Source organism: Anthonomus grandis, chromosome 22 (assembly GCF_022605725.1).
Source record: "Anthonomus grandis grandis chromosome 22, icAntGran1.3, whole genome shotgun sequence".
NCBI lineage: Eukaryota > Metazoa > Arthropoda > Insecta > Coleoptera > Curculionidae > Anthonomus > Anthonomus grandis.
In genome coordinates this window covers 9,627,132-9,688,079 of record NC_065567.1, presented here as the reverse complement: position 1 = coordinate 9,688,079, position 60,948 = coordinate 9,627,132, and the positions used below count along the sequence as shown (strand labels likewise).

At 31.4% G+C, this 60,948-nt stretch overlaps 1 protein-coding gene across 2 annotated transcripts; it reads left to right on the top strand.

The window, feature by feature from the left end:
- The first annotated feature begins 243 nt into the window (after positions 1–243).
- On the top strand, positions 244–38,566 carry LOC126748202 (nipped-B-like protein). 2 transcript variants are annotated; one of them, XM_050457266.1, is made up of 19 exons: positions 245–1,128; positions 5,709–5,877; positions 5,948–6,057; positions 13,290–13,918; positions 13,988–14,348; positions 20,085–20,753; positions 20,869–21,056; positions 21,114–21,560; positions 22,319–22,552; positions 22,612–24,078; positions 24,164–24,610; positions 25,179–25,385; positions 25,467–25,731; positions 26,808–27,310; positions 28,030–28,176; positions 28,234–28,454; positions 28,523–28,697; positions 28,773–28,922; positions 29,672–38,566. In XM_050457266.1, the coding sequence occupies exons 1-19, from the start codon at positions 1,026–1,028 to the stop codon at positions 29,861–29,863; spliced, it is 6,684 nt and encodes a 2,227-aa protein (XP_050313223.1). In that variant the 5' UTR covers positions 245–1,025; the 3' UTR covers positions 29,864–38,566. The 2 variants fall into 2 exon arrangements, with proteins under 2 accessions (XP_050313224.1, XP_050313223.1); XM_050457267.1 differs by lacking the exons at positions 13,290–13,918; positions 13,988–14,348 and having other exon boundaries at positions 244–1,128.
- The last annotated feature ends 22,382 nt before the right edge of the window (positions 38,567–60,948 follow it).

The following is a 60,948-nucleotide window of genomic DNA, read 5'->3' as shown; positions in this document are numbered from 1 at the left end:
TCTTTTCTGACATAAATGTATATATAGTAGTGACAAATCAGTCTAATTTGTAATTTATCCGCCATGAATAGGCGAACTATGTAAAAGATGTACTTACAAAATTTTAAATTAAAAATGTTAGTTTCGGGACGAAGACACGTTAAATTTTTATTATTTTTGAAAGTCATTAAAAATCTAAATATAAAATGTAAAGTCAATGAACGTTAGACGTAGGAAAAAAGTTAATAAGAAAAAAAACAAATAATTTGAAAACCACATCAGCCATCTATGAACGAAATTACTAAGTATTACCGATCGAGAAGTGTTAACTGGTAACTGGAGTTTTCCTCCCTGAGTTTCCGTCTGTTTAGAACATTGAAATTTGATAATAATAACAATAATTGTGAAAAGTGTAGGATTATGTGAATAAAAATGGGTTTTCGGACCTTAACAGACTAGCAATCGGCGGCAAGGAGTTCTTTGAGTCCAACAGATCTAGCCAAACTGACGGCGTCACTAACGGGGTCTGCAAGCAAACAAAACAATTTATTTTCCAAGTCAAACATCCTTTATAAGAGAACTTCCCCCAAATATTCATAGTGGAATTGTTTTTAAATAATTCTGCGACCGTAAATATGGCTAAAAGATAAAAGATATGGTCATTCTTGAGTTATTACAAGGAAAATGTTTATTGATGTCAAATCAGCCAAACTATAATGATCTTGACAGTTAAGTCATTTTGATTTGTTTCTACACAAAAAAAATAGTTTATTGCTAATATTTGAAGAGGGATTTATCTAGGATCTAGCAGGCATTACATAAAATAACAACCTGAAACCCCCAAAGTGAATATCTATATCCTTAACCCCTTTGTTTTAGTGAGAGGTTAGGAATAATCAGATACTGATATGAATTCCTACCAGAAACATAGGCCTTCCTATGGAGCCTACATCAATCATATACATTACTGTTTTAATTCACAAACTAAAATGGATAATACTAAAAATGATTATTAGATAAAATTTTAATTTTTGGAATCAGTGGAGATGGATCAAGGATCTCCTCATGTTCCCATCACCACGCTTGCTGGTGTGGCTAGCCTTACTGATTGTAAGGCTGCCTTGCCAGCTGAATACAGTATATTAAAAGGTAAGTCAAATACTTAAAATGTTGCATCTTTGCATTTACTATGGTTAAATGTTGCATGTAATTAATACAATTACAGTTATGTCTAGACCTGTTTCACATACTCTTTAACCAAGGAGGATTTATTTATATTTTTTAATGGAATTAGCTATTATTAGTTGTTTTCAAGCCCTTTTGAACATGGGCATTTTGAAAACTTTTTTTAATAACTTGAAAGTTTTTGTTTTCTAATAAAATAAAAAGCAAGATAAGATGATACACTTTTCTAAAACTTAACAAAATAATAGGGCAGGTGATAAGTCTAAGTACTATTTCATACTTTCAGAAGAATTGGAATAATGCTGTAAAAAATGGCAGGTTCTTAAAACCATTATTAGTATTCTTTAGCATAACGTTCTTTTAAATTGGTTTCAATTAATGTTATACATTATTGGACAGAAGTAGAGAAACTTTTTAAAATTCCTTATATTGTAAAAACCTTTAGTGGCTTTTTTTCAATCAGATTCCAAATTTTTTTTTATCAGTTGTTTATAATAATAATAATAATAATAAACGACTTTGTATTAAACTCGGCGACAAGCAAGCAAAGCTGTTTGCTTAACCGAGCATACAGAAATCAGCAATACATAATATTATAAATTACATGGTATAAACAGTCCTAATTAGTAACAATAATTATGATAATGAAAAATTCAATTCAAATATATTTAAGAGTTCACAACCCTGGTATTGAACTATATTTATATATTTTTATTTTATGTTTATAGTATGAATCCAGATATTTTAGGCTGGAAATAAATAGAGAAACTTGCGTAAGAATTAGCTAAATTTATTAATTATTTTGTTTACATGAGATGTTAATAGTTTTTTAGTGAATATGCCATGTGGAATATATTTGTTGGAAGATCTTCATACAAAAATAGTTGCACACAAGAGTGCTGTATGACAAGTGGACATGACAAGCAAAATGCTTAGTTTCCATGAATCTGTTGTAAGCAAGACAATAAGTGGCTGCCCGACAAAAACAAAAAAAATTGATATAATCATAAAAAAAATTGCCCAGTCCAATTCCCAAAAACAAAATTAATTTTAAAAAAAAAAATTTAAGTGAATTGGCTGGTGGTATTAATGTTATTCTAAGACCATACAAAGATGTCTAAGGGAAGCAGAATTATCTCTGATGGGATACTGTGGGTACATCTTCCAGAAGACAAAAGATTTGATCCAAAATATACAAAGCCTACTGTAAAGCATGCTGGTGGATGCTGCATGGTATGGGGTTAGTTTTCTGGGTACTGTATCTGGCCATTACATGTTATTGAGGATGCATGTGACCATTGAATGCATGTTATTGAGATGTGTGCACCATTACATGTTATGGATCAATTTGTGTATTTAGATATTCTAAAAATTTAATAATACCATTTGCTGAGGATAATTTACCCTTGACCTAGATATATTAGCAGGATAATGACCCTAAACATAAATCAAAGGTAATGTAACAATAGTTTTTATCTGAAAATTTCAAACAAATCAAAAAATGCTTTATTGTATAAAGTCCTTTACAGGCTAATATTTTATAAAATGTGAGTAAATCTGATTGAGTCCTCCTTGCTTTAAGACTATTTAAATATATCCTCTATTATCTTATAATTAATATGAAAATTCTGGTCAATTTTAATGTCAGCCTTGAATGCTAGGGGACAAAGAAATGTTTTTTGAACAGCTTCAATCTCTTCCACATGGTTAGAATAAAAAGGTGATAATATAGGTGATGCATATTCAAGCCCAGAACAAATAATTGAATAGTAGAGCATCTTAAAACAAAAGACAGACATTTTATCAATTGAGTTATGCACAACCAAGATTATGCATACCCTTATTGACAATCTCATCATAATGAGGCACAAAAGTCAATTCACTATCCAGTAACACACCCAAGTCATTAACAGTAGTAGTAGATTTGAGAACCAAGCCATTTATTGTGTACTCAAAACTCAATAATTTATTCATGCTCTCACATATACAGTTTACATACATCAAAAAAGATAAAATAATATTAATTAAAAAGAAATCGCTTAAAAGGGTTTGTGAAAACAATATGACCTGAGATACATACTAAAACAAAAGGATTAAAAAGAAAAGAAACAAAAAGATTTAAAATAATGGCCCTTACAACATGTTAAAATCTGAATTAAAATACTCAACAAAAGAATAGAACACATTGTTTATTAGATAACACTTCACCCTCTGCTTAAAATCTTTAATTGGTAAAACCTTAGTCATATCTCAGAATACTTTAAAAAATTTAATAGCCCATCCTGACAACTCCTCACATGACAATAGGCAGGTACCAAATTGTTCCTTGCATAAGTGTTGTAGTCATGGACATCCCTGTGAGCTTAAAACTGACCCTCACACTGTTTAACATACAGCAGACACTCCAGCACATACAAACAAGGCACAGTCAAGAGACCAAGACTAGCATAAATATTTTTGCAATCATCCATGTAATCTAAATCAGATATCATTCTCCTTTCTTTGTAAGCCAAAAACCCTGCTTCGCTCTGCTGCATGACCCCAGGCAAGAATTGCATATAAAAGATGGGAATGAAACATGGCAAAGTATGCTGTTCTTAAGATATTAGCAGAGATACAATTACAGAGGTTTCTGAGCACATACAGACCCCTGTTGAGTTTCCCTGCAAGACCATAAATAGATCCAAATAGTGATTCCTTATATGAATTTGCAGCATTGTGTCATCAAGAAGCAGTTGTGTCATCGGCAAAGAGCACACACAACCTGTGGGTGTGCTCTTTGCCTGTACTGTAAATTATGAAATATGAAGAAGACAGCCCAAATTTCTACGAGTAAGTGCTTTTAAGAGTGGGATTAGAATAGCGGACCATGACTATAGCTTGATTTATTATAGCTATGAAAAGGCTTGAAATAATTTATTTATATAAGTTGATAAATGGTATGTTAGATTGCACTATTCTTTTGGAAGATATAGGTTTTAATAGATTCAGTCGTAATTTAAGACAACAGTCATCTTTTAGAATACCTTTTCACAGAACTAAATATGGTATAAATAAAATAAAATAAAATAATCTTTATTGTATGCAACAAATAAATTACATCTATTCTATATACATACGTATTGTATGCAACAAATAAATTGCATCTATTCTATCCTCTTGATAGATGTCATTAGCAAATGATCTGCAAATTTATTTATTTAATTTAAGTTTAGATTAACTTAAGAGGTACCTGAGAAACATGTCATCAATATTATATTTCTCTCCTTTACTTAGTTTTAAGATAGCTCTTTAGAATTATTTTCCTTTTTTTATTTTTGTTGCTATTTTTGATTATTAATACTATTAATTAACTTTAAATTGTTGACTTAGTAAAGATGTGTGTGATTTTTTTAAGTTTTTAAGTTTAATAGAATTTATTTTAGTTTGGTTACAGATATAATAATATAACCCATTATTGCACTATTTTATAATAGTGCAATATTTTACTACTTTATTTATAAAGAAGACCGTAATTTCCTTAAAAGAAACATTGGATTGTATTAGAAATAACAAATTTCTCAACAGTGGGGTGACATAAAAATATTATATTGGTGTGTGTAAATATACAACTTTATTCCAAATAGACTTTATATTTAGCATTTTACCTTGTTGAAATTCATTAGTACCTGCTAGGATAATGACACAGTCATTTGTAGTAAAATCCTTAGTGAGCTTTTCTATGTTAGCAATCAAATTCACATATGGTGCACCACGTTTAATAACGCACTGAACGCAATAGTCATGTTTGAGTTTCTCTTGTAGGAACCTAGTTAAATCTTTTCCAGTCTTATCACAAAGAATTGGCATTTTCTTCTTCTCTTTATCTTCCTTTTTTTCCACATTTCTTTGCCTCTCAAGAGGGTTTATTAACTTTCTTAAAATGTTTTGCCTTATTTATGGATTGATGTCCTATAATTTGGTATTGCAAAGTTTTAATTTCATGACAAAATTGCTGTTTCTCACTTTCTCATATTCATATAGAATTCAACATACATTCAGAATCCTTTTCATGTTCTGCCATACTAGTTTCATATGTCAATTGCTTTGCTTTATTATCAGATTTCGGGACCTTTCCGAAGTCCTGATTTCTACCCTATTGGAAACCTGTGGGAAGAATTAGACCGGCATATACGACAACATCAGAGCAGCAATAAAAATGATATAATAAGCAAGCAAGAATCCTGGAATTCTGTTGGAGAAGAAACCATTATGAAACTTTTGGAATCCATGCCAAACCAATGTTGCGAGGTTATTGCCAATAAGGAATATTCTACTGACTTTTAATTTTATTAGTTTAGAAATAAGTATTATGTTGAAATATTTAGTTAAAAAAATGGGTTTTGTCCATGGATATTTTGTTTACTGAAATAAAATCTTTAAAAATATTGTTGATTTTCAGTATATAAAATGTGTTATGATTCTGCTTGGAATTTTTTTTGAATTTGACTTGTCACTTGAATAGGCCACTTATAATAGGTATTAATTTTGTTTTTAATTTCTAGTTTTACCAGAATTACCATTACCTTCACCTCATCCACCTACTATAAGTAATAAAACTCTTCTATTTCATCCTCGAGTTGCTGAAGAAGCTCAGAACTTGCTCAGGCAGAAAAATGAATTTCTGGTTCCTCACCTGGTGGCATCTTTGGAAAAAACTTCTGCTGAACATATGTAAGTAAGAATGTTGATCACTTTATTATCAGCATTTTCTCTTCAATATTATGTATGTATAATTTTGTAGAGAAGTTAAAGACAATTATGCTGGTGTTGGCAAGCTGCAAGTTCAAGATGGAATGCCTGATTTGCTGAAAGCTATATTGGAGGCTAATCCAGATGCATATACTGGTAAAGGTATGTATTTATATTGCTTAATTCAGTTGATAAAATTGAATTTATGTTAATAGTATATTACATATGACAAACATTTTAGTTTTTCAAAAGAAATTCCACCTTCCATGGTGTTTTTTTATTATTGCGACAAAATTGAGGGACGTGTTCCTTGGACGGAATCAAGCAAAAAGTTCCTATAAACATATGTCCTAAACATCCTAGATTTTACACTACAGGGTGATAAAGTTGAAAAAAACAAAAACTTACTTTTTTCAATGAATTTGATACCCCAGTTTCTAAGCATCCAGAGCGTTTTTCCTATACACCATTTAAATGTTTAGATTTGACATTGGCGTTCATGCGGGCTTTGAACTGAAGAATTTTTAAAAGCAAAAGGGTACACCACTGGTTTTTCTTGTAATAAAAAATATTTTTAAATTTTTATTTAGAGCATATCCATATATTACACCTTGGTTATTTTTCGCCCGATGCACGGTTTTTCGCATCTTTTTACCAAATACTTCTCTTGCCCCAAAAAAAGTATTTGTTTGCCTCCAGTTCTTACATTTTATAATCATTGTTTTATAAGTTGACATTGGCATCGGTGAAATCATTTAAAGTGACGTTTTTTATAAACGTTACAATCATAGAAATGTATAATTACACACATCATGAAATGTGCGATATGCACTTTGTTTATGGACTATCTACCGGCAAGGCAAGAGAAGCCATGTCGGTAGATAGTCCATGCCTATTTAGGCTGAACGTCAATCTAATCGCGTTATTCACAATCACTCTATGATTTCTTGATAATGAGCAAGCAAGTTCCTATTTCGCTTAGACAACGAATGTTCTTTTTATATGACGGTGCTCCAGCACATTTTAGTTTATTTGTGGCAGTATTTAGATATTACATATTCTAATCGTTGGATATGAACATGGATATAAATCTACAAGAAGGTACCCAACCTTGGCCTCCACGGTCTTCCGACCGGAATCCGCTTGATTTTTTTCTGTGGGGAGTCACCTTGAAAGGTTTACAGAACTCCAACTGAAAATGTGAAGGAATTCTGGAATCGCATTATAGCGTCTTGTGAAATAATTCGAACCCCAGGAATTTTCGAACGTGTCCGCCAATCAATGCGACGTAAACTAGACGCTTATATTGATGTTCAAGGTGGCCACTTTGAACAACTTTTGTAATCTTGTTAAGTATTTCTTGAATAAATAATTTATATTTCATTTTATCACTCAAAAACTCGGCTCATTCCAGCTCTTTAAAAAATGCCTACCTGATAAGCATTAAATAATAAAGTATTTATAATAAAAATAATATAAAAAACTTTTTTTTTTATTGCGGTGAAACCGCGCATTGAGCGAAAAACGAACAAGAGACCAGATATGCTCTAAAAGAAACAAAGAATTCAAAAATATGTTTTATTACAAGAAAAACCAGTGGCTTATTCATTACTTTTAAAAAACCATTCAGTTCAAAGCCTGCATGAACCTCAATGGCGAATATAAAAGTTTAAATCGTGTATTGGAAAAGGCTATGAATGCTGTAGTGTAAAATCTAAGATGTTTAGGATATCTGTTTATAGCAACTTTTTTGCCTCGTCCAAGAAACGCGCTCCTGAAATTTGTCGCAATATTTTTAAAAACCCTCTGGATATATATATGATATCTCAAATCTAAAAAAAAGTTTTAAAATTTCATATATTTAACAAGGGATTAAATTTATAGATTTATTATGAATTATATTTATTAGCAAGACATATATTTATTATATTAGCAAAGTAACATCTGCTCTCCACCTTATTTAATATTTTCATTTGACATGTCATCTATAAGTGACTGGTATAAATTCATAAGTAATTATTAATAAAGATTGTGTTTTTTATGTATAGTTAGTTCCTCCAATTCATATTGTTGAGTACAGTAGTACCCTATCTGGAAAAGTAAAGGTAATACTATAGTTTGTCTGTAAAGAAAATCTTACCAGCTTCAAAAAATCTTGACTCTTTATAATATGTTAGATTTGTGTTAAATGCTTTTCACATTTTAAACAAATTGTAATATCTTGGGTTATTTTAAGAAGAAGCATAATACCACAAATTGGTCTTCACAATACACATACACAATATACACATTGTGGGACTTATAACCCTGTTTTTCAAATTCCATCTTCACACATTTTTTTAGATTCCCAATAATTTGTTTAATATATTATTATTAATGAACATTTAGGAAATGGTTCCAAAATGATCCATTCAAAAGATTTCCACCAGTAGGTCATATAAAAGATTTCTTGGTGAACTATATTGATTTAGATGAAGTTTTAGTCACTATGAATCATACAGCTGTGTAATGTTGTGGTTGTTTTTGCAAAAAAAACTTCAAGAACATATTTTATGATTAGATCCCTGGATCTGTTTAGTTTTGCCAATTGTTGATCAAAACACCAAAAAATCAGAATCAATATGTCATTAAATTACAAAATTTTCCTAAACTCTTAAAGAGGCCTTTGGTTGACCGTTAGGAACAGGCCATTGAGTATTAGTTTAGAATCCAGAAACAAGTTTTTTAATAACACTTCCGACAGTAAATCCTCTTTCGCCTTATATTTACTTACAAGCTCTCGGTATTAAAAGCGCGATATACCTAAAAACGTGGGCAACTTGCTTAACAAATTACATATATTAGAAAAAATAAATAGTTTAGAGCATTCTTACAGGCGTAAATATTATATTTTCTTTTGAACTCCATTTAAGTTTTAATAATGGCAAATATTATGTTTATGTGATGGAAGTCTCTGGTCACGACGCCGGTGCTAGCTGTCAGTTTAAATCAGTGTCAGTGTCTAACGTTTTTAAACCGATGTCTACTAAATCATAGTTTACCTCCAAATTAATCACTTTCTTATCATCTGTTTTTATATATATGTATAACTGTAAAATTTAAAATATGTATATAATTAAAAACAGAGAATTATATGTTTATCTACAAAAATTTTAATTATATAATTGTTAAAATTAAATTCAGAGTGTTCAGAGTTTTTATTTGTTGAGTACATTCCTTTCTCTACCTCTTAATATTGTTTGTAAGGTAGCACCGACTATCTCATCCATGTCGCATCACGGGGAATATAAAGAGAGCACTATTATCTCATTTACAGGTAAGCCTTTAATCAATCATGAAGTCTGAATATTATATTATAATTGAAAACTGTTCTTAAATTAAATAACGAAAAAATGGCGATTTTGTTTGGTGTCAATATCTGTAAATAGGTGAGGGCGCGTTTGATTATCTCTTGTTCGACAAATTTAACTATATTATTGCAAAAGAACATATTCTCTTGAAGATAATTATAACCAGATATTATTATCTTCAAGAGAATATACATATCTGACAATACCAAATCAACTACATTCTTATATTTCAATTTTCTTTGTTATATAGGATTAACTTTGGATAACTGTCAGAATATTTAAAAGCAAGCAAATTACAATATTTAATTTTTTGAAAACGTATTTGGTAACATAGCCGAAAGATGTTGATTTCAAACAATCTGTCAATAGTTTCAGGTGATGATGTTTCAATGTTTTAAGAACAAAAATCTAGTTCCAGAAATTGTTCCATGCCCATCAATACATCTGAGATGCAGACACGCAACACTGTTCCGGTGGTACTAAACCCTGCATAAAAATTCAAAAAACAACAATCTAAGGAAATGAAGGTAAATAGAAGATTAGATGTGGGTTGGAGGCACTGAAACCAGCGACTCTGATATCAACGAAAACTATAGCGGTGAGAGCCAAGCATCCCTTATCATAACTACTATTTCCCCCAAACCTCCTATTCCGAAATTATTAAAACCCATCGGTCCTGAAACTATTAATGAAAGTGAAATCTTTTATGTTATTTCTTTTAAAATAATGCTCATTAGAGCAAAATATACAATATAATAAAAAAAAATTCACAATAAAATCATTACATTATTAAATAAACTCATAATTTTAATGACAAAAACATCTGATAAAAAAATAGCCAATCCATTTAAAACCTTACTTATTTTACTTTTTAGAAACTTAAAAAAAATCGTTCCAAATTAGGTACGTCTCCTAGAAACTCACTGTCAACTATTAAAAGCAAACTACAAACCTGGTACAATGATTGCAAGCAAATAACTGTCAAAAATATCAATTACAAATATCAACAACTTTTGATGTAGAACTGTATTTAAAAAGAAAATCGATTTAAACAGAAAATAATAAAATTAAATAATATTTATATAATTTAAATGTTACAGCATGTAAAATAAAAGCCTAAATTCAAAAAGTATATCTAATTCATGGCTTTACCACTTGAGGGATCTGATGTACAAAAGAAAAAGGTGAGTCAACTTAAATTAACGACAACATGCCAGAATCCGTAGATTATGACAAACTGTTGTATCATTGGGCATGAGAGCAAATATCACAATCCAGTCTTGCTGTGAATATTTAAATGAAAATATACATTTTATGAAATTATTTTATTTGTATGCAAAAAGAGTACATATACATATAATACATTCTGTTAGTATTTAACTTAATTTTCATACTGGACGTAGATATCAAACTTAGTTAGAAATTCTGTACGTATACTTTCTAATGTATATGTTATATCAAATTTAAAAAAATTAAAAAAGACTATTAATTCAAGTATTATAGCTAGTAAAAAAACAAATTATTTTTAAAGAAGCAGGACTTTTTCGGATACATTTCCGTTTAGCAACTTTTAGACAAAAGTTATTTGATGTATTATTTATTTCCGATTCAGTCTCTTCTAGGCACTCACCAAATATTTGAATATTTGATTTTGTTAGCAATCGTCGCTTTTACATTCACAGGTATGTATCGTATGCAACTTATACATTACAAAACATTTGGTTTTATTTTAACTACAACCGAGTGCTCTCTAAGATTAAATGTAAAAAATTGGTTTCAAATTACACATTTGACAAATACAACCATCCTTACTATTACAGATTGTACAAAAATTTCAGACTAGTGGCCGTGATCTGCTGAAACATCCGACTAATTTCTGCAAATGCACAAAAAAAACGCAATAACTCGTACATACAAACAAGCAAATCCAAAAAGTAGAACAATAACTAACACATAAATTTGACAGCCAAAAAACTGACCTTCATTACAAAAAATCCAACAGTGCCAAAATACTGGTTAATCTAATTCTTTAAACAACTGCTTAAACACAACTTAACAAATTATCTCGTTATCGTAACTTTAATTTATAAGAAAATGTATTTATTTAAACAATAGCGAAAAAAATACAAACAGTTAAAAAATTTATCCCAAAAACCTCCCTCTCCACCCTAGTAATCTTTCTCAAAAACGCAAAAAATTCCCCTTATCCTCTTGGCTCCCAAAGTCCCTAAAATTTTATGTAACAAGGAAGTCTGTAGCTCCCAGATTCCAGAGATCCAGAGTTTAAACACTAGTGCTGTAATATCGACTGTTCACAATAGAGCGTGGTCGTGATTTACCGAATGTTGTCAACAGTGCAACAAAGGAACAATTATTAAGTTGTTTTAAGCCGAATTTGATGTAAATATTTCAAATCATTTTATGTAAATAGTTATATACAAATTGAATTTAAAAAGTTTTTATGGGTATCGAACTGAATTGTAACTATTGATTGTATCGGTAATGAGAGGGTTGATGTATGCAGGTTGATTGCGGCTAAATCGAAGACAAACATTGATATTTTTTAGTGTACTAGTTGCCACTTTGAGGTTATTGGGTTTAAGTAGAAAGAAATAAAGGGTGTTAATTTAGAATAATCAGCATAAATATTAGCTTTGTTAAAAACCTATATTTTAAAAATTGTAAGTATTAAAAGCCTAATAAATTAAATTTTGTAATAAATTATAAGAGGACTTTGGAGTGAAATGCATTTACAGATGTAATGATAATGGACTTGATTCTAGAATAAAAGAAAGAACTGGATGAACTGTATAACAGTGGTAAAATATATCATATCATTTACTGACAAATTAATTTATACATTATGGATGTTCAGAAAAGGTATACAGATAAAAAGTTGAGTGGAGCAAAGGTGCTTGCTACCTAAAAGTTAGAATAGTTTAAAAAAATTAGAAAGTTAGTCGAATTTCACGTCTGTTTAGGGGAAATTACTCAGTGAGACAGGCAGTGGGCATAGCTATGTGTGCTCGTCTCATGCCAAGTGTTTCCATTCATCTCCGGAGAATCCTATTATCGAACACACTCTTTAGCCCTGAGACAGCTACACATTTCGCTATGCTGGTCTAGGACCCACCAACAGTTTCGCGAGTCCCAGTTTAACAAAGGAAACTTCTTGGTTACCAGCGTTACTGCGTGTACAAGCCGTACCCTACAGCCTGACCAGTTCCTGAGAGTATTTGCGAATTATAAATATCCTTATCTATTTTTAAATAAAAATTTTAATTATTACGAAACCATTAACTGTAAGGATACGTAGTCCTATGGTTGCAACCTTAGGACGTGACACACAAATTACCAGACAGTTTTACCACTAACCAAAACTCTACTACTCTCGACACATGTTTCGCTAAACTAGTTTAGTTTTACTCTTCTCCCGAAGATGCTACCATCGTTAGCGAAACACGTGTCGAGAGTAAAATAAAAAGTTTTGGTTATTGGTAAAACTGCCTCGTAATTTTAATGTAAGGATACAATATTAAGTGCCCTTTTTTAGTCCCTTTTTTGGTAAGGTGTTGGAAGTGTAAAAAAAAATCTTATTAATATAAGCCTTAATAGGCATAACTCATATTTTTGAAATAGTAGCTTTTAAAAAATTAAGTTGAGGTAAAAGCAAGGGATTTAATATTTAGACGGCTATCAATAATGGATAGTTGTTTGCAGAGCCTTAAATGTGCGACTTGGTCGATTATATAACTGTTTACTATTATATCTTGAGGAATATTTATTCATTTACTAGTAAATTGCCTATAATGTTACAATAAAAAATAATACAATTAAATTTTCTTTATAAAACAACGTATTTTTAAGTGCATTTTAAAACGCACATAAAAGTAGGATATCGTATCTACCATCTATCTAGATTGTATGCTACCAGGACTAAATAAATTGTTTATGAAAATTAAACAATGCATACTTACTTAAAATATGCAATTTTCAGAGAAAGCTACTCGTTAACATAAATAAGTACTATACTTGTAATTGCAGCTTACCAGCGGATGTTGCTTCAACAAAGACAACAACTGTATATTAGACAACAGCAGGCCCTTCAACAACAGACCTCTTCAGGAGCTAAAGGGAAAAGTTCATGTTCGCAGCAAATACTTGCTTCGCAACCTCAGGGTACAGCTTTACAACAACTTTCACAATCTGCACAACAACCTGTTGATAATCCACCATCCATTTCACAACACAATTTAATGCAACAAGCTTCTACCTCTCAAACAAGCCTTATTCAACAACATCAGCCCTTACCGCAACAACACCAAACTGCAGCTTCAATTCAACAGATACCCCAGCAACAAGATCAATTAGTGTCGCAACAGGGGATGGAGGTAAATCAGAAGCAACATCCGAAGATGCAAGATCAGACTTCTACACCAGACTTTAACTCATTACAACAAGTATTAAGAATACCTACACACCAGCAACAGCCAGAAGAACAACACCAAAGCAGTAATTTCGATAAATCACATATGTATCAAGCTCCAAGAAAACCGGAAGTTCCTACGCTTGGAATGGAAATTACTTCCTCTATTGATAGTAAATTACCTGAAGGTGGACTACAAAATGAACAGCCAAATTCCAAAAACATTCCTACTTCGGTTATTCAGCCGGTAAGACAGACTAAAAAAAGTTCTGAATTGTTGTTTAAGCAGCCCAATAACATATATGTTATTTCACAGACTACTGATCCAAGTGGCATTGCCAAAAGAGGTTTAGAGCTGTCTCACCATGCTGAACAATCGATGGACCAACAACGATCAAATAACATTGGTTGTTTGCAAAGTGAAACAGCAGACATCTTAACAGCTTTATCAGATGACTTATCAGCACTTACACCACAGACAACACATTCAATTTTACCTCCACCTACATGTTTACATTCTACCAATGAAGAAGCAACTGCCGTGGCAACAGTTAATGCATCATTCACTCCAATTTCTAACACATCCGCATCTACAACCTCTATGATGATCCAGGGTAACTTGGCTCATGCAACTACAACTAGTGAATTGAGGCAATTAAGGAAGCCTTTAAATAAAGGTAATTAATATATGTAGTTCCGAGTAATTGTTTATTTAGGTAGTACATAAAGTTCATTTTTAACTTGCAAAGCTAACTAGTTAATTTTGATATAGTCACTTTTGAAAATTATGTTTTGAGTTCCTCCTTAGTCCTTATGCGTAAAATTATTGAAGTTAAGGGCGGTATAGAAATTACTAAATTGATTACTTTCTATCTTTTTAATTATTCTTCTTAAGGATGCTACTTGGCATATCTCAAACAAGTCGATTTTAAAAAAATGGTTCAGGATTAAACACCCTATATAGGTGTAGAAACCATATAGTTCACACAGGATATATAGTAGCGCTACTCTGATAATCCGTTTTTTTTTGCAATTTTTTATGATAAATACGTTTCTCATTTAAGTTAATTTATGATTTTTTGTTATTTTTAATTTGGTACTGTTTTGTTTCAATTCTATTTAATCTATATTACAAGTAATTTTTGCATGAATTTACTATGCTGTTATTTTCTCAATTACTATTAACTTTTACTAGCAGGTTTTTATGTCATAATTTTTTTGTTTAAAAAAAATAAAATGTTACGTTACTTAAATAATATCCCTTATTTATTTTTGTTATTGGCTAGTAGCCAGAATAATACCGCAAAACGGCTGCAAATCTCTCAAATCCTTTTGATTTGCTTTGATGATAATTGTCTACAAATATTAGGCATGTCTGATCTAGACAAGCATAAATGTTAACATACATTTCGTTAAATAAGTTAACTCTTCTAGGGTTTCATGATGAAATTTGTTCAATTCAATAATAAATTGAAGTAATTTGTCATCATTCCCGGAATATTAATCTTCATGTTCGAAAAAGTTATTTTAGTTGTTATGTTATATAATGCTAACCAATCTTGGCGGGCTGAAAAAGGGGGGCTTTTTGAGCTCCTTGGCATCCTCATTACACGACAAATTGAATTTTATATATTTTGCTTATCCAATAGGCTATATTTTAACTATACAGCGCAGTATTTTAATCCCCTGCACCAGCATATACAGGTTTTTTGCTGCTGGGTGGGCCTAATTTTATCTACGCCAAATATTTGATGCCCTGTGCGAGATATTAATTACAAATGGCACACGGACTGTTTAAAGTGTATATTTATTTATCTATAAAGTTTAAGGTAACCCTATTTTTACAAAGTATAATAATAATTTGTAAAAATGGGGTTACCTCAAACTTATTATTTAAAAATGTAAATTATAAAATACTATAAAAACATTTTACAAATTGGTAGCGATAACAAAGGAGCTAAATACCTACATGGTAAAACAATAACATTTCTTAATCCTAAAACCGTTGATTGAATATTTGGGAAGATACGCAATCCTGTGTTAAAAAATGTACCCGGTCGATTTTGGCTTCTTTGAGTCAGGTTTACAACGACGCTGGAATCTCCGGTTACGCGGCCGTGTTGGTTATTTTTTTTTAAGACATCCTATGATGCTGCCAACTATGTTTTTATTATTAGTGCTGTCATTTAAGTGATCAAGTGATGAGTGATGTACTTAAGGGTGGAGGCATGTTGAAATCTTACAAGTTAAATTTTATAAACAAATAATATAAACTTACAAAATATGTTTTTAAGACAAACATTAATACAAAAATATATATAAAAAGCTATTTTTACAAAATTACCAACAAAGTTGGTAGAACAAGTTATAATTCCAACAAATATGATGTTTCCTCCATTTTGTGTTCAAGTTTTTTGCCCTTGCCTCCACCGGTTACATTATTTATGATTTTATATACTTTTTTCATATTATTCTTGTTTCCATTTATTTTGTTTTTTAATAAAAAAAGTCTTCAGAGTCCTGAGTTTCTGTAACCTCCAGTCATAGTTTATAAAGTTTATTTTTAATAATTCCAAGTCATTAATTTTTCTTTTGGTATATTTATCTTGTTTATTTGTGAAAAGAGAGTTTTGAGTGTTATGTTGCAATATATTAAGTATAATTGGATAATGATCTATACCACAAGTTTGTAATATGTAAGAATTTATTTGTTTGTTGTTGTGCTGGTGTTGATAAAAAAATTGATTTAAGCAAGAGTCTGGGTCATATCTAGTTTTTAGTTTAATATAGGGCAAAAAACCACAATTTGACATGGGCTGTACTGCTATTTACGTCCTTCGAGTCAATATTTATATTCCCTATAAAGATTTCTATATTATTGTACAATTAGTCATCAAAAAACATTATCAGCGCATTATTACTATTCAAATCCCCTCCATTATAGATTGTGCTATAACCTTCAATAATAAAATATTCAGAAAATGTTAATTGAAGGCACTGAGTAAAAATATACACATCACAATAATTCAATTTTGCTTGTTGAAATAAAAGTAATAATTTATCAAAATTTTCTTGGTGAATCCTGACTATACTTACTAAAGACCATAAAATTAATAAATTGATTTAAGATTTTCATAAATAAGTAAAATAAAGAAAACCTGAAAGTGGCTCTCATAGAAAATTGAGAAACAATTTTTGTCAGACCTCTGTTTAATTCTAGTAGATATTAAAATGAATAATTTTTGGTGAGGTTATAATTAGATTTTTTTTTGAGATTTGCTAATAAGGTTTTGAGTTTCCCGTTTTCGGTTATTATAAATCAGAATCTTAATTAATAACTGTAAATATTTATCAATTTGCCATGGACATAGGTTTAGTATATTTATTTTTATTTTATCTAATTATATTTTATAAATTGTATTATAAATATTAAAAATTAATTATGAATTCATTAAATGATTTTATTGTTTTGACATAAATTTAAAAAATGATTTGATCTTATTAGAGAAAATACATAATTTGATTTAGTAATTTTTATGGATTTGAGAAAAAAAAATTTATGGCTTATTTCTGACTTATCCTTTTTCAAAAAATGTTCACAATTGTTTTCACATTTCGTTTTCTCTATTAAGAATTTTGCGAAATATCCAGAAACATTACATTAGAACACGTTGCCAACCTTACGGTTTTATTTGAATTATTCGATATTTTTAGATTGGAAGAAGTGAAATGACTTATATTGCTTGTAGGTGCAATTACGGAATAAAGTTCAATTTTTATTGGCTTTAATATCTGAAATTAAAGCTTCACTGGTCTGGCTGTCATCTAATTGTGAAACGTTTTGGACATCTCACTCTTATTACAGAAAATAGATTCTCTAGGAGATCTTGATTAAGGTGCCTAGTTAAAACATATTAACAATGAACGGAGTTTATCAAATATTTAAGTAATGTCATAATAATTAATGACTGAATTAAGGATTTAAATAAATCCTTAAATGCAGTGAATATTTTTTTTACTATTTTTGGATACTTCAGTTGATCTAAAATAATTAAGACCAAATTTACAAAATATAAGAACTTATCTGAATTACTTTAAACAATCCATGCACGATCAATAAATCTTTAACTACCTTAATTGACTGGAATAAGTATAATGCATTCTTTGTAAAACTGCGTCTGAGGTACTGATCTAATTTAACTCAATTACATAGTTTTAAAGTAAACCTATATTTTTTAAAAATTGAAACAAAATAGCTTGTATTAATTGGTTAAATTGCATTCAAAATTTATAACAACATATTTGGTGAAAATTTTAATAATAAATGAACCTCTCTATTTAGTGAGAAAAAAATGAATTATATATAAACCTTTTCAAGATACCACATTTCCGTACATTTATTCTTAGTGGTTTTGTTTGTCCATCCATTATTTTTTAGCAGTGTTTTCCCCATCAAAAAAATATCAATATTTCCACGAGTTTGAATTAAAAATTGAAAAGTCCTTTATAAACAACAATTAACAGTTTATATTATGCAAGCGAAGCAGCTTTTAACTATGCTACTAAAGAAAATAATGTTTATCACCCAAAATGTACTTAAAAAAATTAAATAATCTTTCGAAGTAGACCTGTCGAAAACATTAATACGAGTTTTCAGGGCCGATGATGCAAAGCAGGCAGACAGTGACCAGATGTGGTACAAATGACATTTTTCCATGAACACTCCCAAGTCCTTGACGGCGGTGACTGATACTGCGTCTATCATAGGTAAAAGGTTTAACAAAAACAGACAAGTGTGTGAGCCTTGAGGGATACCTGAGAAAACATGAACTTCATGCAAAATAAATTTCTTAATTCGTACAAATGTGCTATTTGATATGAAGTTATCAATCTACTTCACAAGGTTTATACCCAAACGGCTTTTGAATCCCTTCGAGAAATTGGTGTAAACACTGTCCGCCTGACAATGCTGCTCAATCTAATAGGTAATGATGATATGTAAGCAAATTAGTTATGGTGGGTTCACCCGCAACAAACCCATGCTGTTCATCCAAAATTAAATTTCAAATAATTTTGAAATTTCGGACTGAATACTTATTACGCTATAATTAACATCGTTTCTGCCTCGACTTTTATATAAGGGTATTAAGAAGCTTAAGAAGAAGACAAGGAGAGACAATATATGATGATATGATTTACTTAGAGCCCAAACGAAATTCTTTAAGATAACGGATGGGGTGTCGTCAGGACCATAGGAATACTTTGTCTTCGGTCTGCATCATAGACCTCTGTTAAAGAAATTTAAACAGAATTTAAATTAATATTATATTTGAAGTTATAATTTTGAGTTCCAGGGTGGAGCATGTTTCTTATCCATTCGAGAAAAGTGAAGTGTAAACAGATTAAGTATGTCTTGACCGTGTCTGCAGACCTATCACCTAAATACATGCTATCGGGATAGAAGTTTCAAATACTTAAGGTGTTTAGATGGTTCCATAAGTTTTTCGGATTCTGAGTTACATCATTATTACTTTGGGAGAAGTATCTAATACAATTATTATGTAATGTGTTAAGTGGAAAATGCATTGTAATCAACCATCCATTCATGCATCATTTTTTGTATTTTTAAATTTAGTGTGTGCGACCTCTTTTGCTACAACCATTCTTGGTAATTTTCAACTAAATAAATTAGGAAAATTAGATAATTTGAAGTACATAATTGGAGCATATAATTCAAGTTTGCAACATTAACATACTATAAAAATATGTTAGTGTAGCCGCAGGCTTAGCATAACTGATTAACGACTGTAACTCTCAACACACAACTTATTATTATCTGCTTTAGATGATTAGAACCAAGTGGCATCCGCATAAATTAACGAGCGAATATTAAAGGGTCAAATTTTCAAGGGTTTAATCCTAGTAAGTGATTTTGAGATGTCTCATAAAACGAATGTAGATGAGAATTTAGTTTAGTATTTGCATCTTCTGTGCCTATGACCTTAAACGAATGTAATATTTGAGTGTCGTCAACATGCAAATGATAATTGCAGTACTAAAGTGAGTTTACAAAATTTGAGATATAATATACTAAAATAATTAGATTTAATACTGATTTTCTAATTAGTTTTCGGTAAACCTAGACCTGATAAAATATTTTTAACTTAAACACACAGTTTAAATAAGCAATTAACAGCGTGTACGTACAATACGTACCAAATAAGTGTTTTTTTATTCTTTTGTACTTTTAGATTATTTAAAGATAATATGATACTCACAAATTTTTAGTTTCAGGATTTGAATCTGCTATTGATGCATTTGCTTTTTAATTTGTGCATGTAACTTTCTAATGTAAACTTCCTTTTGTATAAAAAATGTCTGTTTTAATTTTTGAATATTCCTATTTTCTTTAGCTCATCAAATGCCAACTGCTTTAAAGAATACCGCCTCAGAAAAAGACGAATCTAAACTACTATTAGAATCTGCGTTAGACTTAAATCCCGAAGCTTTTGAGAAAAAAAGTGCTATGCTCTCTGACGATAAGAAACCCTATGAAACTTTTTTTAAATCTGAAGAAAGTTTAGACTCGATTAAACAACCGGTTATTAGACTGGGGCGAATATCTGAAGAAGATCAGGCATTAATACAAAAAAGTCTTTCCAAGTTTGTAGAAAAGAAACCAGAGCTTGCAAAGGAACTTGGCATAGACTTAAACCAAAAAAGCAAGTACAAAGAAGACTCTGATTCAGAATCTGATGAACGTGAAGGAGGATCTAAGAGAAAAGGAAAACGAAAGTACAAAGAAAGTGACGATGAGTTCGATCCATCAACTGAACAAGATCCAATAGATACTTTTACTGCTCTAATGGGAAAAAGACGAAAGATAACTCATAAAGAAGAATGCGAACCTGAACCATTTGTCTTGAGTAAACCCAAACTTAGAAGGGTTGAAAAGAAATTTGTGCCTGTTTTGCAAAAATTGTCTTCAGACGAACTTATGGAAAGTAATACTTATGTCAGATTTAATAAATCAGTAGAACATATCTTGAGATCCGCCGATGACATGGACTTCTCTGAGATTGGTAGGTTAAAACTGTTGATTTCCATTTTTTTGCAAGAATTTATTCAATTATTTTCTGTAAATTGTTGATTTTTTTGGATTAGTTGAACCATTATTGTTCCATTATGTGTTTTTAGCTCCTGATGATATGATCCAAGATGAGAATCTATTGAGTAGGTCAATAATGTCAGAACTGTGTACAGAGGCTGCCAAACTAAAAGTCCTTGGAGCAATGGAAATGATACCAGTCAACAAACTGACTAAGTTACTAATTATTTTGGAGCTTAATATCCGTGGTGGTGATAGGATATCACCTATTACTGATGTAAAAAAATGAATCATCTAAACCTATGTTACATTAAATTTTTTATCTATTTTTTAGGAAGACAACGAAAGTATACGTCAATTTTGGTTAGAAACTACAATGGAAAGAGTTATGGGTGCAGCAGATGCCTGTCTAATATGCTTGTACATCATGACATCTCCAAATATGTCCAAAAAAGTGTACTTAGAAGAAACTATTGATAGGGTTGTCCTGTATATCAAATATCACCTGTCTAATACCATTTTTCCTAGCTATGATTCTACATACAAGCTAGACAATAAAAAGAAGGATGGGAGAAAGAAAAAAAATACCCCCGTCTCCGGGAGAGGCATTAATTCATTGTATACCAAGATTTCCGAACTAGTAAACTTGCTCTCTGAATTAATGAACATACAAGTGTTAACAGATACTTCAGTTTTACATGCTTCTACTATGGGCATAAGCCCATTTTTTGTAGAGAACGTTAGCGAACTGCAGTTAGCATGTTTAAAGCTTGTGACAACAGTAAGTAGCTTTAATATGCCTTTTTTTATAGCTCTCAATTTATTTGAATTTGCATTTTTCTAAAATACTGACCATGTTAATAATGGAATTTTTTTTTAAATCCAAAAATATCACAAGAATGTAATAATTTCGAAGCAAAATAACATTTTAGCAAATATTATTTTATTTTTTGTTAACAGAACTTTGCTTTCACTTTCCACTTGGAAAAAAAAATCCAAATGGAAATTACTTATAAATTCATCCTGGGATAGATAAATTTGTGATTTTTTTTATATAATACATTTTAGCCTGTAATTCACATTTAATCTCTGTTCAGTGGCATTTCATTTCAAGTAGATTCTCATGTGAAGTATTTATATAAAAAATATAAGTAATAAAACTTGGCAAAAAACAGAGTAATCATTCGAACAAAGTTATAATACATAAAAATATAATATTATCAATAAAACGCAAACTTGATAATACTATCAATATTATTTTAAAGTTTACTATATTTAACTAGATTTTTAGCATTATTTAATTCCCTCTATTAGTTCAAATCTTTTCAGGGAGATATTCAACCCATTGCATTTTTACCATTACATTTATTAAATGAAATGAAAACTATGACAAGTTTACACGGCAGATTTTTTTGTTAAATTTAAATTAGCGGGTCTTATTTTATTGTTAGTGGTTTTACTTTATTAACTTTATTGTTCTTACATGAACAAGGCATCAAGGGATCCCTAGAAATATTTATATTTTTTTCTTATATTTAGATATTCACAAAATACGAGAGTCATCGTAGATTGCTGCTAGATGATATTTTAGCTTCCATAGCACGTCTTCCAAGTACAAAAAGAAGTTTGAGAACTTATAGGCTTAACAGTGAAGAGCATATTCAGATGTTGACTGCATTGGTTTTACAGCTTATTCAATGTGTTGTCGCGCTCCCAGAAAAAAATAGTGGCAGAAAAGAAAAGGGAGAAAAAGATAAAGAAAAGCAGCAAAAAGTAATTAATAGTTTTATTATAGTTTTTAGTCTGTTTTTTTATTCTTTTTTTTTTCTTAGGTGGATGATGATATTCTTATCTGTAATAAATTTGAAAAGGCAACTTCAACAGCAGGAACTTTCCTTAAGGTTTTTCTTAGCAAATGTGGAAGCAAAACAGAAGAAATTGACTATCGGCCTCTTTTTGAAAATTTCGTCCAAGATCTGTTATGTACGGTAAACAAACCCGAATGGCCCGCTACTGAACTGCTTCTATGCCTGCTAGGGAAAATGCTGGTGCATAATTTTTCTAATAAAGGCACCGATATGTCTTTAAGAGTGGCCAGTCTGGACTATCTTGGTGTTGTTGCTGCACGTCTCCGTAGGGATAGTGTGTTATCCCGGTGCAAGCTAAATTCGATTGATCAAATGATAAAGGATATTAGACAAGAAGAAATGAAGGACAAAGATGAAGGGTCTAAAAAGAAAAAGAAATGCGAAGAGATGAACAACGATGATCGAACTCAATTTCTGCAAAGGATTCTTTTGGATTTTTTAGCAGTTAATTCTCAGAACGATGAATCATTAAGGTACGCCCGTCACTTTTACATAGCTTGGTGGTATAAAGATTTAGTAAACGAGAAAACTCAAATTGTTTCTGGTGAGAAGTCAGAAAAAATGAATAATCACCGGAATAAGAGAAATGGCAAATCTAGTGAAAGTGAACCGGAAGAGGATAATGATGATGATGATGATGATGTTAATGATGCCGATAAAAGTGAAAAGCGTCCAACGAAGGACACTGAACAAGAAAATGTTGAAAAGTTTCGTATTATAGAGGAAAAGAAAAAAGTTTTGTTAAATAAAATAAAGCCTTTTCAGGAATCGATTACCTCAGCTACCGGAAATAGAATACAGGTCTTTCAAACCTATATTGATTATAACAGTGCGGAGCTTATTGTCCAATTTTTAGCTTCAAAGAGATATTTCTCTCAGAGTTTTGATCAATACCTTAAAGCTATTCTTATTGTTCTGAAAGAGACGTCTATAGCAATCAGAACAAAAGCAATGAAATGCCTTACAATGATCGTCGAAGCAGATCCATCAGTTCTCGGTAGACATGACATGCAAATGGGTGTAAATCAATCAATTTTGGATCAGTCTACATCAGTAAGGGAAGCAGCAGTTGATTTAATAGGAAAATTTATTCTCAGAAGACCAGAGTTGATACATAAATATTATGAAATCTTATCTCCTCGAATATTAGATACTGGTGTTAGTGTGAGAAAAAGAGTAATCAAAATTCTTAAGGATATTTGTGTTGAATGCCCGGAATTTCCCAAGATCCCAGAGATTTGTGTTAAAATGATTCGAAGAATAAATGATGAAGAGGGTATTAGAAAACTTGTCATGGAGGTATTTCAAAACATGTGGTTCAGTCCTACAAGGGATGATGAATCCTTGTTAAGAAAAGTTTTTCATATAACCGACGTTGTCGCATCATCCAAAGAGATTGGTTTGGAATGGTTTGAACAGCTTCTTGTTAGTGTAAGTAAACACAAAAAGTTATAATTATGAATATTTTTAATTCTTAAAAAAGTGGATATGTAATTTGTTTTTGTTTTTTTTTCAGCTGTATAAACCCAAAGAAGACAAAGATGATTCAACCAAAATTAATACAGAACCACCTAAAGCGCTTTTGGTTGCTTGTAGGCAAATTGTAGACTGCCTTATAGAAAATATTCTTAGCTTAGAGGAAAACAGTGCCCAGCGGGGTGCATCTGAAAGACTGCTTGCCTGTGTGACGACTCTTCAGTCATTTGCTAAAATAAGGCCTCAACTACTCATCAAGCATGCCAGCACCTTACAGCCCTACCTTGGTTTGAAATGTCAAACTGATGCTGATGCAAAAATCATCACCTGCGTTGCTAAGATGTTAGAGCTAGTTGTACCACTCATGGAACATCCTAGCGATTCATTTCTGGCGCAATTAGAAGAAGACACTATGAAACTAATTTTGCAGTATAACAGGCCGATTGTTAGTAGCTGCTTAAGCTGCTTAGGCAACATCATAAATAAGGTATTTATTTTTTCTCCCTGTAAATACATTCTCGGCGTGAGTTTGGAATAACTTAATATCTTGTTTTTAAAATGTGCAATTTGAAGATCTATTTATATTTTTATAAGAATATACCAAATTATTAAAGTTGTCGACCTTTTGTTAAAAGTATTCTTTTCTGGCATCTAAAAGGGACAACCTGACTTCATCTCAACGTACAATATACTAATAATAATGTTTTTATGAGATATGCTACTTTTCTTTTATTTGTTGTAGTGTGTAAAAATGCACTATTTAGGTGTCTTTTAATTTGCTGAATGATTTTAAAAAAAGAAAATAATGTGTTCTATGCAAAATTATTAAGGTAGTGTTCCCAAAATTGGTCAAGAAGTGAGTTCCTTATACTTTTAAAAGATCTCTATAGGTAATAAGTCCTTTTGTAAACTATATAGTCTATTTATTTAAAATTTATGATTGGCATTTCTTCCTGACACATGTGGTGTATGTGTGATATGTTTTTTTTTATTTATAACTATGTACATAAACCAAGTTTGATAAGTGAAAGATGACTGACACTTTTTCTTGACAGGTCACACATAACTTCCAGCTAATTAGAGATTGTTTTAAAAGATTTAACTTAATGCTTTGTGAATTCAAAAGATCACTTGAAGAGTACAATCTGGAGTACCAAAACAACTATCGTAATAGAGTCCAACTGCGCAGAGCGTTATTTGTAGTGGGTCTACTTTTTAGACATTTTGATTTTACCAATCCTGATGTTGTTGGCGACTTACCTGTAAGTACATTTTTAATTTCTAGTATTTTGCAATTGAATTAAATTTACTTATATATTTTTTTATATATTTTATTATTTTAGTCAAATACAAAAGACCAGGTGTATATGAACCTTATATACTTTTTGCAACAAGACAATGTAGATATCCAATTAAATACCTTAAAGGCACTTGGAAACATTTGCATAAGGCACTCTGAATTTATGTTGCAGCCTGAGTTAAAAGAGTTCTATCATCGGCAGCTGGTACTGGATGATTCGCCTTTGACCATGAAAATAGATGTATTACTAAATATTGAAAATTATCTGATTGAAGAGGAGAATAGAATGATACAACAAGATTTAGAATGTATGTATATCGCAGAAAATTATTGGTATTGTAATTAAAATATTTGTCAAGTAACTATGAAAGTTGTCATAGTTACTAAATGTCAAAGGTTATCTAAACAATTAAGTTATTGTAGGTGGCACGTTTGTGATAGATGTATACTTTTTAGACAAAATATTTCTTTATTAGTTTAAACATTTATAATATAGTCAAACTTTAAATTATACATCTAAATTCAAATGACTGATTAATATTCATTATTAATATTATGAATAATTAATATTAATTATCCATTTAAAACTGTTTATATTATTTTAATAAAAACAGTTTTAATATTGTTAAATATAGATATATTTAAATGTTATTTCAAATATATAAATATATTTTATCGTAATATGTACAAAATTTTTGACAGCTGAACTGGAAAAAAGTGTGTTTTTCTGAGCACCAAATATATGGAATATCAGTGTATCCGTAGGCTACATGAGACATTGACGTATCTTTAAAAAAATGTATTGTTATCTTTGTGTGACTAACCCTAATTTATACAATGAGAAATATGGTTGGCCCAAATTCAACCTTGTGCGTTCCGTTACGCTTTCACCAAAATATCTCTTGATTTTAGTAATTTTATTAGTTATACATGTCAAATATTAAAAGCAGTTTAAAGGCATTTTGGTATTTTTATACGATCTTTCACACCAAATAAATTTTCTGATGTTATATGTTATAACAAACAAAATAACCTAAATTCAAGAAATATTGGTCTATATCGAAGGATTTGTGTCATTAAGGTATCACTTTATTGATCTAACTTAATCGAACATTAATTACAGTTTATAATTGCCTTCTTAAGAGTCTTAAAAATTATTGAATGAGCTTAATTTTTCGGTTTATTTACAGGAAAAGTTGCGGATTACTTTTTTCCTATACACAAATACTTTGATTAACTTAATCCAACGCGTTTTTAGTATATTGGGTGGAACCATTCAACTTTGAGTGTTTAAATAAACAGAACATCTTTGTTTTGTGATTGGTAATAGATTAAAGAAATTAAAAAATATAAATGATATCCAAATAGCTCTTATTTTATTTAGGGTCAAAGAGATCGAAGGAAGAAAACCTTAAAGAAATGAATGATGTGTCCTCTGGAATGGCCAGTACAGTTATACAACAATACTTACAAGAAGTCATGAAATGCTATCTTCACCGTAACTTGCAAGTACGCAAGCCTGCTCTGATGGTTATCCAGCAAGTATGCAACCAAGGCCTAGTACATCCTGCTCAGTTTATTCCGTACCTGATTTGTATGAGCACTGACCCAGCGAAAGCTATTTCTTACAGCGCAGATAGGATATTGTCGGAAATTGAAAAGAAATATCCCGGTTTTATTCATTCACAAGCATCTTTGGGCATAGATTTGTCTCATAAGCTACAGATAATTCTTTGCGACGATAAAGTTGTTCGAGGATTTGCAGTCAAGGAGCCGGGCGATTATCCAGGGGCTTTAAATGGATATTTGTATTCGCTGCTTCGAAATTCCCGACAACAGAGACGTGCCTTAATATTAAAGATTATGAAACATTTTGATGAACAAGCCGTAAGTAGCGAATTCATTTAGCCTAATAATTTAAATCAATTGATATTTAGGTTATGTAACAATATACGTGACGCCATAGAAAAGTTCGCATGATTTCTCGAACGAGTATACCCGAAGATACTAGTGCGGTACAGAAAAAAAAGCACACAAATTCAATAAATATAAAATACAAATCAGCTCAAAATATATAAGAATGAATTTAAAATGAAAAATTAAATTTTGGACGCTTAGGTGGATTTATTCGTGCGGATTCATATATATGAAATATGTATATAACAAAATTATCTCAAGGCATGTTTCAAGGCAAAATTCAAAGGACCAAGATGTCCTTTACTCAAAAATTCAATTCTGGTCATTTAAGGGCCACAAGCAAATATTATAGTTGTAATATTTTAGCAAAGATTCCATTTTTTCATGTCAAGTGAAAAATTATACACCTTTATTATTTTTCTTTTTGCTTTATTTCATGGACCTCAATAGCCTAATTACCTAACATGTTTATTACAGTCTCATTTTTATTCTCATATTTTTAGTTTTACGCAAGAGTCCTATAACGATTTATAATCAAATGTTGCATATTGTTGTCAATGCATATCTAGGGATTATATCTTATATTTAAAAATTCCGTAGGTGGTTGTTTTATTTATATTTATCCCATTGTTGCATTTTGTGTAGATTTGCCATTTTGTGCTGTTTTTTAATGTTTTTTTTATTTTCAGCGATCCAGTTTATCGTACATGTTGTACCTTGCAGATAATTTAGCTTATTTTCCCTATCAAGTACAAGATGAGCCTCTATTTATAGTGCATCACATTGAACTTTTAGTTTCCAATTCGGGAACAAATTTATTACAGTCATTTCGAGAGGTATATACTAGATAAATGTTTTAAATTTCATGTATCTATTTATTGTATTTTTGCTAGGGCCTTATCTCAGATGGTCAACCAAAAATTGTAGATAATGAAAACGGAGAATTACACCAAGTAGTGTCAGCTTTAGATGAAGATGATGATGAAGAAGCTTTAGCAGCTCGAGTTCCAGAAAATGCCAGCGATTTGCAAGCTTGTTTAACAGCCGCACAAGGGTGTCTGTTACTGTTGATGTTAAAGCAGCACATCAAAGACGTTTATGGATTGAGCGATGGGTGAGTATAAAATTGACTTACTTATTGATGTAAATATATTTTGATTAATCATATATTTCGATCTATAGAAAAATACAATTGTATTCACCATCAGAAGCTGTAAAGGTGTACGAGAAAGCAATTTCACGGAGATCGAATGCATTATTTAATCCTAAAACAACCTTGCAAAAGCTAAAAGAGGGCGCTCCTTCCGATTACCTTGATGAAGCAGGTAGAAGGGGCTTAATTCGCCAATATTTAGACGTATGTATTTTATTGCTTTAATTGTTGAGTAAACATTTTGAATGAATAGAATTATGACTTTTTGTTATTTCTTAGTTTAAACAGCTAATGTTACAACTTGACCCTGACGATGCTGAAGAAGACGAAAATAATAGGTCCTTGACGAATGTGGGAGGAAATATCAATCCCAATATTCCGGCAGCAATTTTGACTGAGGCAGATCAGGTAGTGCTACAAAACCATAAGGTATGCTATTTACTTTTTATTGTACTACGTTGCTAGTTCAAGGTATTTTGTTAAATTAGTCCACCTTATCAAATTTTTGAAAATGTTTCCCCGCTGAGATTCACAATACCATCTACCAGCCGTTTTAAAAAATCGATAATATATCAACGCATTGGAGTTGCAAAAACCGAATTTCTACTCCTAGATTTGCAGATAAAAAACGGTTAAAATTGTTTGACCGGATAGCGACATCATTACATTCACGGATACTCCAACAAAAATTGCCCAATCACTTCCTCTACTTGAATGCTCAGCTCTTAAATCTTATTTAATAACTTTTTTTTTCGTCGGAAATATATTTTCGATTTCTCCGTTTAATATTTCTCCTATTACCCTCATAATGCTGAAGGAAATAAGAAAAATCTTAGCTTTTGATTCCGCACGCGATACTCGATCTACGTTAACATTGGGCCGAACTTTGGATCGTAGAAGGTACCTTTTAACTTGTGAGTTCGATTTATTATTTCAAGTTAATTAAGACCTGAGTTACCGACGGACTAGTATATAAGAGTGCGTCAGTAATCTTTTGTGTTTGAAAATAAATTTTGTTCTAAAATGTCGTTTTATAATTTCGTAATTTAATATTTGTATATAATTTAATTTTCGTGCCTACTTTCTACAAAAAAAAAATAAAACAAGTTGTCGAGATTCTTTTGTTTTTTAATATGACTTGGCTTTAAGTTAATTTGCTTAAACCGAGATTTTTTTAGGATCACTCACCGCCAAAAGTCCCAAAAATGGTGATATCGCGAAGGTACGATAACGAAACAAAACGTACACCTCGTAGCCACCGATCATCAGAAAAAGCTAAGAAGGTACGACACAAAAAGAAACGAAGAAAAATCACTAGTGATAGTGAAAGTGATGAGAATGACTTTAGTGATCCCGACTTCTTGTGTTAGTGAGGCGTTAAACATAAACAGTAGAATTCTATTGAAAGTGTACAGTAAGTAATTTTCATAGTTGAATGCGGTATATTGAGATTTTGGGTGGACTGACGTGCGTTTTCGTCATTTTGTAGAATTGGTTTGTTCGCAGAGGGTCATTTACTAGTTTTATTATAAATATGATAGAGAAATATATTATATATAAGCCCTTTGCGACAGTTTTGTATAGTTTTTTATGCATTTTTTATATGAATCTTTAAAATTATTTAAGGTGTCTCATGATATTTTACAGCACAAATATCTTTATTGCGTTTTCAAATTTCGGTTTACCCTAATTTTGAAAAACTTTACTTTTGACCGACCTACAAATCCTACACTTTTCACAATTAACTCGAGAGAATCCTTTAACTTGATATACACAAAGAATATTAATTGTCTTTGGTAATTGCTGAAATATATATATAGTTTTTTGTAAATAATACATTTAATATGCTTTTTTTTATCGTATTCATAAACTATCTAAACGGGATAATGTGATATAAAAATTAATTGAATTGTCAATTCACCTAAAATGGCAATACTCTAGGGAAATATTAAGATCTTAACTGATCTTTTTTATTTATTTAGTATATTTTGATTGCAATTTTTATTTATTTAGCGTAAAAATATTTTGCTGTAAAACATTATTTAGTGTGTAAATTAAAACAGCTGCTATAAATTGTAAACAACAAAATAACAAACATCTGGCTTTCTTTTTATTAGAACAATTTAATTGTTTAAAAAAATATATATTAACTTGAATGAAATAAAAAGAAAAACTCTGTTACTTTAATTTTAATAGCAACAGACGAGCGTGCATACTAGAAAAAATGTAACACCTAACCCGTCCAGGTTAGGTAGAGCCTTGGGAGAGGCGGCTTTTACGAATTGTGTTTGCATGGCGTGAATTCCAAAATGTCAATATCAATGATTACATAGGTTTGCATATAGACTTGGGTATAAACATGGGCCTTTATGTATATATACAGGGTGAATCTGTTGTCAGGATCGTCTGTGGGAAAACAACTAAATCAGAAAAAATCTAAAAATTTGACAGTATACCAGAAGTCGATGGGAACAACTTGTCTAAAATATTTTCAAAATGGCGCAAATCCTATATTGGTATATATATTATATAATATATATTGATGTAATGATTCACATTTTTAAATTCTACATCAGAATCTAAATACTTTTTTTGCATAATGTCCCATATCCAAGTCTTACCGTTTTTGACATGTTTTATGCCAACAATTACGTTTGCAGATCCTTGATTAATTATCATTTTTTTCTGTCAGAAAACCATTTTCATTACATTTTAGTCGGTTTCCTTGCAGAGGGGAACAAATTTTAATAGATTTTATACGAAAATTCAATAGTTATTAATACAGGGCGGTCAAAAAAATTATAATAACGTCTAGTGTCTTTTGGAAACTATATCTAATGGAAACTATATTTTTATCATTTAATCGCATTAAGCATTCAAAATAAGGGTAACTTTATATGAGGATACCTATTCCGAAAATTGATAGTTCTTGAAATATTTGAAACTTAATTTTTTCTATCGTAAGAATACTATAAGGTGTCTAAATTGTATCAGTTGGCCATGACGGCGCGGTATTAGAAAATCATCAAGTGATACAATAATGTCATGAATCACTACATGTCATTTGCAAATTGTTAAGAATAAATCATTAATTATTATATTAAACATTAAGGTTAAGTTCTTCAAATTCAATCTTTGAATTCTGGAGAGCGGGGTGGCCAATGAGGTCCGTTGTTGACTATTCATCGTGTTGGTGGAACATATTCTGTGATCAGCCAACGGCAAATCTAAGGCCACTGTCATTTCTTATGGCACAATAAATATTAAATTGTCAGGACTCTTGACAATTTAGTTCTCTAAATGGGTGCACATTTGTATCGCTCCACTAATGGCAATTTCCTCGATTAAAAGTCCAGTTTTTCATAAACTTTGCTTCATCCGTCCAGGTAATATTATTCAAAAAAACATTTTCTTTAGATGAGAGTAAGACGAATTCATACAATTCTACTCTTTGTGGAAAGTAGTTCTCTTTAAGATACTGAACGATGGAAAATTTATAAGGATGAAACTTGTGTTTTCATAAAATTTTTATTATTGACGACTAAGATATTCCCGATGCTATATTAGCGTGGTAGATTCTTGGGTATGCCGCAAAATATTTCAGTATAGTCCAAAATTGCAATATCTTTATTATTTAAAAATATTTTTTTAACTGTACTGGTTTACTTTTTAGGCCAATTGTTTATTATACTGGTATATTTTTCTGCACTCTTGCTCATTTTGTGTAATTTTCTTGATAGTACTTTTCCCGGAAATGGAGTCCCAAATGTAAGATGGCCTTAAAATCATTTTATCACATTCCCCGTAAATAATAAATAAATTTAAATATTCTTCGCGTGTGTAATCTTATCGTCCCGGAATGATTTATTTTTAACAATTTGTGAATGAAAAGTAGTTGCCATTATTGTATCACTTAATTGTTTGCTAATATCGCGCCGTCGTGGCCAACTAATACCATTTAGAAAACATATAGTAATCTTAGGATAGAAAAATATTAAATTGTAAATAGTTCAAGAATTGCAAATTTTCGGAATAGGTATCCTTATACAAAGTTACTCTTATATTTAATTTTTTAGTTGGTTTAATAAATTTCACTTATATTCTTCTTTTTTAACCACCCTGTATTCATGATTATCGAAATTTCATATAAAATTTAATAAAATTGGTTCTCCTATAAATGGAACCCAATCAAAATATAATAATAAAGGTTTCCTTATACGAAAAATTGATAAGTATTATAGGGTCTGCAAACCTCATTTTTAGCATGAAAAGGAAAATTCACATTTTTCATAATTATAATTTTTTTACAATCGACTTATGCGGTTCCTGAGTGGGATTTAGTCGGCTTTATTTTTATTTTTTTGAACACGCGTACTACATATACATCTTCAACCTCACTTACTTTATACCATGTTCTCCGAAAATTTGTAAAATGAAACACTATATATTTTTGAATATTTAAAATTACTGTGAAATGCAAGTTTATTGGAATTTACAACAAAGTTTACTTTTAGATTTTTGTGCTACAATTTTGGTAGATTTTATTACTTTTTACAAAGATACATTTTAAGGAGGGATTATTGATTTCGTGCTCGACTGAATTTTTGTAATTTGCCTTTTTTGTATTTTCACAATGTCCAAAAGTTGCCCAATTTATTAGGTTTTGACTATCTGAGACATGTAACATAAGAAGTATTTCCTATAAACAAATCTATTTATTTTTGGTAATAATTATGTTTGTAGTTCAGTGGCTTATGTAAATATTATGGCTTGTTTTCATTATATAAATCACGGTAGTTGTATTGTTATTTTTTTATTTTATAAATTAAAAGGTATTTATGAGTTTTTAGAAATTCATTAAAAATAGACTCATAAAGTACATTCAATGCAGCCAGATGTTGTGTTAATTTTGTATTGTAAATTAACCTGTTTCAAATTTAGGCATATTATATTTACCTTTATAAGAATTCTAATAAACTTATTGTTTATTGCATTATGAAGATGTTAGTATACCGGGTGGCAACGAAATTACTATCCAAGAAATATCTTTTTAAATAGTACCAGTTATATTAAATTTATCAAATGTTGTATAGATACTACTGTTAGTTTTTTACATGGAGAACTCGTAATTTTTAATATTTCATTTAAATGCACATGAAGTTGTAAATAAAATATTATTGAGCTTGGTATAATAAGCATGGCTGAGCAAAATTGCACGTATTATAAGGCCTACCTTAATAGAACTACTAGGACGCGAATGAAAAAAATCACTTCAATATAGTGATACCAATTCCTTAAAAAGATCTTAGCAGATTGTGATAAATGTCAGCTAACTTTCATAAGTCCACCAACAAGAAATCGACACAAAAAATATAAGTACTACTAGAACATTAAATAGATAGAAGAAAAGGGTGGACAAAACCTTTAAAGTATATTTTATATTTTCAAAGCTTGCTATTTAACAAATGTTAGTGAATGCTAACAATATTTAACAAAGGTTTATGCAAGTCAAACGGCCTTCTAAAACAGTCCTTTTAATAATTATCGTTTGAGTATACGCCAATTTTATCTTTTCTTGATACTTTTACGAGCAACACGTCTTCCTCAACTTTAATTTATAATGCCGTAGCTTTGTTAATTAAATACTGAAAATAATAATAATAGGTTTATTTAGAACAGCCCTATAATGCATACCATTTTGTATAGTCAACTTATTTACTATTCTAATTTAGATGGTGTATCACGGTTGGTGGTATGTTAAACGTTTCCGGAAACCGCAGCATAAACAATTGTTTGTTATTTAATGAGTTAAAATATTTTTAGTGGCGCTGCATCATTTGAAATAGAACCCTATATATATTAGCATTTTTGTTCCATAATAACTTCATGGATATAAGCCAACTTTAAAAAAAAAAATCAAACGTCCCATTTTCTGTAAACGTCTCATTTACCCACTTCGACCGTAATACACCCTACATATTTACTAAACATAAAAGACACTCCGGAAAATAATACATAATGTAAATAGAAACACCATAACAGATTTTTTTTTCGTTACTATATTCCACTGCTTGAAACAATATTGATGCATTGTCTTGAAGGAACTGTAATATTAAATTTCTGTAGTATGTGAGCGGGTCCTCTCTTATTGGAATATAATATTATCCAACCCTTGAATTTTATAACAAAGAACTCCAGAAATTTCTTAATGTTTCCTTTAGCATTGGGAAAAAACTAAAATATTATATATCAACTGAACAAGTGAAAGGTGCATTATGGAATTTGCTGTTGAACGAGAAACTGCTTTTACTAGGGGAGTGATGGTTTCGGAAGAATCAGCCAAGATAGCGGAGTATTAGTATTTTTCCAAGGCCAATTGAATGCCCAAAGATATATTAAGGAAGTTCTGGAGCAGTTTGCTGTACTGTAAATTCGATTACTTGATAAGTACTTGTAAAAAACCAACAAGAGATCGACCGGCCCCATAATGCATTTCTTTTACATAGTATGAATATGTTTGGTTTTAAAATTACAATATCAAGTTAAAAAAAATATTTTCAGTCTTGTCTGGACTACATTTGAAATTATGCTAATGCTATTACTAATCCTAGAAAACCTGATTTAAAAACCCTAAAAAGGGATATATTAATATATCCTGGGTATCCCTTAGTCGTCTTATGGCCTGCAAAAAAAAAATATCAGAGACCATAAAAAATTGTTGGAATTATTATTTTGAAAATTAAACCAGTGTTATGCGATATGAAAGTTGCGACTTTAATATCGCATAACAAAATTACGGATTTTTATAAAATTTTGCCTAGCTTAGAAATATTGCAAATCAAGTCACTATAGTCTTCAGTAATTTTTTTTTTCAATCATTTTGTATTATCTGCTACAATCAGGTGGTGTAGAAGGTTAAATCTGTTTTTAATGTTATTACCTGCATCTATTCATGGCATCATTCTAGCTAGTTACCAACAGGAATAAATGCTTAAAACGTCAGTAAAAGTGCATCTTGATATATTTCTTGAAACTATAGATTTTGTCAAAAATGCATAGTAATAACTAGGAAAAATAAGCTCTAAAGAATCAGTCTAATCTCTACTAAAATATGAGAAAATAGCTAAACCTTTTGTTTGTGTCGATAATTAACCAAAATAATTTCAATGAGAAACAATGCCTTAGTGTTATAGAATGTCTTTGAAAAAAATTACTTTTGAAATAATACTTTAAACTTCACACTGGTATTAGATCAAAATGTTGATCCAGTAGTGTTTTGTATTATATATTTAAATGCTATTCAATTTATATTATTATTATGATATTACGGTATATTATTGATATAAAAGTAAATTAAGACTATTTTTTCCTCATATTTTATATTTTAGAGTGATCATAATCAATCCTACTTTCAAATGTATATTATTAATGTTTATAAGGTATATATTAATTAACCTGCTTTTAAACGAGACTTACAGCAGTGGGAAAAAGTAGAGCAACTTTTGAAATATTAAAATATATTTTCTATTTATGATTGATTTATAAGTAAATGGTATCTTATTATGTTAATATATGTATCTTATTAAGAGTAGCTCACCATTTAAAAAAAGGTTAAAATAGGTTTTTCCTTTAGTATTTTTTTTGGTACAAATAAAAATTAATTTTATGGGTGGAAAACAGTAGAACAACTTTGAACTATTTTTTAAAATTTATTTTAATATCCAATGAGTATATAGCTTAAGTATAATATTTTGTAAAATACTCATTATTTTTTATAACTTACCTGCAGCGATTCGGCATTGACTTGATTAACTTAGTTTTAATGCTTTGATCCAGGGTAAGCCACACTTGGTTAAGGGCATTGAATAATTTATGCTTATTAATGTATGTTTTGACCCTAATTTTCATGTCTACAATCTCCCAAGAGTTTTCCATGGGGTTTAAGTCAGATGATTTAGAACAGTGCTTTGGGTTGTTGTCCTGTTAAAAAAATGCCATAACGGCATTTTCTCCTCAGCATACGGCACCATCAATTTCTCCAATATTTGCTTATACTGGGAGCGGTCCATACATATATACATAGTCATATATACATACATAGTCCATACATAATACCTTTAATTTTGTGGAGGAGCCCCATACCATAGCCAGAGAAACACTCCCAAACCATAACGTTACCACCTCCATGTTTTATTGCGTGGCGGGTGTACGCGGGATTAAGCCTTGATTGATAAGTCGTCTTACGTAATTCATACCATCACTCGGGAATGAATTTAATTTGGATTTGTCGCTCCATATGACTTTTTTCTACTCATCTGACCAGTGCACATAAGCTTTGGCAAAGTTTAACCTGGCACGTCTGTTTTCCTTTGACAATAATGGCTTTTTAGCTGGTCTCCTACCATATAAATTAGACTTCAATTAGCCGGTTTTTATAGTCCTTGAATTTACCTCAATCTCCATAGTTTCCGAAATACGAGCTCGGATTTTGTTGAGCCAATAAAGGGTTAATTTTTGGCAATCCTTAAAAGTTCTTTATCATGTAATAAAGTTGTTTTTCTTTGTCTCGCAGACTTTTTCTTTTCAGATACTTCTCCTGTTTCGCGAAATCTCTTTAAAACACGGAAAAGCAAGCTTTTGTTTAAGGAAAATCTTCTAGCGATGTTAGCTGGGTTTTCCCCGTTTTTAAAAAAAATGCGCAATGCGGCTTTTAATGTCCATTGATAGACATTTACCACGAGGCATATCGCTATTCAATCACTATTTGACATTTTAATACCAAATAAACTAAAACGCGTTATAAAAATTGCAAAGATGCTCCACACCAAATGATATAAATTCAACATGTTTTTATGAAATTATATTTGTCTACAGTGTGTGCTTAGTTAGAAATATCTGTAATATTATATTAAAAATAAAGAAATTATTGGGATTTTTAAAAAGTTGCTCTACTCTTTGCCACTACTATAGCTGATTTTATTCCCATTACCCAATTCGGAGTAAATCACATTTAAATGAAAACAGATCTAACTCTCTCCCGTCACTTTATTTTAGAAAAAATAGGACAAAATGGTTGAAAAAAAAATTGGAGATTTAAGATTATGTGCGTATTATTTATGGTAACTGTTACTCAGGAAAAATGTTGTAAAATTGGCATTGTCTTATAGAACTTGAAAGTAATGTTTCAATTTTTTTCCGCAGGCCAAACGGCTAAAACTTTCCGAGATACAGCTGAACGGCAGCTGTATCTCGGATGATACTCATTTATTTAAGCTTTTCCCAGAATATTCTACGAATCCTATTAGTCTCTGAGATACAGGGTTATTTGTGACAGACATTAATTTTAATATTATATAATATATTAATCAAAAATATTTAAAAAACTATTCATTTTAGAGCTACATTTTACTTTTTTTTGTTGGCCGCTTCCTTTCAAACGCGTTGGCGAGTTCTATGTTACTCCGATTACCAGATTTTTAAATGGTGATAAAATTGTTTTAAATTACATTTTAAGTATGTGCTATTAACCATATTCGAGTAATAGATAGTTGTTTAGCAAATTAATTTGCCTCTCAAAATATTAAATAAGAAATCATGTTTCACATTCAACAAAATTAGCATGATAGTGAATACCAATTAACGAGTTTTCTTCATATTCATTCTGCACCTTGGAGGCTAATATGACTTTTGCAGCATAGTAAAAATCGTTAATACGTATCAAGAATCGAATCTTGAGTCTAATTTAACCGACCTTGCAGCCTTTGCTAGTTGCGAAATAGGAATATCGATACCCTGTATATAAAAGGGCCTAAATTTGAAATCTGTTTTTAATTTAACATTTGTGTATAATTTGTAGTGATATTTAATAGTTAATTTAATAAACTTAGTTTTATATAAAATTATTGCGCAAAATTTTAAACCAACCAACATTGCGAAATATCAAATAACTTAACACTTTTTGATGTTTCGTAGTCCCCCGGTACATTTTAATTCATGTAAATATAGAATTGAAAAATTGTTTTCATAGTCGTATTTTTTATTCAATGAATACATAATTTGGTATTTTTATTGTTTTTCTGTAATATTTATTTGCTTTTTATTTAAGTTGTGACTTTACAAGGTTTTCAAATGCAGTATTAATAGTAAGTATATTACATTACAAAGGGCGAAAGGCGGTGATTTCTGACCAATGTGAAGTTTCTTACCCTAACAAAGCTAGAGTAGCAATTCCCATACTATTGAGAGATCACTGCCCTCCACGCGCAAACTGTCCCCTATTTTTCATTAAAAGCGCATAAAAAAATCAATTCACTTCTACTTGAGGGATGCAAAAAATGGTATATTCTTGTCAACCTAATACAATATAATCACCTAAGACAAAAAGTTAATTGCGGTCTATGGGACGAAAATTCAATGCGCAGTAATATTTCGGCTTAAACAATAATTGTCACATCTGTCTTGCAAAAAACAGACCGAATCATCGCATCACTTAAGAGTTAATGAAAGACATGTTTATTCGCGCGTGTTGAGAAAATTATTTTAATATTTTTTGTTGAAATTCGGTTTCTTAACATACCATCGTACTTATTTCGATTAGTCTCAATTTGCGGCAGGTTATCCTGATTATTTAATATCATAACCCTTAGTTGGGAGCTGTTAGTAAAAGTGTAATATTTAAAAGGCGACGCGCGTTTTGACTAATAAATTAGTTTTGTAAAATAATATTAAAATAGTTTCGGCGTACTTAGTCAAGCGCGCTTTCTTTATTCGCAGTTTTTCGTAATGTGAGCTCCTATTTGTAATAAAATAAACTTATATTTCTAAAAAATATGTTTTTTTTTTAAATTTTCTTTGTGTCTTTAAGTCCAACGTTTATTTACAAATACAATAATGATTAGGAATCATATTGTCTATAATATAAAGCGCGGTAAATTTTCATTATAATAATTTGTATCCTGATCTCTAGCCAAGATCCATCTTGGCATTCCTTGAAAATAATCGACGTTCATCCTAATGGATGAGTCATAGCAATTGGCAAAAAATAAGAAGTCACACATTTATGATAGTTTCGCAAATTTTTACCGCGTTATACATTATTAATTACTTTATGTATTACACTATTTATTAACATAAAAACTCAGGAATTCATAAAGTGCGACTCCATCAAACTGGCCATGACCGGGGAAAAATTAGCCTCGAAAAAAGTATTCATGCCTCTGGCCTCTTTGCTAGCGGCTAAATGATAAAAATCATAAAAATAAAAGGTATAAAGAATAAAGCAATTTCTGCGGCGTTCCTAATTGTCAGTTTTCAATAACCATTTTTTTAAGTGGTACGGTACCTTAACTAGTTCTGGGTTTATTTTGATTTTTGTAATCATGGGTGGCAAAAAAACGTAAATTATAGTCAGGAAGTCATTAAAATACCATGTAGACAGAGAAAAGAATATAACTAATAAAACTTATCCAAGATGAATGAAGAAAACAGACTTTCAGCATTAATGATTAAGCATACATAACTTATGAATCACCCGTGCCTAAAAATCTCAACGTTACTGGCAAACACGCTAAGTAACTGATATAGCAGTGACGGCGGCTCGAAGTTTTCACGCAGCAAAGAAGCATGCCTGCAATAGCACCGGGAACACCTGCTCTGACAGATCTTAATATATCACTCAAAACAGAATTTACTGAAGAGATGCACACACTAAAACTCCACTTACAATAAATACAAAAATCAGAAATGTTTATGCGTGGATTGCAGAAAACTGGGTTGTTGGATTTTAAAGATTAATCCACCACTGCACATATAATTGACTGTTCTTCAAAAAAATACTAAAGCTTTCCAGCGATAAAATGCTGAGAAACTGGAAAATTTGCAAAAACCCGCATTTCAAATTTAAAAAAAAAATGTATGCCTCAATATTTTCTTATGGATTAATGTAACAAAACAATTACATGTATATAAAAACTGTAGGTAATTTCATAACGAAGAGAATGATATATTATGTGCGGCAAATAGGAGCCGAGGAGCCTAAAAAGAATTTGTATAATTTTTGCATAATTTTGCAAAAAAAGATGGCACGGTGCTGCAAACTTCAATTTAACATCTCCTAATGGTCCGTTGTCGAATTTTGTATAATACTAAAATTAGGCAAGATAACGCAAAACGATTTTACTGGCCTTACAGAGCATTTCGAGATTGAGTCAGGAGCGTACCCAGGTAGGGGTAGGGGAGGAGGCAGTTGAAGATAAAATAAACGTCAATTTTCCTGACATCTTCTATTGAATAGCAATACCACGAAGAACGTTCTAGCTGAAAAGGAAAGGCAGTGATAGCAAGTATGAGACAAGGACGGAAATAAAGTCGAGAGTCGAGTATTTTCTACGTATTTCGGGAGCAGGAATATTTGAATATATAAGCGGGATCGTGAGTCAGAGTAAGGCAATTAAGATCGACAAGACAACGAATACAATTCAATTCGGTTCGGAATTTAATACGAGCGAATATTTCATGCGCCACTGTGTCTTATAGTTTAGCTGCGGCGACACGAGATTTAATTTACTAGAGATGTTATGGAATAGCTTTTTAATGTACCTATTCCGACCTGTACCAGTTCTACATGTAAACCTATTCCAAATGCCTATTACAGATCCAACCTATTCCTAACAAATAAATTGCAAGACAGCCGTGGTGGCGGTGGCGCTCCTGGTGGTATCACAGGTTTTCGATGAATTAGCGGTTATGTTTTTAAATTTTATTATTTTTGCGGCATGCGCGGCATCTTGGATGGCGCGCGGCAGTCACTTTGATTTCCGCCGAAAAAAATGATTAAATGAATAAGGGGCGGCCAGTTTTTTTTTCTACTGTATTTTTTAGCTTTTGTGGACACCGACAGCCAACGGACTTTTCGGTTTTAAAATTTTTTTCGAGTTTAGTCTGTATTGGTGATCCGTCCATATAGATCTACATAGAATTGAGTTTAAAGTTTATATTTATTATTACTTATTTTCATTTGTTAGTCATGAACAAAATGACTAGTGTTGTTTGGGACTTTTTTTCTATACTTTCAGTTTTTTCTTCTCATAATTGCTTTTTGGTGGGTTTACTCTTGTTATATGCATAGTTTGTTTAAATTTGTTAGCTGAGTTGTATTCTTTTTGTTACCATATTACCCCTTGTCTTTTGTATTGGGATTTTCCTGTTGGACAATAAATGAATAAATAGCAATAAACAAACTGCAAAATGTAACAAATGCAAAACCCTTATATCTTATAAAACTACCGTGCCAAATTTAAAGAAATACATGCTAAGAAAACACCTCACAGTGCAAATACTTCAAGTAAACCCCTCACTATCAATCCCTCAGGACAACAATAATAAGGATATAGAAGATCAAATTACAAGTGAAAATGCTGATTTACAAATAGAAGTCAATTATGACGCGGCCACATCGCAACAGGTAAATTTTGATTAGCTAAAATATTGATAACTTTTCATTATAATCTCTCAGGTAAATAACATATTTACCTAATAGCTAATATTTACCTAACATCTTGTAACTTTTTTCTTTTTTTTTTAAGATTGATTTGTTATCGCGGGACTTAGTGCCAGTGCATCCACCTGCTCATTCAGTACAAGTATTATGTGCCACATAGCAAGAAAGGCAGAATACCATAGGTTTTTAAAAAAAATCAGTCAAAAATTTCATTTGTGCCAAAAGATTGTATTCCTCAAAGAAAAAAATTGACGATTTATTATTAAAACAATTTTATAAAGATTAGAAGACGCTGTACGGATTACAATAGCTATACTCGATATTGATATTCCTCAATTGATATTGGATAAATGGGCCCTTCTAAAGGAACTGAAAGTTATTTTGGAGCCCTTTGAGGATGATTAGTGTGTTGGACGAATATTCGTGAGGATGATCGTGTTATTCGTGGACAAAAATATCTAGTAGCTTCTTTTAGATTTATGCAGTGAGCTTCTAAAAATTGACATGAGCACATCTGCTAAGACAATAATTAAAAAATTGCAAAGCGGTCTTCGTAATAAAGTGGTAAATGTGGAATATAGTAATTCATTGGTAGTAACCACATACTTAGACCCACGTTTTAAGAGTTTGGCATTTAAAAATAATGACGCTTTAGAAAGAGTAAAGAAGAATATTATAGCAGAGTTGAGTGACATTATTTATAAAAAAGATTCGGTAAAAATAATTGAGGCTTAACAACCATCTACAAGCAATGTAAAAGATAATTTAATTAAAAAAAAAACAACTTTTTTCAGTATGGGATACATTTGACAAAATTACTTCTAAAAAAGAAATTCAAATACTAGTTCTACCTCTAGGGCGATCTTAGAAGTGCAGGTATATAGAGTATGCTATTCTGGGTCGAAAAATGGACCCATACGAATGGTGGAGGGAACATGGGTATATGTATCGCAATTTAAGTGTACTTGCTAAACAAAAATTATGTGCTGTTGCGACGTCGGTCCCATGTGAATGTTAATTTTCAAAAGCAGGTGAACTTTTAAGTGATCGTCGCCGTCGTCTTAAGGCAAAAAATCTAGAAAAATTATTATTTCTCAATTTTAATGCCAAATTTTGTAAGTAGGAAAAGTCAAAATAAAAATCCAAAATTTTTATGTTTCTTTGTTTTTGTTACTTTTTTAAAAAATATATATTTTGTATTATTTTGTTTTGTTTATATTTAATCTTTATTTAATATTGTTCGCCATTAATATTGTTCAATTATTTAATATTGTTCGCCTTTCTTTTGATGGAAACTTAGCGCCTTTTTAGCATATAGGTACACACCTATATCTATTATCTACAAATAAATACTGATTCAATAAAAGCAAATAACTGTACTAATTTAATAAACAACTAGAAATAACTTTGCTATTCTGAGTTTTTCTACGAAACACTGTCCGCAGAATCGTCAAGTCAAAACTAATTCGACAATCCAAGTATTGAAGCTGATTCGTATTATTCGGAACCAAATCGCCAAACAGAAATCGCCACCATTATTTTACATGGACCGGCGCACTCGGAACAGGTATTTCTGATTTCTGGTAATAGGTACGGGGAATAGCCTGCTGAAACTTATTCCAAAAGAACAGGTCCAATTCCACTGTAACATCTCTAAATTTAACGTTTACTGCGCAACAATTGGAGACTGGAAATGTTACTCTGTCAAATAGATATGAGGAAATTATTTACACATCGCCAAAAATACAAAACGAATTGATAATATTCTTATATTAAATAATATTCTTATATTAATATTCTTCTTAATAACTTCGCCGATATAATAAGTGAGGTTCAGATGAAACAGCAGTCGTTGCTGGGAACACCTGTCAATAGAGTGTGTGAATCAATATTTATAATTTCTAGTAGTGCTAGAAATTATAAATACTGTCGCCACTGTAAAGGATGTTAAAACGTTTTTCAGAGAATCGACTACACGTCGAAACTACGCTCCAAACTTATCACGATTGTGTGAGAGGACATGATCCGAAAAATATAAATCAATCAGAAAGTTTTCTCAAAATTTCCCAGAGCTTGTGAAATCTGTAGAAACATTATCCGTAGAGGGAAATTATGCCACCAAAAAATGCATATGATTTGCATATCAGTTGCATTCAGCCGTTACAAAACCCGTGTTTATTATTGCTCTATAAACAATAGCCAAATATTCAGCAATTTTAGAACCAGTAGCTGAACATTCTCAGAAATGACCGCGCGTTTCCTGATAGAATAAGTAATGAAATGCTTCAAAAAGCGCGAGCTGTTGCAATGGATTTGAACATAGAAATTTCGGTTCCACGCATTGCTGACAAGCAAATACATAGAAGTCATCCGCCGTCAGACAATCATAACGAATATGGGCGGCGTTCCCTGATAATGCCATACATTGATTCACTCATTTCATCATTGGATATTCGATTCTCCCAAGAAAATACTCCGGCGTTTGCTTTAACTAAGCTACATCCCTTGTATATGATTAAGACCAAAACCAGCATTACAGACTTACACAAGAATGCAGAATCATTCCAAGAATTTTATAACTTGGATATCACTGGAGAACTGAACCTTTGGCATAAATTATGGTTGAAGAAGGCTTTATGAGATGATCAATTAAAGGACCTAGAAGTAGTTGATCTGTTCAACGAAGCCAACATTTTTTATCCTGCTGTCAGAAAGGCATTGATTATTTTAAGCACTATCCCATGCACCACAGCAACCGTAGAACAGTCATGCAGTACGCTGCGAAGAGTTAAAACGTGGCTTCGAAGCACCATTGGTGAAGAAAGGCTTCCAGGTTTATGTCTGATGAGCATACGTCGTAATTATTTAAAAGAAAGCAGTTAGTTTATTGAAAAGACTGTCATAGCCAAATTTTCGGCAAATCCGAGAAGATTACTGTTAAATTAATATACATAGCTGCAAGACTTACTACCAACTTCTTAAATTTTTTTTTTTAAATACTGATCTATTATTAAGCTATAAAGAATAAAAAACTCTAGTTTTATGAAAGATTATCCTTGTGTTGGTAGGATCAACAATGCGATCGAGCGGCTTTGCGATGTTGTTGCCTTTTTCTTTAATATACGCTATCTACACTCATTTAACCTTGAATAGTGACTTCTTTATAGAATATCTTATCATTTCTATTAAAAAAATGCTTCATATTTTATTAAAGGGAAAAAACAATAGTATTTTTTGTGCCTGTCAAAATAAGTGACAAATTTTCATGATATTATTAAGTGTTTTTTGTCATTTCTATATAGGCTATTGGCATCGTTGTATCAGAAATATTGTAAGCAAACAAACTGCCCATAGTTCCACGGCAATGCTTATTCTAGCCTTTCAATGTTTTAAGAGTTTAATATATATATTTTATATATATTATATATAATATTATATATAAAATATTATATATATAAAATATATATAATATTTTAAGAGTTATGTCGATTTTAAAAGTCGCGCCAATATTCTGACTTAAACTGAACTCCTGGCGGCGAGCGCTGAAGCACCGGAGCTTGGAGCGCCGAAATATCGGTAACCTTCCACGTGTCTTCAGAGATGTCTTGCGTCATGATTTCCGAATGAGGAAAAAAAGTCTTAATTCGCGGTTTTGCCATTGCCACCATCAGGGCATTGAAAGCTTGGGCGATTTACGGAACATTAAAAAAGCTTCTATTCATCGACATATAGATGGCGGTAAGGGAGCGAAATTACCTCTTCGAGACTTTACGGACTGCCAAGCATCTCATATATCATATAAAATGCAAAATAATCTAACAGATATATTCAAAGCAAAATCTTTATTATTGATTTAGTAAAGCGCTTTCGGCGAATGAGCCATCATAAGTGTTAATGTCAGTTACGCACAGGAGTTCCATCTAGTGTGAAAAACAGTTCCACAATTTAAAATAATCTTAAAAACATTTAAGATTACATATAACACAACACTAAACGCAGAAGGACGTAGGTACATTATTTAAAAAGGGAGACATTAGTACCCTTCCATGTTAATATTTGAATTGTGTTCGAATTGCGCCGAAAGCGCTTGGCTAAGCCAATAATAAAGATTTTGCTCCGCTACCTAATACTTTCGAGTAGCTGCTACGGGGCAGCCAAACCCCTATAAACTATTTATCTATGGGGGCAGCGGTAAGAGGCGAGGAAGAAATTATTCTACGGCTGCCGGTACAGTAGAAACAGTCCTGAAACGACAAACGTTATATTCTGGACTGGTTTATTATAAAATTACGGTTTTTGGCTTTCCGACAGCGCGGCGGCAGTGTATAGATGAGTAGTGAAACTGTTCACGCTAATAGTTATTGGTCTAAGTTGTTTTAAAAAGGAACAAAAATACGACTTGAATGAAAACACGAGGTTGAATGCAAAAAGGAAACGTACAAAGTAGAGAATATAATTACGCTATAGTATACGATACTTTTTTTATTTGAACAATGCCATTGATAAGCGATCGGTACACGGATCCAATTTAGTGACGCCCTTACACGCGTTTATATACAGGGTTATGATCAATACGTAAGATGTAAATGGACATTGAATTTTTCTGAAAATTAGGTTTTTATCGTGGTTTAATACGCTTTATGATCTAAAATATTTTTAGAATTGCAACGTTTCTTGAAAGTTCTCTATTACCTTTTTTATAAGTTTTTTTTTAATCATGGCTTTGTATCTGTAGCCGGTTTGGAGAAAAAATAACTTGTGATTTTTGATTAATGAAAACTTAGGTGAAATAAATGCTCACGTATCATCGATCATCAAACTCTGTATTATATATTAAGTAATATTTAATATATATAATATACAGGGTGTAAATAAATAGATGCGAAAAAATTCAGGGGCTGATTCTTAGGTAAATTTTAATTAAAAAACTTTATATGAACGTATGTCCTAAAAGTATTAATATTTGAGATACCGGGTGGTAAAGATTGAAGAAAAATATATGTTTTTGTACAATACCTGTTGATGATTGTTGGTTGATTATCAGTTCTTGCCTCCTTTAAAGTAAACAATTTTTCGTGCAATTTTGATTCATTTCATCAAAATGGCAATTTATTCAAATGCAGAAATGACCGATATGCATTTTGTTTATGGTCTTGCTAACGGAAATTCATTGCAAGCATCTAGAATGTATCCTGAAATGTACCCTCAACGAATGGCACCTCATCAAAGACTACGATAAACTGGAACTTTTCAACCAAGATAGCATGATTGTGGTCGCCAACGTAATATTAGAACATCGGAATTGGAAGAAGGAGTTATTATATCCATATCTCGTACAACGAGTCCAGGCTCTATTACCACGAGATTTTCCTACAGGTCTTGAATTTTCTCGTTGGATGTTAGAAGTCATTAAGCAAAACCCTCAGTTTTAAAGGCAGACTTTAGTAGTTTACCGACGAAGCAAATTTTTCCAAAGAGGAATTCATTAACTAGCATAATAACTACATTTCGGCAGATGAAAATCCCCATGCCATAGTTAAAGCTCATCACCAACAACAATTTTCTTTAAATGTATGGGTTGGAATCATTGGAGACCACCTTATTCTACCACAGGGATTGAATGGGGAAACATACACTCGTTTGCTCCAAGACATACTTCCAGGACTTCTTAAGGCGGTACCCCTAGATGTTAGAAGAGTAATGTGGTTTATGCACGATGGGGCTCCTGCACATTTTAGTTTATTAACACGTCGGTATTTAGACGCAAAATATCCAAGTCGTTGGATAGGCCGAGGCGGTTCTGTGTTTTGGCCACCTCGGTCACTAGGTATGAATCTACTAGATTTTACCACAGGGGTCATTTAAAAACTTTGGTGTACAGGATTCCGGCACTAGATATTAATGACTTGAGAAATCGAATCATTATTCATGTGCCGTAATTCAAAATTTTCCCGGAATTTTTTATCGGATTCGTCGACAAATGCGGCGCGACGTATAGACTCTTGCATAATGGCAGAGGGTGGTCATTTTCAACATTTTTTTATAATTATTTAATTTCTTTTTCTTTCATTTGGTTTAAAACAAAAATTAGAATCACATCTAAATATTAATAATAAACACGTAATACATTTAGGTAGATAGATTTTATTTTTTTAATCGAATACGCAACTCGGACAAAAGAAAGCCAAGAGATCAAATTTGCTCAGAAATAAATGAGAATTACAAAAACAAAAAAAAATCCAAAAAAAAAAGTGGCGTACCATATTTTTTATCAAAAATATTTAGTTTAAACCTTACACGAACGTCACTGGTCCAAATAAAAAAAAAATGAGTGAGCATGAAAAAATGCCTTTTGATGCATAGAATGCATACCAAATTTTATTAAAATATCTACAGGGGTTTTACAGGTATTCTATTTATTTACACCCTGTATAATATATAAATTATAATGGATAATATATAATATACCTTGCATTTGATATATTTATTACTTAGTTATACAGTGTGGTGACTTTAACTGGAATAAATTCAGTTAAAACTAATCAAAATTTATCTCGCAAAATTCCTGAGACCCGTCGATTTTTGTTTATTTTTTTTCACATTTCAAGATAATTTTTGTATTTTTTCACCTACAAGGGGGGTCCAAATTAACTCCAACTTTTTTTTTTCAAATGGAAAGCCACTTTTTTTAAACTCTCATTGAAAAGAGCTTTTTTTCCTGATTAAATTGCCCTATTTACTTTTGTGATTATCTAAAGGAGAAATACGAAAAAAAAAATAAAAACCATTAAGTTATTAAAAGTTGCGTTTAATGTATAAGATGCTCAAAATGAGCACCATTTACTTGTTGGCAAAGCCCAAGACGATAATAAAATTCGTTTCTGACATTTTCTAACACTTCTGGAGATATTTGTCGGATTTCTTGCCTAATGCGTTCTTTGAGTTCGTCTAGGTTTCCTGGTTTGCTCATATAAATTTGACTTTTCAAATGTCCCCACAGAAAAAAATCAAGTGGGGTGAGATCGGGAGAACGTGCCGGCCACTCGATTGCACCCCTTCTACCAATCCATCTGTTTGGAAAATTGTCATCTAAATACTGGCGTACATTACGGGCATAATGTGGGGGAGCACCATCTTGTTGCATCCAGATTCTTTCATCATACAAATGTGGATCGAACTGACTCGGATATAAGGCACGTAAGACTGGAACTAGTTCATGTTCAAGAAATTCTAGATATCTTTCCCCAGTTAAAGTATCATTGAAGAATATGGGCCCTATAACTTGCCTGCCAATTATGCCAGCCCAAACATTAGTTTTCTGGGGATATTGTGTATTAGTTTCCCTTACCCAGTGTGGGTTCTCATCAGACCAGTAGCCACAGTTCTGCTTATTAACATGGCCATTTAGGGTGAATGTAGCCTCATCAGAAAAAAGGATCCACTCCGAAGATATGCGATTTTCATCAATGGCGTTCATCATTAATTCACAGAACTGAACTCTGCGATCTGGATCGTCTTCCAATAACTCTTGAACGGGTTGCATTTTATAAGGTCGTTTGTTTGCACTTTTTAAAATTTTTAGCACAGATTTATGATGAATAGAGTTTTCGCGAGCTACTCTTCTGGCTGCAGTTACCGGATTTTCTTCCATCGCTAACAATACATTTAATTGGGTGTTTGCATCGATTTTAGAAGACCTTTGTCTTGAAACATCCCTCACGTGCCCAACTTCTCGAAATCTGCTTTCGATTTTACTAACCGTACTTAATATACCTATTAAGTACCTAACGTTAATAGGTGGCAAATCCGGATATTTCTGCCTGAATAAGTGGACAACCTCTAGCTGAGTACGACTTGTGTCCCCATAACCAATCATCATTAAGATTTCAATCTTGTGGGATTCGGATAAATAAAGCATTTTTTCAATATAAGTTAACTTATTTAACAATTGGTTGAAATTCACTTTAACAGTGACACTACAAGAATGTCAGGAAATGTCTCGATACCAATAAAATAAACAAACACGCCACCAACACAAAATATTTCGAGACTTTTAATAATTTAATGGTTTTTTTTTTTCGTATTTCTCCTTTAGATAATCACAAAAGTAAATAGGGCAATTTAATCAGGAAAAAAGCTCTTTTCAATGAGAGTTTAAAAAAAGTGGCTTTCGATTTGAAAAAAAAAAGTTGGGGTTAATTTGGACCCCTCCTGTAGGTGAAAAAATACAAATACTATCTTGAAATGTGAAAAAAAATAAACAAAAATCGACGGGCCTCAGGAATTTTGCGAGATAAAATTTGATTAGTTTACCCTGAATTTATTCCAGTTAAAGTCACCACACTGTATGGTCCTCTTGCTGACTAAATATGTTGTTGAATTGGGTTTATGAACATTATTATTAATATTATATGTATTTTTATTTTTATAAATTTTTGGGGAAATTTTTTATTTTTTGTTTTTATATGTAGCTATTTATGCTAAATAAAGATTATTATTATTATTATATACTAGCTAAATGCCCACGGCGTTGCTCGCGTGGAATTTTAAAATAAAAGAAAAGTTCTACTGAAGGACTTCTTTGTAAACATTTTTTGTTTTACCTTCTTGTAATATTTAAAAATATCAATTTTTAACGCTATAAATTTAAAAATAAAGAATTTTCGTAGAAGAAGTTTTCACTCCACTTCATCCCTTCAGGATGGCAGAATTTTCGAGAATTTGTTCATTTCATTAAAATGAAATTAAGTTGAAGTGTTTTGAAGTTTTTTTCCGAAAAGCAATCAATTTAAGAATAAAAAAAGATGTTAAAATCTTAAAGGGTGGTTTTAACCCCTTCAAAAAAAAACAAAAAAATGGAAATTAGGTAAAAAATAAAATAAAAATGACGTGTTTTACCCTTTTTTAAAAAAGTATATAGTTTTGAAGTTATGATACCTAGGGGGTGGTTTCAACCCTTTCCCGAAGGAATTTCAAAAAATCCCTTCTTAGTGGACGCCTACATAGCCATAGGAATGTTGTCCTCATATTTCTAGGTTTTACCGTTCGGGCTGTACGTTGATTATCTGTCAGAACAAGTCTTTTTATATATAGAGATAATATACAGGATATTCATTTGAAAACTTCCCACCACGGATTTATCGAAAACCACAACAATCCTTTATCTGAAATATAAAAAAAAAATTAAGCCGAATAGTGCAACGGCGTCCAAATAAATCGATATATCCCAAACCTCTAAAAAGCAATTTTCGTGGGCTTGGGAAGTGGAGCCTTAATATATCTTGTTTTATTATTTCGTACTATTCTACGAGCAACACAGCCACTTTCCTCTTTTTCGTCAAATAAAAAAATTGACTGTTTTGATATTTCGCAAATGTGTCCAGGTGTTTAGTTCAATGTGTTGTGTATCAGCTGTGATTAGTTTTCGTTTAGGTATGTACATGTAGGCTAAAGGAAGATTTCTAAAAAAGCAGTGATTTATATTGTTGTAAAAGAACTGAGAAATAAACAGTAAAAACTTTGAATCGAATATATACAAACATAAAAAGATTTTATTTGTCAGTTTTATAATCCAGTTACAATTTTGCGTTTACCTATTATATAATGACAAATAAAATGTCTTTCAATTAAAACAACCTGTTTGCCTGCACCATCAGTACATTGTAGTACAGTGAGACAAGCCTTTTTAAAACCTTAACTAAAGCCGATTTTTAGCGTTGAATTGGTAAGAACCGCGGTTACTCTTTTGGTTGACAACTTTGACAGGTAAGTGTGACGTATTTTTCCCCCACCACTTAAAAATTCTGATTTAAAGAAACAGTCGCTGAAATGAATTGGTTATTAGGAATTAAAGAGTTTAGGTTTTTGTTTTTTCTTTTCTGTTTCATTAAAAAATTAAGTCGAATTTTTTGGTTTTCCAGGTCCAGGGCCACTCTTTTCTCTCGAATAAAAATGCTTTTATTGCATCTAAAATAAACTATGTATGATGGCCATGTAAATTTGCATGGGTGAAGCCATAAAAACCTTATTGCCGGAATTAATTTTAAATTTTCTCCTTTAATTTAACTTTTTTTGCTAAGTAGCGTATGACTACTTGTTCTCCTTGATAATTTAAAACTAATTGGTATTTATTTTTCTTAATTTATAAAGGGCGCACATCATATCGCAATTCAAAACTTTGAAATTGTCGTCTGTATTAAATGAATGACCTGTTTCTCTTAGGTGTATTCCAAAGGCGGATCTTTTATCATTAGGCGACTTCTGAGAGTTCAAATGTTCTTTAATTCTTAATTTGAAATTTCTGCCGGTTTAACCAGCATATTTGGCTGGACAAGAATCGCATGATAAAAGATAAACGCCACTGCCTTCTAATGGTACAAAGCCTTTTAACGTTGATTGAATAATAGGATTACTACCTACTATTCAATCAACTTCAATTACCAAACAAATATTCAATTACCTATTATTCAATCAACGCTTTTAATCTTGAACAAAGACTTCTTATATTTTGAAAGGACTTATACACAATTTTTATATTGTTGTCTATGGACTGTAAATTACCTATTCTTAAAGAAATCGGACCAATAAAGGAAATTTTTACATATTTCGGGGGTTGGTACGGATGAATGGTCTGACCAAGGGGCTCATTGGAGAGAGACTGAAATAGTATTCTGTTGAACTTGTTTCTAATCAAATTATCTTTTAAAGACTTTTTGTACCCATTGTTAATTGCAATCTGATAGTGTTCTGTTCTTTTAAGAATTCCAAAGGTGAAAGAGGGATCGTAAAGAGTCTATGAATGAATGCGTTAAAAGCTGCCAGTTTAGAACTTCTTTTAGAAATGTTTTTCCAAAGGAGTAACATACCCTATAAATTTGACATGCACCGGCTGTTGCTCCAAGAGATATCACCTTGATTGTATGCGTATACCGAGTGAAGCAGCAAATTTATTATCTACGGTCCCAGGACTACATTAGTGTTGCCCAACATGCAGACATATTCCTGACATGGATATTAAAAATACATTTAAAGAGTCCATAAATAAAAACTGGCTAGTGCTTAATAGCTAAAGCTTATAGTGCTAATTAAGTGCTTAATTAATTCTTGGAGGTAATAAAGGACTCTTTAAAGCAGACCATCGACGAAAATATATCTTCGGTTAAGGATTCTATTATACACTCCATTGATTCCAGACTTGAAGCTATGCTGAGATCGTAAACAAGCAATCGAGAATTGTTATTAGCCCAAAAAATACTAATCAAGGCAACACTCAGACAAAGACAGATATCTTAACTCACAATAATCCAGCACACGAAAGCATTCAAGTAAGCAAGGTTCAGAATATCGCAGATGGAGGTATTCTTTTGACAACTGATTCTATTAGCGCTACAATAGTTAAGAATCTTGCCAGCGACTTACAGAGGATTATGAAATAAAAGAACTTAAGCTTGCGCAACCATCATGGGACTGTCAGAAGTATTTAAGGGAAGATCCAGAACTTTATTCGGTCTCAAAAGAAAAATATGTTTACTAAATCATCTGTATTAAACGTTCTTAAAATCTGGCCCACTAAAAATAATGCCATCATATTTCAGGCTTATCTACAGTTGGATGTTATCGCATACAATTGCCTTAAAGAACATAATAATAGACTCGTGGTAAGTTTGGATAACTGCAAGGTCTATGATGCAACCTCAGTCACGCGTTGCTTCAAATGTAACGGTTTTGGTCACTCCCTAAATTTTGTAAAAATAATGTCACTTGTCCATTGTGCTCTGAACTCCATTAAGTTAAATATTGCATATCTCGTGCTTTATAAATGCGAAAACTGCTATTCTCTTAAAAATAAATTTAAACTAGATATAGACACCAATCACGCTGTCTGGAACATATATTTTTGTCATGCATATATACAAGCGAACAAAAAGTATAGATCCGACATTTTTGGGTCCGCTCCGTAGCAACTATAAGATCGCGCGCTCCCTCCCACCATAACATCTTCCTTGCATCTCGCTCTTCAAGCCACTCGTTTATTCAATTATCGCAGACTAGAGATGGGCAAAACTGCTTTTTTTAAGAAGCAGCTGAAGCTTGAAAAGCTGCTTCGAAAAAGCAGCTTAGTATAAGCAATTTAAAAATAGGCATGGGAAAATAAGCTATCGAGCATTTTAAAGCGGTGTAGCCTGCGAAATGCGTTAAAAATATGGCATTGCTTCCGCTGTGACTGCTATGGAGTTATTACAATAACTAATAATTATGTATACCTATTTCTTAAAATTATATATGTATATACATACAGGGTGACAATTTCAAGAGTAGCCATGGCTTATAATTTTTAAACCGTAAAAGATATAAAAAAAATGCTTAAAACCGTTTCTATAGTAACAAGGGGGAACCAAAATGATGAATTTTTTAGGGATATACTATCATCCCCCTAACCCCCAGAGCCACCCCCTTAAAAATTTTAAATTGGAAGGGTAGTCGAGTGATACCTTGTTTGAAAGGTCTATTAATTCCCTATATTTTGCCGTCTTAGTCATTAAAATCAATGCAACCATTTCCGAGATATGTATGTCCTTTTAAATGTTAGTCAATTCATTTTACTATCAGAATAAAAATATTTATTCTGATACTAAAATGAATTGTTAAAAGCCAAAACAAAACTCCAATAAATAGTACACTTATACTGAAATTATTGAATTGTCGGAATGGTATTTGGCGATGTAAAAAAAAGGAAAATTTTCGATGCCTGCCATTCTCGAAATATTTGTTGTTTTTTGTTTATTTAAATTTTGCCTTAAAATGTACAATTTTTGGTTTGGTTAGTAATATCGTGGTTCTTTTTGTGATTTAAAGTTCTCTCACTGCTCTAGTTTTATTTTTACAATGGTTTATACGATCGCCGAAAGAGTTGAAATGATATTTATTTATGGTTCTCAAAATTGCTGTTTTCGTAGAAGTGCCACAATATTTAATGAGAGGCACCCAGATAAGCAGGTTGGGCATTATTACATCCAGAAGTTGGTAAGAAAATTTGAAGAAACTGGGTTTGTAGGTGATATAAAGAAAAATTAGCCAAGAATACTGGATGAAGCAACTCAGATTGAGGTTCTTGGGCATTTTGCTATGGATCCTGGTATGTCGACTCGTCAAGCAGCAGCTGCCACAGGAGTGTCTCGTGAATCAGTACGAAATATATTAAAAATTAATAAATTCCATCCTTACAAGCTACAGATTGTTCAAGAACTTGGTGATGACGATCCAGACAGGCGGATCGAATTTTGTGAATTAATGACCCAAAAAATAATAAATCAGCCACGTTTTATAAAAAACATTTGTTTCAGTGACGAGTGCACTTTTTATTTAAACGGTAACGTTAATAAGCAAAACTGCCGTTACTGGAGTGATGAGAATCCCCATATTTTTAGGGAAGGACACACCCAATATCCCCAAAAAATAAATGTGTGGGCCGGAATTCTAGGGAATAATATAATTGGGCCATTGTTTATTGATGATAATCTAAATGGAGAAATTTATGCTGAAATGTTAGAAACAACTGTTGAGCCTTTAGTAATAACGGAATTGGAAAACCAAAGGGATGAAAATGGAGATCTTGTTCTTGATGAAAATTTATTGCATTTTCAACAAGATGGGGCCCCACCACATTATGTATTGCCTGTTAGAGAGTGGCTAGATAATCATTATCCAGACCAATGGATTGGTAGAAGAGGACCTATTGAGTGGCCGCCAAGATCGCCAGATCTCACCCCTCTCGATTTTTTTCTTTGGGGTCACCTAAAATCGGTCGTTTTCAAAACGCAGCCTGCCACCATTGAGGAGCTAAAACAAAGAATTACACAAGAGTGCCGATTATTAACAACTGAAGTTTTTAGAAATGTTCGTCAAGAGTTTGAAAACAGATTGTACTTTTGCTTGCAAAATAATGGAAGCCACTTTGAGCATTTAATAAAATAATTAAAGTTCAATGCAGATTTTTATTGTTTTAAAAATAGACTAAACGCAATATTGCAGAGTGTTTTCCTAGTTCTTAACCATTTGTACTAATGTTCAAATGTTAAATATTTTATGACATTTTCAAAATATGTTAATTTTATAAGAAATTAAAAAACACTGAAATAACCTTTAATAAAATATTAAAATTGGCATAACTCTAAAATAAATGCATTGATTATTATAAGTAGGGTCGCATAATATAGGGAATTAATAGACCTTTCAAACAAGGTATCACTCGACTACCCTTCCAATTTAAAATTTTTAAGGGGGTGGCTCTGGGGGTTAGGGGGATGATAGTATATCCCTAAAAAATTCATCATTTTGGTTCCCCCTTGTTACTATAGAAACGGTTTTAAGCATTTTTTTATATCTTTTACGGTTTAAACATTATAAGCCATGGCTACTCTTGAAATTGTCACCCTGTATATATAAATTATATTTTTTTGTAATTAACTTAAATAAAATAATTTGAGTTATCTGCACAAAATAATAATTTATGAAGTGTAAATGTGTGAATCAGGGCCTCAGGGCGAAAATTCCCATTATTGATTGGCTGGTGGTGGTCTACAGGTGTACTCTGGTGTAATAATCGCAAAGCAAAGCGGGGAATCACCGGCCGCCAAACTAGCGAGATTTGTAAGCCGCCTGGGAAATCCCTGGCATTGTGTTGTTTTACTTTTACTGTTTCTTGATTTCGCATTCAGCTTTTTTGTTGGCGATTCCTGGAGTCTAATTGCGCTTTTTTTAAGTTTTGTTTTAATAAGTGTATTTTAAAGTTGTTAGTGTGTGTTAAGTCAGTTAACAAATATTTTGATTAACAGTTTTATTATTTATATTATTTTTTTGGTTTAAAAAACGATTTAGGTAAGTACTTAATATATATTTCTTATACAGTGTGTGCACAGATAGAGTGTTCGTAAGGTAAAAATGACGAAAAATTTGGGGCTAAATTCTGATATTCTGGGAATTGCTCCTGCTTATAGTCTTAAACGAATATGTTGAAAAAATAAATAAAATCGTTTGATACGGTTGATGGTTTTTAGATGATTTAATGAAATTGGTTAAGACTAGAGTTTCTTTTCTTTTCGAAAAGGTATATTAAGAAAAGTTGTTTAAAATTTAAAGTTATTACAAGCTCTTATAATTCTCAGACTATCAATAATATACAGGGTAGTTTGGAGCTAATTTTATAACAATAATAACACCTTATGAACACTCTATTCGTGGACATACATATATTATTATTGTAATTACAAAAAGTGAGGGAAATAATGTTTATTCAACAAAATTTTTTTGAGAAATAAACGGCTTCTCTCATGTGGTGTTCTCTTATATTAATTATATATATATTTTTAAGATATATGATTTTTTAAATACTTGTTTATTATATTAGTACGTTGTCTTTTTCTGCTTTTGTAGAATGTAATCTTTATTTTTGTATATTAATCAAGGTATTATAATATAATATATTTAAACAAGAAACACGTTTTTTTTATATCGGTCAGTCAAAATAAGCAGTAAGCACTGTGTAATTATTTTTTAATTTAAAAAAAAACCATGTACAAAATAAATTTTTGAAGTAATTAAACTCATTGAAGTATATATTTTATATTCTATCTAACAGCTTTGCCCTCATGCCCTCATTCCTCATTGCATCGCATATCTCATATAAATTTTTTCTTACACCAAAATAATGGGTATTTTGGTGTAAGAAAAAATGTCATAGTTCGAAGTAGCTTCTTTCGGCGTCTGTGCTCTGTGGGTAAGATAAACGCGACAGCCGGCCGACGCTGACAAATTCACCTTCACACTAGTTCACACTGGCACTGCTTCGGTCGACTCAATAGTCGACTGCTTTCGGCTTCACACGGCCTCTGTCGCGGTTGCCAATGCCAACTTTTGTTAGGTGATTTCACGTTTAGTACAAAACTGCTTTTTCGAGAAGCAGCTTTTTTAATTATTAAAAAGCAGGGTGAAGCTGCTACTGCTAAGAAGCAGCTACAAAGTAGCAGCTTACGAAAAAGCAACCCATCTCTATCGCAGACGCAGATTGCCCGGTAGCACCGACAAGCTCACAGTGACCTTCGCGTTTATTATCAGAAAATTAAAGGTCTACGAACAAAAACAAAATCTTTCTATAGTGCAGTTTTAACCTGCGACTTTGATATTTTTGCTATAACCGAGACGTGCCTAAACGATCGAACGAACTTTTCTCACAGGAATACTCTGTGTACATGGTACAATGGTGGAGGGGGTGTAATGCTCGCTATTAGGCAGAACTTTTCGGTCTCTAATTTAAAATTGCTTCCTCAATCGATTTGTAATATAGTTGACATAATAGGAATAAAAATAGTGACTGACACAACTGCCTATACACTATTCTTATACATATACCACCCAATCAAAATATTGAGACGTACGAATTATTATTTAAATATCTTTCGTCTTTAACATATCTTTATCAGGCTTAAGTAATATTGTTTGGTGATTGTAACTTACCTGAATATAGTAATATGAAAAACTTAAATAGAAGAGTTGCTTTAACTAATAACTTTTTAGAACTTTTTCAGCACCTGAATTCGATATATAATTTGCAAGAGCGGTTCCTAGATTTCGTTATTTCGTCAACTCCTCAGTTTTGTTCCGTTAAAAAATGCCATGATTTTTTGTCAAAAGAGGATATTTTTCATCCCTCTATTCTTATTAAATTTAAAACCACTTCTAATAAACAATTTCACAATCATCTTAAAGTAGAAAATGTCTTCTACAATTTTAAAAGAGCTGATCTTAGAATACTATATACTAGTTTTCTGGAAATAAAGTGGGATATGCTCTAACTCTGTTAATAATGTCAATACAGCTGTCGAACTTTTTTATCAGAAAATTTAATTCTTATCTAGATTAATACGTTGCTAAAACCTCGAAAAGAAAGCGCACACAGCCGCCATGGTTTACTCCACAAATATTAAGACAAATGAAGCAAAAACATAGAGCCTGGAAAAAATATAAGCGTTCTGCTAATCAACAGGACTTAAGTAACTTTCGCAACTTACGCATACAAATAAAATCAGACATTGATCGATCATTCATATAAATCCTACTGATCTAACCTTGAGCAAAATCTTTGAACACAACGAAACAACTTTCGGAAGTTGATTTTAAATTCACAAGAAACAGTTTCATGCCATGTAATATGTATGATCAAACAGGTTCTCTCCTAACTGACCCCCAAACAAAAGCAGACTCCTTTGCTTAATTTTCTTATAACTCATGTGCTAGTACATCCCAACAGAAGATAACTGAAATCAACTACTCACATTGTGATATTATTTACATCACATCTTTCACAGAAAATGAAGTACTAAGTGCTTTAAAATCAGTTAAGCCGAAAGCTATAGTTTCGATAAAATACAAGCATTTCTTATATTTGAATGTGCGTATTGTTTCGTTCATTTTTAGGTATTAAGAATTTTTAGCGTTTAAACAAAATTTTTTAAGTAATTTTATTTAATAGCTATCTTTGAACAGTAGGTTTAAGTTAGACCTAAATCGATCAATATATAGAATATTTGAACCATTTTTGCAAATTTCTGGTGCCGCTAATTTGAGTACAACTTATTTTTAATACGGGCTTATTTAGATATAAATAGCACATAAATTTATAATTATTATTTATAGTTATTATAGTATTTTTTTAATTATTTATAGTGTATAATCATGTTCAACAGGTGTCGTACTTGGTCAATTGTATTTGAATTTTAGAGATCTATTATTTAATTGATTTTTCGTAAATATAAACTTGATTGGGTTATGACTTGTTTGCTATTAATTATATAATGGCCTGGTTACGTTTTTCTTTGAAACTAAGAGGAATTAAGAGGGTTTTTATTAGTGTTTTAGAGCTAAATAGTGATTTCCCGCAGAGTTTTCTTTCAATTTTGCAGAATTTTCTACCAATTTAGCTTCTAGCTAGGTGGAATTTTCTTCCGACTTTTTTTGGCGCTGATTTTGTTTTTTTGTAAATAATTCAGGGCCATAAACAATTCACGGGCTTGTCGTGCACATTAGAATGGCCAGTTAAGTTATTTTGTGGCTTATAATTTGTCAGTTTTGCCAGTGACTCAATTACAAAAAGAGCAAAAATTATTGAGCGTTTAAAAAAAAATTATGTGGCTCGCGAAGCTTGTTTAACCAACGGCGTTCTAATAAAGATGTTTCTGAAAAAATTGTTCGCGAGTTGTTGAATAAATTTCGCAAAGCAGGTTTTGTTCATGACAAAAAGAGGCAGCTTATTAATCCTGTACTAAATAAACCTATGGGGAGTATTTTTCACGAAACACATACACAATACATCCAGGATGAATATATGGGCTGGTATCCTTGAAAATCCATTAAAGGTTTTATTTTCCCTGCCTGTAAATTTAACAGGCGATATGTACTCGGATTTATTAAGCAATGCTATCGGCCTAGCTCTAACAAATATCATAGAGAACGACGCTTTACATAATAAATAAGAACTGATTTTCGAACAATGGAGCTTCGCCGCATTATTTGCTAAAATTAAAATATTTTACACCAGTCAAGAAAATAGTACAGTACCAATATAACATACGTAAACGTACATACAAGATTTTCGAAAAAATGTTGCCAAATATTAAAAATACAAACCTAACAAAAGACAATAGGTAAAAATAGGTTTAGGATTATTCACAAAAAAAAACATTTAAAAAAAAATCCTGACAACGGAAAATTTTTAGACAAAATACTCGTCATATGAATAAAATTAATTCTGATTTAAAATTTGCTGTATTTTGCAAATTCCCAAATCTCTAAATGCAGAACAAACTGATTTGTCTTTTGAATATCCGCGACCGCGCCTCTTCAATTCTATCCATGGCATGTACCAAGTTGTTATCTGCTACAACAGCCATCATGCATCATCGA

Bases quoted from the DNA above. Each gene is read 5' to 3' on its own strand.
- LOC126748202 (XM_050457266.1), top strand. From the start codon at position 1,026: ATGGATCAAGGATCTCCTCATGTTCCCATCACCACGCTTGCTGGTGTG. The intron at 20,754-20,868 runs GTAGGTTAAAAC...ATGTGTTTTTAG, and splicing joins CATGGACTTCTCTGAGATTG to CTCCTGATGATATGATCCAA. The intron at 28,698-28,772 runs GTATGTATTTTA...GTTATTTCTTAG, and splicing joins TAATTCGCCAATATTTAGAC to TTTAAACAGCTAATGTTACA.